This window comes from Triturus cristatus, chromosome 2_1 (genome assembly GCF_964204655.1).
Source record: "Triturus cristatus chromosome 2_1, aTriCri1.1, whole genome shotgun sequence".
Lineage (NCBI taxonomy): Eukaryota > Metazoa > Chordata > Amphibia > Caudata > Salamandridae > Triturus > Triturus cristatus.
The window spans coordinates 972,667,838-972,739,926 of NC_140581.1; positions in this window are offsets into that span (position 1 = coordinate 972,667,838).

Genomic DNA, 72,089 nt, shown 5'->3' on the forward strand with positions numbered 1-72,089 from the left:
AACTTACCTGATTCCCTATAGGGTGAATAGAATGTTCCTAGATATGGCAGACACTTGTCCTAGGTGCCATGCACGACAAGTGGACTTGGTGCACATGTTGTGGACTTGTCTGCGATTCATACACTTCTGGACAAAAGTGAAAAAAATACTAAGTGAAGTAGCGCCAGTGGTAGGAGGAGATATGCTTGAATATTGCATATTGGGGCTAGGCCCTAAACACAAGAAGATGGGACCACAGAATAGGTTTGCCAATATGGCATTGATTCTGGTCAAACGGCCAATCACGATGAGATGGAAAGCTGCAAGAGCACGACAGTAATAGGATGGTAGGATGAGGTCGTTAGATGGGGCAGAGCTGAAAGTATGTAAATAAAAAGGGAAGAAAATAGAGGACTGAGAAAGAATCCCATCTCGCTGGAATGGAATACAATACCGGAGGGGTTTATTGACACGGAACTACCAGTGCATGAAAATGGATAACTTAACACACTGAACGGCGCACTTAACTGGATAGTCATGGGGCAGCCCGGATCACGCCCAATAGTAACAGATAGTACAGGAACAATGAATCTTCCAAAAGAACTGATGCATAAAATAGGATTGGAACTCTGGCTAAAGACCTAGGTGTATTATTGAATGAGTCTGAGGGAGAGGGGTAGGGGGTGGGACACTATTGTTATGTTAGTAGCTGTGGGTGGTGGGTGGGTTGTCTTTCATTGGCTCATACTGTATCACGTTGTATGTACAGGCATTATAATTGCTGTTGTTGCTTACGTACTGTAAATCGCATCCGAATGTCACTGAGTATATAATGTGCTGACACTGGCAAATATTAACGTGTCATTTGTGCAGTACCTGTGAATGCCTTCTATACTGGATGTCGTTGTACTAAGAAAACTAATAAAATATGTTATTAAAAAAAAGTAACAAATCACCATTATGATTGTTTATGTGCAGGAAGGGACACCTTCCTACACATAAACAATAATTCCCTGCAACGCAGGGACCCTTGCACTATGGTGCAAACTTGCCTGCATTGGCGTTAGGCAGCTAAATTTAGCACGAGCTCTAGGGAAAACACAGGGGTGCAACGTATTTTTGTGAATACGGCACATTCCTGTGTTTTGAAAATGTCAAAGCATGGCGCTGCCAAATTTGGGGCAGCTCCGCACTCCGACATTGTCTCGTAAATAAGCCCCCCAAGTGAGAACCTAGAGGCAACCAGAGCATATGTATATATATATATATATATATATATTACCTACTGGCGGTCGCTACTCGGTAGTTATAGTTAGGACCTTGTTTCTTTTCAAAAAGTGTTTTTTCTTTTGCCGCCGTTTGACGAATTTTCGCACACTAATGACGAGCTCATGTCAGCTCCTGTCTTGAAAGTTTGGGGGTGATTCATCAGGTGGGGTCTGAGAAAAAAGGGAGGTCCCAAAACACGTTTTCCCCATGTTAATTTCCATAGGATTTTATGGAACAGGCTACAACCCGAACTGCTGAACGGAATTACACCAAATTTGGCAAAATGGTAGCTCTTGCTTCAGACAGCGACCTTTTTTTTTCAAATGGTGTAAATACGCTCAGTAGTTCCTGAGAAATTAAAAAAATAAAAATATCGATTTCTGAATGCCGAGGAGGAGCCGTGAACCCTCCCAAGCACGAGCTTCATTCTGATTGGCTGCCAATATTCCAAACCAGAATGTGTTGGCAGCCATCTTGTGACTCGCTCCCCGAGTCACAACAAAACAGTTAAGAAATGATAAAAAACAAGAAAAAGAGGTAGGGTAGAAACACCCTGATCCCCTAGGCCTGCTCAGGGGGTACCACAAGGACCCCTAGGCACACAAATAGCATTTTTTTTTTTTTTAAATCGACAGAATTTGTGATGGGTGCACAAATCCTGCCAAAAAATTTAAAAAGTACAAAGCGCGGGCTCCCGCACTTCGTTAGTTTTAAGTCCCCGGGTGGGCCAGGTTCCGGGGGCAATTTATAATTATGGTGTGGGTCCAATGGTGGGCCCACAGCCCCAGAGACCACCACCTCCCCGGGGCCTTGCTCACAATTTGGTGGGGCACGTGGCCCCCTCGCAGCTCCAGGGACTGCCACCTCCCCAGGGCTTTTTTCAAAAAAATGCATGAGGGGCTCCTGTCCCCACCATGCTGCCTCAGGGACCACCACCTCCCCGGGGCTCCAATCTAATAAAAGGAGTGGAGGGGGCTCCTGCCCCCCTCACACTGCCCCGGGGACCGCCACCTCCCCGGGGCACTGATTATTTAAATACAGGGGTCCATTGTGGACCCCCGGGGACCACCACCTCCCCTGGGCTTTAAATAGTTGGGAGGGGGATTAAGTCCCCTTAATTCTTGAGGGTCTCTGGGGGCCAACTAGTCCACCAGGTACCTCCAGTAAGGCCCACAAAGTGTCCTGAGGATCTCAGGACACAACTGGACTTCATCCCCCGAGCAGCAGTGTGCCAGGAGCCGCGTTTGCAGAGTGGTGTACAAAGGGGCATGGCCTTTGAGCACTCTCAGTAAACCAGCTGTATGGGGCTTACTGGAGGTAACAGGAGGGCTAGTTGGCCCCCAGGGACCCTCAGGAGGAAAGGGACTTCATCCCCCAACCAAGAGCACGCCAGGAGGTGCATTTGCAGAGTGGTAGAGAAAGTGGGCATGGCCTGTGCCCACCTCTCAGCAATCCCACTGTGTGGGGCTTACTGGAGGTAAGAGGTAGGCTAGTTGGCCCCAAAGGACCCCCAGCAGTGAAGGGGACTTCAATTCCCATCAAAGAGCGCGCCAAGGAGTGCGTTTGCAGAGTGGTGGGCAAATGGAAGGGGGCGTGGCCTGCTATGAGAACTTAGCAATCCTGCTGTGTGGGACTTACTGGAGGTAATAGGAGGGGTAGTTGGCCCCCAAGGATGTCCTTGGGGGCAACTACCCCTCTTGTTACCTCCAGTAAGTCCCACACAGTGGGATTGCTAGGACATCTTCGGATGTCACGCCCCCTTTCTCCACCACTCTGCAAACAAGCTTCCTGGCAGACTACCATGTGGTGTCCCACAGGGATTCGGCCTTGTCCCCTACACTATTTAATTTGTATGTCAGACCTCTGGCACAAGTAATTAAAGAACATGGCATTATGTTGGTGTCGTTCGCCGATGACACTCAACTAGTGGTATCAGTGACACAAAGTGTGGGGATAACAGCGGAAAGGTTTCGTAACTGCCTCACAGATGTGAAGGCATGGATGAATGCGAACTTTTTAAAGATCAATACCGAAAAAACCGAGGTCCTAGAGTTTGGTCAATTATCATCAGTATGGAGGCAGGCCTGATGGCCTCCTGAAACTGGCAGTTGTCCAGTCCCTGTGCCCAAGGCCAGGAACCTTGGATTTGTGCTTGACAAGGACCTCAAACTTGCCTTGCAAATAAATCAAGTTTCCTCTGCATGCTTTTTTACATTAAAAGTCCTGCGGAAAATCTTGCCATTCATCCCTCTATCACTTAGGAAAACAGTGGCTGGAGCTTTAGTCCTGTCCAGAGTCGATTATTGTAACGCCCTGTTCTTACGGGTTTATAAGGGACAGATCACAAAACTTCAATCACATCAGAATGCAGCAGCCCGAGTTCTGCTTGGGTTACCTAAACACCACCCCACGTCAGCGGTGATCAAGCATTACATTGGCTCCCAGTCCATCAGAGAGTGAATTTTAAAGCCCTGTGCTTACCGCATAAGACCATATACGGAGGAGGGGCTGTGGACATTTAAACCCTGTTTTCTGTATATCAGCCCCAACGCTGTCTTAGGTCAGCCAACACAGGATTGCTATGTGTTCCTAGAATAAAAAGAGGTAGATGGGGAGGAAAGAGTTTCTCATACCAAGCATCCGTCTTATGGAACTCCCTTCCCGTTACTATCAGGTTAGAATCCAACAGGACCTTATTCAGGAAACTGATAAAAACCTGGCTCTTTACAAGGTCTCAAGATCCATCAGCTGCCGGCATCATACTCACCCAGCGCCAAGACGCCTTGGCAAAAGTGCGCTTTATAAGTTCTTCAGTCAGTCAGTCAGATTATGGGATGGGGGATGAAGTCCACATTACTACAGAGGGGCTTTGGGGGCTAAGAAGCTCTCCTGGTACAGATCTGGTATAGAGGACAAGTCCGGGATAGTAGTCTGAAGGGCATGTCGAATTTGCAGATACCGAAAAACCTCGCTTGGAGCAAGATCGTGTTTCGTATGCAGTTCTTTAAATGTGAGGAGTTTCCCTCGATTTACCAAATGGCCAATAGTTGTGATACCGATCATGTCCCATTTATCAAAGCCCATATGATGGCAGAGTAGCCCCAGTTTCTGCGTGGACCAGAGCGGTGTAGATTTCGTGAGCTTATCTGCCCAGCCTAGATGTTTGGTGGCTTGATGCCAGACGGCCACCGTCAATTACATGGGTCCAAGATATCGGACCCTCCCTGCCTTACTATACAGGGCACCTAGATAGCCTTCCCTCCCCATCTGATACCTCTCCAGATGAAAGGCTGGATTCGATGGGGAGCCGTGAATCTAGTAGTTTGAGGCCACCAGTTGCGAGGCCCAATATTATAGGCGAAGGTCAGGGAGAGCGATGCCCCCATCATACCACCCCTGCGTCAGCTTGCGGAGGGCAATTCGAGGTGCCCTGCCGTCCCATAATAGAGTCCAGATCTCTCCCTCTATGGCAGCAAAATACGAGTCAGCTATGGGGAAAGGGCAGTTCTGGAGGGCATACAAAAATCTAGGTAATGCAAGCATTTTAAATAAGGCTGCTCTTCCCAGGAGGGATAGGGGCAGCGGCCTCCAATGCTGCACATCATCCTGCAACTTTCAAAGGGGGCAAAGAAGATTACGATCATAGAATGTTTTGGGGTCGGTGGTAATATAAATCCCCAAATATTTAAAACCGTCGGTGACCACGGCGACGTCATATCCGCATGGCAGCCGAGGCGGGGGGCCATGAAGAACATATTGTACCGACTTTGACCAATTAATAGTATATCCTGCATATTTACCAAAGCTAGTGATGATGTGGAATAGGCTATTAAGTGAAGCCCGTGGAGATGCCATATAAATTAAGATATCATCCGCGTACAATATTTTATCCTCTACATCCTCCTCCATCGCAGGCCACGTATGGAAGCATCTTTCCGAATCCAGTGTGCAAGCGGCTCCAGAGTCAATGCGAACAAGAGAGGGGACAGGGGGCATCCCTGTCTTGTCCCCCTCTGTAGTGCAAACACCCGCGAAGTGCAGTTGTTGACTCGAACCTGGGCCAATAGAGCGGTATACATTGTTGGAATCGAGGACCGAATCTGAACCTGGTCAGGACCTCGAATAGGTAGGGCCACTCAATCGAGTCAAACGCCATTCCGGCATCCAATGATAGCATTACCGCATCTTCTTGCAAGTATGGTTGCATGCCCAGGATGTTATGGACTTGGCAAATATTGAGGGCCGTGTTGCGGCTTGGTATAAATCCAGACTGGTCCTCATGGACCAGGGAGAGGAGAACCGCCAGCAAGCGTGAAGCAAGGAGTTTAGCCAGGACCTTGGCCTCCGAACTAATTAAAGAAATGGGCCTGTCTGAACTACAAGTTGTCGCTGGCTTACTGGGTTTGTGAATAACAACGATCGATGCCAGTCTTTGGTCCAAGGGGAGATCACCCCGCTCTAAGCTTTCATCATACAGGTTTTTTAAATGTGGAGCTATTTTGGGGGCCATACCCTTGAGGGATTCAATTGGAATTCCGTTGGGCCCCATGTCTTTCCCAGATTTAATAGCAAATAGCGCCTTACTGATTTCTTCTGAGGTTATGTCAGCATCTAAGGCCTCTCTGTCACTGTCTGAGATTACCGGGAGGGTAATTTTTTCCAGTAATTGACGGGAGTTGCCGGCGGAGACAACCGTTTTTGAAGAATATATTAGCTCCAGATGGTCGGCAAATAAATCTGCCACCTCCTGCCCATGGAATTACAACTTTCCACACCCCAACTAGGCAGAGTGCCTGTCGCCTGCCCCATTCTTGAGAGGGTGTCTGGACAGCCGCCATCACCCCTCGCCTTATCAGAGATAATGTGTTTGTCAGCGTGTATTAGATCCTCACTTAGTAAACCGATCTGTAGCCGAACAAATTTTGAACGAGGACAGATTACAAACACGTTACTAGCTCAACCACTGTGTCGTGGTTGCAAATTTGATCCATTACATCACCTCATTATTAACCGTAGAATATTACGTAGTGACCACAGATAAGTCTGAGAATGCAATCCAAGGGTACAAGAGGGCCCTCAGCCAAGTCCGCAGAGGAGAAGACGAGTTCAGTGCAAAGGGTCAGTGTCAACCCAAGGGGTCATCCCCCAGGCTTCGTTCCTGGGACAGCGGCGTGGCACGTTGACAATGTCTGGGATCTTTTTTGTTGTTACCGTCCGGCGATCTCCCCACTCGCAACCATCCATCAAGCCATTCCCAGGCATCGTTCGGAGAAAAGAAGAACCATGATTTCCCTTCGGATTCCACCCTGAGTTTGGCTGGGAACAGCATAGAGTACTTAATCTCTTTGTCCCTGAAGGATTTTTTCACCGCCATAAAGCTGCATCTCTGGGCCTGAACCTTAACTGTGAAGTCCGGAAAGAAGGTGATAGTTGCATTGTCAACCTTGATCGGAGGGCCTGTTCTCGCTGCTTGGAGGATGATGTTTCTATCCAGAAAGTTAAAGACCCTCGCGATTATAGGTCTTGGGGGGGGGGGCAGGTTTTGGGCACCCGCCCGGGACTCTCTGGGCTCGCTCGATGGAGAAATAACTAGAGAGGCGCTTTGGTTGGAGTTTGTTGATCACAAGTCCTCCACATAGAGATCTACAGCCCGTCCTTCTGATTTTTCCGGGACCCCCAGGATACGAATGTTGTTCCGCCTCGCCCTCCCTTCATAGTCGTCCAAGAGCTCTTCCATCTTCTTCTGTTGGTCCTGAAGCTGGGACACCTGGCCCTGCAGAGTATAGGTGTCCGATACCAGAGTTTTCGTGGTGACTTCTACATCTTTTACTCTTGAGTCCATTTTCTTCAGGTCTGCACGCAGGAGAGTGACTTCTACGTTCACAGAGTCAATGCGAGTTTCCAATGAAGTGCGCACCCCAGTGATGGCCTCCATGACATCCGCTAGAGCAGAGGTCTTCAAACTTTTTTACTCTGAGCCCCCCCTAAGCAAAATGTTTTGAGGTCAGGCCCCCCTCCAAAACTTAATGACAAGGATTGGGGGAGCGGGAGGGACATGGCTGCGTGCAGAGAGCGGGGCTTATGAGATGATTTCAGGAATACTTTTTCTATAGCTTATGAACTGCACCAAATCTGAGACTTATAAAACAGCAAATGCATCAAACAAAAACAGATATCCCAAACAAACTGCTCCCCATAATTGGGGTGTTGTGAGCCCGTCACACTCTTTGACCCCAGTGCAACTATACCTGCTGCATTAATGATAACTGCAGTCCTGAGTAGCAGGCTATCTCCTTTGCCTTTTTTACCTCTTCCCCCCCATGATGGATCATCACCTCTGTCCTAATGCTTGAAAGGACAATAAGCTCTGATGCCCCTTTTTGTTAAAGGTAGACGGTCATACTTGTGATGCAGTGGGCCCCCCAAAATCCATGGGCCCCAGTCCTGCTGCATCTGCTCCTTTATGATGACCAGCAGTGGCCACTTACACACTTGGCAGCAGTACCAGCTTCACTAATGAATGTCCCTTTAAAAAAAAAACACTTATATTGTCCCCTTCTTTGGGGTATCTCGCTGAAGAAGCGGTCTCTGGCCATTTGTAAACATAAAAATGAGTCCCCATACAGTGCTCCCTATTCTGGGCCTTCTCTTTGACAATATCTATGAATCTCGCTCCTTTCCTCTGTCTCTTAGACCATTACTGTGAGGCCCCCAGGGATTGAGTAGATTAGGGCTCTGCATCTGATTGCAACCCTGCTGGCCTTCTGCCTGCTACTCCATGGACTCAGCTTTCACAAAAAAACTGCCCCTGAATGGTTAATACTGACTTTGAGATGCCTCTGCCTGAAATTGAAGTGCGGGTTGTAGTGCAGAAAGTTAAAAAAGAAACCATGGAATTATGAGTTTCTGCAGCAGCGTTTTCCACATAATTATCAGTGTATTGCATTTGCTACATAATCTGCAGATTTCAACAAAAAAAACTTGATTCTAGCTCAAACGGAACAAAAGTTACTTAAAGCGTGACAAAGTGTTCTGGAGCAGTGGAAGGCCCTTTGCAAAGATTGACTGGTAATCTTGTGGTTGCTTACTGCTGTATTTGGGTGCTACACTGGTACTAATGAGGTGAAATATTTCCCCTGACAGTGTTACCGTGAGTTAAAATGTCAAAATAATGAAGTCATGCTAACCACAAAATGTGGCGCATTGTGCCGCATAATTTACCTTTTCTTGCTGCATAATTTAGTCAAACCTGCCGCATAATGTTGTCCTCTTCTGCTGAATAATTCCAGTGGATCTGCTTAAAGCTTTATGGTGGCAAAGATCTATTCTTTTTAAGATGTAATTAAAGGAGTTATCAGCTGGGATCTTGACTAGTGGAGACACTTACAAAAATGTCTGCATTTGATACAGTTTGATTACTTATTACTAAAAAGTATGTTTTGTAAGAACTTGTTTTATCTCAATCACTGCATCATGTTGCCGCTGCCTAGCTTAGAGTATGTAAATACTGTTTTAAAATAATGACTTACATATTCACAGTGCTTTCTGCCACAGGCTGGGACCTCATAGCACTATATACAGGGCCATTGGAAATATGCGGCAGGAGAAGACCAAATTATGCAGCATGGTTGACTAAATTCTGCAGCAAGCAAAGGCAAATTATGCTGCATATTTTGTGATAGCATTACTGCACTACTTTGCTATTTTTACACTTGTTAACATTGTCCTGGCCTTTATTACCCCTCATAAGTTCCACATTAACACCCAATATATAGCAATAAGCAACAGAAAGGTGACCAGTCAACATTTAGAAAGGGCCTTCCACTGTGAGGTAACATGTGTTGCTGCATTTTTCAATCTGAAAATTATACAGCAGATGATGGATTGTGTGGCAAATGAGGGAAAACCATAACTATGCGCTGTGAGTGCAGGGTGAGTGTGAAAGTGAAGGGTGAGAATGAGGAGTGAGTTGTCTGAATGCAGGGTGAATTCCCCGACACTTTGAAGTTACTCAGCATGTTATTGACAGGGCGTAGGGTTTCAGATATAAGTTAAACTATTACTACTATGGAATTAAATCAGGGAATCGAAGGTGAAGGAAATAAATAATGTGCTGATCCTGCAACAAACTTCCAGTCTTATGATCAGGGTTGCCAGCTCATTATTTTGATGTTGCAGACGGTACAAAAATAAACAGTCACCTAAAGCCCTATTTTCAGCACTTATCTGTGCATACTTCGAAAAGCAAATATAAAGCACCTTTAAATGTGTTCTAAGGCTGCCTGAATGTTTCATGACTGAAAATAAAAGGAACAGACAGAAAGTCAAATTACAAATGAATACATACTTTTTTTTTTAAGACCCTATTTAGTGTCAAAGCAAGGTCTTTGCAGGCTCTTTAAACATACATGGCTGGCATTTTTTCTATTGGCAACCCTTTTTTATATTCCTTTTCTTGAAATACATTTTCACACTACAGCAGAATATGTAAAATACAAATGTGAGGAGGAATAGGCTGAGTCGGGGCCCAGGGGGTACTGGAAAAAGGAAAAAAAAACAGCCTCCGTAACCAGTTTCCAAAGGTATGCAAATGGTCTTTAAAGACCTGTGAAAACCAGGGCATGCTGGAGTCTTAATAAGACTCCAGACACTGCCCAGCCGAGCCCCCAGCAGCACACCCACTGACCTCTGACCCCACGGCACTCTGAGGGCTTCGGAGTAAATGAAGACAGCCTGGAAATGCAGCAAATAAACTTCGCTGCACTTCCAGGCGTCTTCATTTACATGTGCTTGCAGAGGCCTTCGCGCCCCCCTGGGAACCCATCCACGCCCCCCCAGGGGGGCGTGCCCCACAGTTTGAAGAACTGTGCTCTAGAGTGAGAGTTTTGGATGAGGAATGGGGCTGCGGGGTCTTGGGGTCCTCGCCTGGCGTAGTTTCAGTCTCCTCCCCCTGCCGAGACCAAGCAAACTTGGCAAGCTGTTTCTGCATCTGAGACTTCAGCCCCCTATTCGTAGCCATGGTTGTAGAGGGGAAACAAGGGAGTCCAGAAAACTCCAAGGTTGCTCTCGGAGGTTAGTTGGACCCACCTGTAATATCTGCCGCCAGCATGAGGGAAAAGCAAGCCCCCGTCAGCCTGTTGGGGTTCAAGGTAAGTCAGCTGTGGGGGGGGGGGACACGTGCAGTTATTTATCTGGTAATCTAGCAGAAGACCCCTGTGAACTCCACCGCCTCTGGGGGATGGTACCTTCTCCGGCGCGGGGAGGGTTGTGGTATGGAGCGGCCCCTAAGTTACAGAGTGAGGCGAGAGCATATAACACCCCTCTGTGGTTGGGGGAAGCCAGACAAGTCGGGTTGCACCCCCGTGCACAAGGACTGTCCTCCGCTTATTGCTTGTGTTTCGGTGTGGCAGCGACACCCAGCTCTGCTGCCGTGGATCAGCAGGTAGGGTCTTGTGGACGCATTCAAGCAGTGTCCCCCCCGAGGTCAGCGTCAGCCCAGATTGCAGAGATATCAGTAGGCCCTACCGCCCGTCCGCACTCGCAGGTCAATGAGATGGCCCCTTCCTCCTCCGTCAGTACCGCAGTCCAGGGCCCACCTACACAACACACAGCTCGCCACTATGGCCTCAGGTGAGTCTCTTATGGCCAGGGAGATGTGGACACAGGCCCCTTCGTGACAGCTTCTGTGTGCAGGGCAGCTGTCCCAGTGGTGAGCCGAGTAGGCCTGGAGCCAGGCCCTCAATTTGGCAGAGGGCCGCACCTCTTCAGGCAGGCAGTTACCGGCAGCAGGGTGGGCAGTGCGTCGCTTTCCGCCCCGCTAGGAGCAATGAGGGCATTATGCAGTTCGCGCCCGGGGGGGGCGCCTCTATAATGTTTCCCCTCTTCCGGACTATATGGGCGTTGCAGCGGGAGGGCCTCTAAGCCGGGGAAATCGCGCCACGGGGCAGCCGATCTCCACCGTGCCTGCGCGGCCCGCCCCGGTCGCTCTCACCTCTGGCTCCGGTGGTGATGGTTCGGCGTCTGCTCAGCGCCGGAGCAGCAAGGCCCCGTGCTCGCACAGCGGCCGTGGGCTGGCGCCGCTTCGTTGCCAGCGATTAGGCAGCAATCTTCTCCACCTAGCAGAAGCCGATCGCCATCTTGGGAGGCTCCTGGTCGCTCCGCCGGAGGTCGTTTCCGCCGTACATCAGCCGAGGAATCTTGTCGTCATCCAGCTATTATCTGCCAGACCGGTTCAGATAGCGGTTCCCCTGGAACAGGGGGAATCTGTCGTGCTGTAAGCGGATATTTGCCGGATGTTCTAGGCGAGGGCTGCGGAGCGGTTTCAAGGAGCAACCATTCCTGTCGGCCGCTAGCCACGCCCCCGTTAAAATTTCTTGAGGTTGGTAGTAAAACACCTCAAATAATAGTCCAGTCTCTTACACTGAGGCTATTACTACAGGTATGCCGACCATTTTTCTGCCAATGAACTAGCCTTTATGGAAACTGTCAAGTTTAAGTCAGATGATGCATCAGCCCTTTCCACATCAAATTGAGCAGTAATGTGTTGCCCACCAATAAGATTTGGGAGCTGTTGATACCTTGAGAAAGTTTATGATGATCAAAGAAACTGAGGGCCTAATTTACAAAGGTTAAATTACACTTTTGTGTATATGTACTCTTTTTGTATTTAAAAACTATGATTTTATAGTAACTTTATGACTGGGTAGAATCTGCAGTCGTAAAGTAAACTCTGCATATAAAAAGATAAGCCTGTCCTATCTTTTTATTAGGCCCTCAGAGAATCCCACTAGCACACCAGTTCTGTCTGAAATATGGTATGAGTAAATGTCTCAAATAGGTACCAGTGAAAAAATGGGAGAAAGAAAAGACACTGGAGACAGAGGTTAAGGATAGGTACTGGATATTGGTTCAGGACCATCTGGGAACCACTTCTTAGTAGTCTTTAGAAAAAGGGCACATTACAGACAAATCAGTATTCTCTCAACACAAATATTATATAGATATGTTTTTACTCAGTAATACATTTACACAGTTCATGGCACAGATAAGCACTGTATCTGATTGGAGCCCAGAAGCGAAGCCCCAGGACATTGAGAGAGGGTAACTAAGCTTAACTTAAGTCACAGGCAGGTAAGAATCATCATGCAGCATAGGTCCATTAAGACAGCGGTTAATGCAAAGGACAAATTAAAGGAAGAGGTAATCAGAAAAAGTGCAATGACTAGTCAGTTATGAACGAAGCAGCAGAAAATTAGCTGAAACAACAAGGAATTAATTTATAAATTGTTATTAAAAGAAAAATCATACTTGTTTCTAAGATTAATACCAGTGCTGTAATGCTCTCAGTATACAATTTTAAAATGCAGAGTAAAAATGGAAATACTATTCAATACTGCAAGGGAGTGCTGAGATAAAGCAATTAGCAGGAACGCTTTTGCATTGCTCAGTAGGGTTGTGAGAAAGTGTATTATTAGTTGGACTGGATGGTAGTCCACCACATCTAATAATGCCAGATAACCTTCCCATGACTTGGGGTTGGCATGGATTTGCAGCTCCAGAAAAGGTCTGAGTTGGAGCAACCTGAATCTTTGGCCCAGCGGCAATTAACCTTTTTTAGATTGACTTGGCAGGTTTGTCCTCCAAAGGTACTTGTAGCATAAAGTCCAAGGTTTCTCAGTATGTTAGGCAGAATACACTTTGACACTTCCAAGGGTCCCAGAAACTCAGGAACAGCACTTGAGGAGGCAAAACTCACTCTGGCAGGAGCTCCCAAATGGGTCCAGGGCAGGTCCAGTTGGGAGTAGTCAGCTGGGATCTTCAGGAAAAGGCCTTCCTGTAGCTTGTTTTGTCCCTGTAGGTTATTAGGAGGTCAGCCAACTGATGATTGGAGTCCCTTTCTTTTTCCTGGGTACAAGTGGGAGCAGGTCCAGCCTTTCAGGTCCCCCAACAGGTCTCAAGAACCAGTTTAGTCCTTCTTCTGTCTTTCACAGTGTTTCTAAGAGGGTTTCCTTGGGTGTCACATTTATGCCTGCCACTAGCCAGTGGGTAAGGGTGACCCCTGGAACCATCCTTAAGCAATAGGGAAAATGTTCCTAGCAGTGCCTAATTTGAACCAGTGGTTTCCGGTGCTCAGCACCAGCACTTAATCATCAACACCAGCGCCTGGGCACCAGTTAAGGACACATTAATTTTTGGTGGATACGGGGAGATTAAGTGAGTCGCCCACAATCGCAGGATGTTGAGCCGACGCCAAGACTTGAATCTGGTTCCCCAGCTCAAAAGTTGGCAGCTCCGGCCAATATACCACATCCCCTCCCCACTTGCAGGGTTTTTTGCTTCTGCATAAGGCAGAGCTAACAGGAGAAATGGGCTGCATGAAGCGGACGAGAGCCCTGGCACTTCTGTTTTTTACAAATTGGTTCCTAGGGGTAGCCCTACACACTTTTTCAGCAATTAATGTGTGCCCTTAAGCAAGCAATCCCACATTGCCCCACTCTTCAAACCACAAACCACAAAGAAGGACCCTGCCAAAGTGTGAGCTAATATTTGCCTGTGGCAGGATAGGCCTCTTTGAGTTAATCAAATTCCTGGGCAGTGCTCATACGGTCATCCTGCTGAAGAAAGAGAACACCTTACCACACCCAAGACCCTTGTACCAGATCTGGGAGCAAGTTCACACCTCATTAAGATAGCTATTCCGCTACTCAGTGACAGTTGGCACTGTGCAAACGTGCCTTCTGAGGCTTTATGCAGGAAAAAAGTAACTTTCTAAAATGTAATTTTACCAGTGAATTGAGTTTGTAACACATTGTCTTATAAGTCCAAGTATTATATTTATAGGTGTTTCCTAGCTGAACAAATTATTAATATTACATGTAATACTGTATCCGAATCATTTCCTATGGAACATCTAAATCTGCTAGAGTGAAAATAGCATTTGGGGCCTATTGACTGTAAGGATATGTTTTACATTAAATGTTTACATTTCTTACTTTTAAATACCATCCACCCTGCCTTTTGGGCTGAAGGCCTACTTACGGGTGATTTATTAATATTTAAAAAGAAGGTTTAGGCCTGTTGAAATGGGTTATTGTGATATGTCGAATTACCAGTTTTAAAACTGCTTAGCCAGACTACAATGGGAGGCCAGGAGTCATGCTTGCATGGCCACTGTAGTGGTTGGGATAATGGGAGATGCAGTCCATTAGGGACATTTAATTTACAGGTCTTGGATGCATTTTGTACCTTATACTAGGGACTTATAGGTATGTTAAATATGCCAATTAGGAGAATAGCTAAATACTACGGGCCTCATTTATGAGGCCCCTTGCGCCGCCGGAACGTCACATTTTGTGACGTTCCCATGGCACAGGAGCCTTCTCCATATTTACTTGGCAGCACTAAGTCACTGTTTTTGGCTTAATGCTGCCTCGTAAATATGGCTCCCTTTAACTCAGTTTTCTGCATTAAAGGGGTGTACAATGGGTGTTGCTGGAGGCCTTCCAGCAACATCCATGGCTTTTGGATTCTGCTCCAAATTTAATGAAGTCTTAAATCATAGGCAGCGCCAAAAACGTACGCCTCCCCAGGGGAGGCTTAAGGGAGGTACAACAAGGAGAAGTATCGTTATTTCTCCTAGTTTTTCCTTTTTCTATGTGTGCTGCATTCTGCAGCACACATAGAAAGAGGAAAAAGCCTCTTCTGATGGTTTCTGTGCAGGAAGGTTTGCCTTCCTGCACAGAAGTAATCACCCCGCAATGCAGGCACCCTTGCACCATAGTGCAAAGGTGCCTGAGTTTGCGCATGGCAGCCCATTGTGCGCCGGCACAGGGGAAAAAGAAAGGAATGCACCATATCTGATAGATATGGTACATTCCTGCCCTTTCCTTTTACCATAGGGCAGTGCAGCACGAAGGCCTGCGGCGCTGCCCTATGGTAAAACATCATAAATTAGGCCCTATTTGTTTTAGGCATCAAAGTACAAGCAACAGGGCCTGACTAGCAGACTCCCTGTGCACAGAGTCAAATTACCAGCAGCATCAGTCCAAAACTAATGGGGTGATCATCCACATCCAAAAAGATGCGTTTCCTTACAAAGGTGTAGTGTAAAATATGCAATTTGCTATTGCAAGAACATGATTCTTTGTGCTGCTGATAATAAAGTGTTGTGTAAGGTATTGAAATGTCCCATAAGACCAGCAATCAAAAATGTCAAAAGTAGAGAGCAGTGATATGAGAGGGTACACGCCAAAGACTCCATCATAGTTATCTGCGTGCCCAATGGTTCATTGCAGAGAAAAAGAGCATGCTTGGATTGGAGGTCATGGACCAGGCAATAAAAAAAGAAGTCACTGGTGTCTGGATGGTGCAAGTGCCACATATCGAACATGCTATTGTTAAACATCCAGTCCAGAAAGTATTGTGACACCCTGATACACATAGCACCATTCAGCGGAGGGCTGGAGCAGTCCCAGACAACACCCGGAACACTATTAAAGTCTCTGCAAGTTATGCTGTGATTGTGTGAGTCCCAGAAAAGAGCTGGGGTGAAGAGGCCTAAAAACAGTAGAGTGATTACTGCTGGGGCATAAACAACCACCAGCATGAGGGGGGCACCATCCATATGTCCTTTCACCATCATGTACCTACCCTCAGTGTCAGCTCTGTGTATGGCTTTCACAAATGGGACTCCCAGGGCAGTCCAGTGTCGTAGTGCCGTAGACTTGGCCACTTCAATTTGCATGTACATTTGTAACTCTGCCTGTGTCAAATGCATCTCTTGCAACAAAGCTATGTGTGTGCAGCGGTGCTTAAGATATGTATGAACCCAGTACCTGTTTGTGGTTGTGGCCATGCCCTACAGGTTCCATGTTAGCAAGTTATAGTGTGGGGTAGTGTAGCCTGTAGGTGTGTCCATTGGGTATGGTGGTAAGTAGTGCTGCATCGCATTCCGTGATTCCCATGCCCCACACTCCAGTGTGTGGGTCCCCCCAACCACCCCATCGACAATCAGGAGACCAGTGCCGTACAGGGCCATGCCACAGAATTATATGCAGGAAACTTCATCTGTGTGTCAAAAGAAATCACAAGATTTGTAACCCCACGTCCCTGACCAGGACTCCTCTGATTGACCAGCCATGACCATCCAACGAATGAACAACAACCAAAGACAAATGTGTAATACAATACATGCCCTGTTTGGAGAGGTCAGGTCTCATGGACACACCAGCCCTCTCCAATGAACTGGCCACCAAGCCTTTTCTCATGAGGCCCCAATTTGTCTCTAATAGTCACCAGTGAGCAGTCCACACCACTTATGACCCAGCAAAGAACAGACCCCCACCCCTCATAGTAGATCATCCGCCAGCCATGGCGTCAACTCAGGGTCCTGGAAGTCCTCCCCAGCAGAGGCTATGGAGCCAGTAATATCCGACTGTCAGAGGCAAGGTCTGACCGCAATGCCTCAAAAGAGTTCTGGCCATATTGCAGCACCACTTCCCCTGGCTGTGCTCACTCCCTGGCTGCCTCAGCTGTGAAGGGGGAGCTCTGGGTTCCCCGCTCCTCCTACGCCTCGGATGCAACATCAGCCATTTACGAGCGTTCCGGTCATCTGATGTAGGCTTTGCAATTCTCCTTACCATGTAATTAGGTTTATGCATCTCCAGGAGTGAAGAAAGAAGTGGTTCACTCATCGTCCATCACCTTAAATTTAGCAGGATAGAGAAGAGCATACTTTAAGCCTAGCTCCCAGAAGCATTGCTTGACCATATGAGTTGCAAAGATGCTGCACCTCCACAGTAAAATCTGGGAATGCAGTGATGCTGCTACCCTCGAAGTGCCAGGGACCATTCATCCAAACAATTGCAGAATCAAGTCTCTGTCCCTATAATTAAGTAATTTCGCAATTACAAGACTCAGCTGGGCCCCTGGTGGTGGCACCCTCCCAAGTAGACAATGTGCTTTCTACACAGAGAAGAATGTGGGTACATTGCCTGTCAGCACTTTGGTCATCAGCCACAGTTCAAGGATGCGTTCCATACTCAGACCCTCCAAGCACTCCAGAAATCTCAAGAAGTAAACCGTGTTATGCCTCAAGCAGCAGTCCTCTGCATCCTCCAATGTAGAAAGGTCACCTCTGCCCTCATATCCTTTAGTTGGGTTTGTAATTCCTGCTATGTGTGTCACATCGTGTTTTATGTGGATTCAGCATTATCCACATGGCACACCAGTTTCCTGGGATCTGAACAAAGCAGGTTCACTTCCAAGTAGACTGCATTGATCTTGGTTTTCAGTGCGGCTTATGTGTCCAGAATTGCATGCAATATCTATTCAAATTGAACAGAGCAACTGTGGAGATTGACCCAGAGTGTCAACTCCATTATCAGGAGGAGCGGAAGAGCCAGCTGACACCCTAATGCCTTTGGTTTTTTTAGCAGATTTGGGCTTCACAATCATGGCAGCATTAGTATCAACGGCAAGTGGGTGTTCCAGCAGGTTCTAGACAGTGCACCATCACACCCGTCTCTGTCAGGTTCGGGCTGCAGGTGAGTGCAATGCAATGCTGGACCTGCATGTGGTGTCCGCCACGCCCCCTCAAAGAAACTGAATGTGAAAGCTTGTGGAATGTTATCAAAGAATTGCAAACAATACTATATCCTGCTATCAAATAAAAGGCAACTTTAGTTGGTCAATGGCTAAAGAGTAACCCATGAAAAGTCGGAGATACGAGATATTACAGCAACACATGAGCGGTAATATGTGGTATCCCCATATTAGAAGGTATTGGAAAACTCAAGAAAGGGTACCAGTTGTCAGAACAATACTGTGCTCCCCCAGTCAACATAAGTCCTTGTCAAATTGAATCCCAGTAAGTTTGAACCCGAAAAACATAGTGGATACTAAATATTATAGCCTGTATGGGGCATTATATTTGCTATCCCAAAAAGAACCGTATGTGAAAATTTGTGGAAAGAAATCAACAATGCGAAAGGATAGTGTGATTGGCTATCAATTACAAGGCAATTTCTGTTGCTCAATAGCTAAAGGGTAAGCAATGAAAAGTAGGTAATACAAGATATTATAGCCTTGCATAAGCCGTAATATTTGGTATCCCCATAGTAAGGGAAGGGTGACAGTTGGCAGAAAAACACTGTGCTCATCCAGCCAACAGAAGACCAGGTCAAATTGAACCCTGATAAGCTCTAACCAGCGAAACATAGGGGAAATCAAATACTATAGTGCCTTTGGGCCACTATATTTGGTATCCTCCAAAGGACGTGGATGTGAAGGATTGTGGAATGAAATCAAAATTGCAAAAAGAGACTGCAATCTGGTATCAAATAAAAGGCAACTCCAGTTGCTTAATCACTAAAAGCGAACCCTTGGAAAGAAGGGGATACAAGATATTACAGCAACGCAAGAGCTGTAATATGTGGTATTCCGATAGTAAAAGGTGTTGGAAAACCCAAGAAAGGGTGCCAGTTGGCAGAACAATACTGTGCTCACCCATCCAACATCAGATTATATCAAATTGAATCCTGGTAACTTCTAACTCGAGAAACACAGGGGACACCAAATATTATAGGCGGTGAAGGCCATTTATATATGGTATCCCCTGTAAAATCTTGTGGAATGATGTACAAAATATAAAAAGGTACTGTAATCTGCTATCAAATAAAAGGCAATTTTAACTGGTCAATGGGTAAAGGGTAACCCAAGAAACATAGGGGATACGCGATATTACAGCAATGCGTGAGCCATAATATTACGTATCCCCATAGTAAACAATGTTGTAAAGCAAAAGGAAAGGTGATATTTGGCACAGAAATACTGTGCTCACCCATCCAACATATGACCATGTCAAATTAAACCCTGGTAAGTTCCAACCTGGGTAACACAGGGGATACCAAATATTATCGGCGGTAATGGCCATTGTATTTGGTATCCCCTAAGGGAACCGGTTGTAAAATCTTGTGGAATGATGTATTTGGAAAGCTAATGTGGTCTGCTAACTAATAAAATACAACTTCAACTGGTGAATGTTTAAAGGGTAGCCCACGAAAAGTAGGGGATACGAGATATTACAGCAATGCGTGAGTCATAATATTTGGTATCCCCATAGTAACCGATGTTGGAAAGCAAATGGAAGGGTGATATTTGGTATAGAAACATTGTGCTCCCCCATCCAACATAAGACCATGTCAAATTGAATCCTGGTAAGTTCTAACCCGAGGAACCACAGGGGATACACGGTAATATAGCTGGTGTAGCCCATTATATATGGTACCCCCTAATGGAACCAGATGTAAAATGTTGTGGAATGATGTGTAAAAGGGGAAAATCTACTGTAGTCTCCTATCAAATAAATGTCAACCTCAACTGGCTGAATGGTAGCCCATCAAATGTAGGGGATACCAGATTTATCAGCAATGTGTGAGCCATAATATTTGGTATCCCCATAGTAAACAATGTTGGAAAGCAAAAGGAAGGGTGCTATTTGCCATAGAAATACCGTGCTCACCCTCCCAACATAAGACCATGCAAATTGTATCCTGGTACATTCTAATTAGAGAAACACATGGGATACCAAATATTATAGGCGGGAAAGGCCATTGTATTTGGTATCCCCTAAGGGAACCGGTTGTAAAGTCTTGTGGAATGATGTAAAAAATGTGAAAAGCTAATTTAGTCTGCTATCAAATAAGATGCAACTTCAACTGGTGAATGTCTAAAGGGTAGCCCATGAAACATAGGGGATATGAGATATAACAGCAATGTGTGAGCCATAATATGTGGTACCCCCATAGTAAACAATGTTGGAAAGCAAAAGGGAGGGTCATATTTGGCATAGAAATATTGTGCCCACCCATCCAACATAAGGCCATGTCAAATTGAATCCTGGTTAAGTTCTAACCCGAGAACAACAGGGGATACCAAATATTATAGCTAGTATAGCCCATTTTATATGGTATCCCCTAATGGAACTGGACGTAAAATGTTGTGGAATGATGTATAAAATTTGAAAAACTACTGTGGTTTGCTGTCAAATAAATGTCAACCTCAGCTGGTCTATGGCTGAATGGTAGCCCATGAAATGTAGGGGGATACAAGATATTACAGCAATACGTGAGCTATAATATTTGGTATCCCCATAGTAACCAATGTTGGAAAGCAAAAGGAAGGGTTCTATTTGGCATATAAATATTGTGCTCACCCGTCCAACATAAGACCATGTCAAATTGTATCCTGGTACATTCTAATCCGAGAAACACAGGGGATACCAAATGTTATAGGCGGTAAAGTCCATTGTATTTGGTATCCCCTAGGGGAACCGGTTGTAAAGTCTTGTGGAATGATGTAAAAAATTTGAAAAGCTAATGTAGTCTGCTAACAAATAAAAGGCAATTTCAACTAGTCAATGGCTAAAGGGTAACTCATGGAACATAGGGGATACAACAGATTACGGCAATGCGTGAGCCATAATATTTGATATCCCCTTAGTAAATGATGTTGGAAAGCGAAAGGCAGAGTGCTATTTGGTATAGAAATACTGTGCTCCCGCATCCAACATAAGGCAAAGTCAAATTGAATCCTGGTAACTTCTAACCCGAGAAACAGTGGGGATACCAAATATTATAGGCCCTATAGGCCATTATAGTTGGTATCCCCTAAGGGTACGGATGCAAAATCTTGTGGAAGGATGTACAAAACTTGAAAAGATACTGTAGTCTCCTTTCAAGCAAAAGGCAATTTCAGCTAGTCAATGGTTAAAGGGTAACCCAAGAAACATAAGGGGATACGCGATATTACAGCAATACGTGAGCCATAATATTTGGTATCCCCATAGTAACCAATGTTGGAAAGCAAAAGGAAGGGTTCTATTTGGCATATAAATATTGTGCTCACCCGTCCAACATAAGACCATGTCAAATTGTATCCTGGTACATTCTAATCCGAGAAACACAGGGGATACCAAATGTTATAGGCGGTAAAGTCCATTGTTTTTGGTATCCCCTAGGGGAACCGGTTGTAAAGTCTTGTGGAATGATGTAAAAAATTTGAAAAGCTAATGAAGTCTGCTAACAAATAAAAGGCAATTTTAACTAGTCAATGGCTGAAGGGTAACTCATGGAACATAGGGGATACGAGAGATTACGGCAATGCGTGAGCCATAATATTTGATATCCCCTTAGTAAATGATGTTGGAAAGCGAAAGGCAGATTGCTATTTGGTATAGAAATACTGTGCTCCCTCATCCAACATAAGGCGAAGTCAAATTGAATCCTGGTAACTTCAAACCCGAGAAACAGTGGGGATACCAAATATTATAGGCCCTATAGGCCATTATAGTTGGTATCCCCTAAGGGTACGGATGCAAAATCTTGTGGAAGGGTTTACAAAACGTGAAAAGATACTGTAGTCTCCTATCAAGCAAAAGGCAATTTCAACTAGTCAATGGTTAAAGGGTAACCCAAGAAACATAAGGGGATACGTGATATTACAGCAATGCCTGAGATATATTATTTGGTATCCCCATAGTAAATTATGTTGGAAAGCAAAAGGAAGGGTACAATTTGATGTAAAAATACTGCGCTTCCCCATCCAACATAAGGCAATGTCAAATTGAATCCTGGTAACGTCTAACCCGAGAAACACTGAGGATACCAAATATTGTAGCTGCTAAGGTCATGATATTTGGTATCCCCTAAGGGAACCGGATGTAAAATCTTGTGGAATGATGTAAAAAACGTGAGAAGGTATTGTAGTCTGTTATCAAATAAAAGGCAACTTCAACTGGTCAATGGCTAAAGGGTAACCCATGAAACATAGGAGATGCAAGATAGTACAGCAAAGCGTGATCCATAATATTTGGTATCCTCGTAGTAAACTATGTTGGAAAACAAAAGGAAGGGTGCCATTTGGCATAGAAACATGGTGTTCACCCATCCAACATAAGACCATGTCAAATTATACCCCGGTAAGTTCCAACCCAAGTAACACATGTGATATTAAATATTATAGGCTGGATAGGCTATTGTATTTGGTATACCCTAGGGGTACCGGATGCAAAATCTTTTGCAATGATGTACAAAATATGAAAAGATTCTGTAGTCTGCTATCAAATAAAAGGCAATTTCAACTGGTCAGTGGGTAAAGGATAACCCATGAAACATAGGGGATACGAGATATTACAGCAATGCATGAGCCATAATATTTGATATCCCCTATGTAAACGATGTTGAAAAGCAAAAGGAAGGATGCTATTTGGTATAGAAATACTGTGCTCCTCCATCCAACATAAGGCAATGTCAAATTGAATCCTAGTAACTTCTAACCCGAGAAACGCTGGGGATACCAAATATTATACGCCGTATAGGCTATAATATTTAGTACCCCCTAAAGGTACCGGATGCAAAATCTTGTAGAGTAATATACAAAATGTGAAAAGATACTCTAGTCTGCTTTCAAATAAAAGGCAATTTCAACTGGTCAATGGGTGAAGGGTAACCCATGAAGCATAGGGGATACGACATATTACAGAAATGCATGAACCATAATATTTGGCATCCCCATAGTAAATGATATTGGAAAGCAAAAGGAAGGATGATATTTGGTACACAAATACTGTGCTCCCCCATCCAACATAATGTGATGTGAAATAGAACCCTGGTAACTTCTAACCTGAGAAAAACTGGGGATACAAAATATTATAGGCCATGCAGGCTATTATATTTGGAATCCCCTAAGAGTACCAGATGCAAAATCTTGTGGAATGATGTACAAAATGTGAAAAGATACTGTAGTCCACTTTCAAATAAAAAGCAATTTCAATTTATCACTAGCTAAATGGTAACCAATGAAACATAGAGGATATGACATATTACAGCAATGCGTGAGACATAACATTTGGTATCCCCATTGTAAATGATGTTGGAAAGCAAAAGGAAGTGTGCTATTTGGTAAAGAAATACTGTGCTCCTCCATCCAACATAAGGTGATGCCAAATTGAACGCTGGAAACTTCTAACCCAAGAAACTCTGGGGATACCAAATATGTTAGGCCATATAGGCAATTATATTTGGTATCCCCTAAAGGTACCGGATGCAAAATCGTGTGGAATGATATACAAAATGTGAAAAGATACTGTAGTCTGCTATCAAACAAAAGGCAATTTCAACTATTCAATGGCTCAAAAGGTAACCCATGAAACATAGCGGATACAAGATATTACAACAATGCATGAGCCATAATATTTGATTTCCCCAGAGTAAATGATGATGGAAGGCAAAAGGAAGGGTGCTATTTGTTATAGAAATAATGTGCTCCTCCATCCAACAAAAGTCGATGTAAAATTGAATGCTGGTAACTTGTAACCAGAGAAAGGCTGGGGATACCAAATATTATAGGCCCTTTAGGCTATTATATTTGGTATCCCCTAAGGGTACCGGATGTAAAATCTTGTGGAATGATGTACAAAATGTGAAAAGATACTGTAGTCTGCTATCAAATAAAAGGCAAATTCAATTGGTCAATGGCTAAATTGTAATCCATGAATCATAGAGGATACAACATAATATGGCTCTGTGTGAGCCATAATATTTGGCATCCCTTTAGTTAATGATGTGGGAAAGCAAAAGGAAGGGTGCTATTTGGTATAGAAATACCTTGCTCCCCCATCCAATATAAGACGAAGCCAAATTGAATCCTGATAACTTCTCACCCGAGAAACACTGGGGATACTCAACATTATAGTCCGTATAGGCTATTATAGTTTGTATCCCCTAAGGGTGCGAATGCAAAATCTTGTGGAATGATCTACAAAGTATGAAAAGATACTGTAGTCTTCTATCAAACATAAGGCAATTTCAACTACTCAATGGCTCAAAATGTAACCCATGAAACATAGGGCATACAAGATATTACAACAATGCAAGAGCCATAATATTTGGTATCCCCGTAGTAAATGATGATGGAAAGCAAAAGGAACGGTGCTATTTGGTATAGCTATACTGTGCTCCTCCATCCAACATAAGTCGACGTTAAATTGAATCCTGGTAACTTGTAACCCGAGAAACTCTGGGCATACCAAATATTATAGGCCCTTCAGGCTATTATATTTGGTATCCCCTAAGGGTACCGGATGTAAAATCTTGTGGAATGATGTACAAAATATGAAAAGATACTGTAGTCTGCTATCAAACAAAAGGCAATTTCAGCTAGTCAATAACTAAAGGGTAACCCATGAAACATAGGGGATACGGGATATTACAACAATGCGTGAGCCATAATATTTGGTATCCCCATGGTAAATGACGTTGGAAAGCAAAAGGAAGGGTGCTATTTGGTATACAAATACTGTGCTCCTCCATCCAACATAATGCGATGTCAAATTGAAGCCTGGTAACTTCGAACCCGAGAAACACCTGGGATACCAAATATTATAGGCCGTATAGGCTATTAAATGTAGTATCCCCTAAGGGTACCGGAGGCAAAGAGGCAAAATCTTGTGAAATGATGTACAAAATGTGAAAAGATACTATAGTCTGCTATCAAATGAAAGGGAAATCCAATTGGTCAATGGCTAAAGTGTAACCCATGAAACATAGGGGATAAGAGATATTACGGCAATGCGTCAGACATAATATTTGGTATCCCCACAGTAAATGATGTTGGAAAGCAAAAGAAGGGTGCTATTTGGTATATAAATACTGTGCTCTTCCTTCCAACATAAGGTGATGTCAAATTGAATCCTGGTAACTTCTAACCTAAGAAACGCTGGGGATACCAAATTTTATAGGCCGTATAGGTTATTATATTTGGTGTCCCCTAAGTGTACCAGAAGCAACATCTTGTGGAATGAAGTACAAAATGTGAAAAGATACTGTTGTCTGCTATCAAATAAAATGCAAACTCAATTGGTCAATGGCTAAAGGGTAAACCATGAAACATGGGGGATACGAGATATTATGGCAATGCGAGAGCCATAATATTTGGTATCCCCTTAGTAAATTATATTGGAAAGCAAACAGAAGGGTGTTATTTGCTGTAGAAATAGTGTGCTCCTGCATCCAACATAAGGCAAATTCAAATTGAATACTGGTAATTCTAACCCAAGAAACAATGAGGATATCAAATATCATAGGCCGTATAGGCTATTAAATTTGGTATCCCCTAAGGGTACGGATGCAAACTCTCGTGGAATGATGTACAAAATGTGAAAAGATACTGCAGTCTGCTAGCAAACAAAAGGCAATCTCAACTATTCAATGGCTCATGGGTAACCCGTGAAACATAGGGGATATGAGATATTATGGCAATGTGTGAGCCATAATATTTGGTATCCCCTTAGTAAATGATATTGGATAGCAAAAGGAAGGGTGCTCTTTGGTATAGGAATACTGTCCTCCCCCATTCAACATAAGGCAAAGTCAAATTTAATCCTGGTAATTTCTAACCTGAGAAACACTGGGGATACCAAATATTATAGGCCGTACAGGCATTTATAGTTGGTATCCCTTAAGGGTACGGATGCAAAATCTTGTGGACTGATGTACAAAATGTGAAAAGATACTGTAGTCTGCTATCAAACAAAAGGCAATGTCAACTTTTCAATGGCTCAAGTGTAACCCATGAGACATAGGGGATATGAGATATTACGGCAATGCGTGAGCCATAATATTTGGTATCCCCATAGTAAATGATGTTGGAAAGCAAAAGGAAGGGTGCTATTTGGTGTAGAAATACCTTGCTCCTGCATCCAACATAAGGTGCAGCCAAATTGAATCCTGGTAACTTCTAACCCGAGAAACACTGGGGATACCAACTATTATCGACCGTATAAAGTATTATAGTTGGTATCCCCTAAGGGTATGGATGCAAAATCTTGTGGAATTATGTACAAAATGTGAAAAGATACTGTAGTCTGCTATCAAACAATAGGCAATTTCAACTAGTCAATGGCTAAAGGGTAACCCATGAAACATAGGGGGTACGAGATATTACCGCAATGCGTGAGCCATAATATTTGGTATCTGTTAGATATGGGATTTCTGGTTGGCTAGGGCTTGTGCCTAAGTGAGGCAGAAACCACCACTCTAGTCAGGTCAAGGGAGTTACACGCTGAAGATAACCCCTGCTCACCCCCTTGGTAGCTTGGCACGAGCAGTGAGGCTTTTCCCAGAGGCAATGTGTAAAGCGTTTGTGCAACACACACACAGCAGCAACATACTAGGCACACCACAAAAGGAACTCCACACAAGGTTATATATAGAAATAGCCTTTATATTATCGAAAATACATCACACCATATACACTGTGCTAACTGGCACTAGTCAATATGTACAGGAGATTATATACACATGACAGGGCCAATTGGGCCACTGTCAGAACCGAACCATCACAAGCACAATTAGTAAATGTAGAACACAATCAGTAACTACTGGCAAAACACTGTACTCAGCATTATATCCTGAAACATAAATCATATTATGCAATCAGTATCATATCAGGCTTAAAATACATTCTGCGCCAACCCCTGCTCTGGCACGAAACTGGACAAAGGAAATGGGTGTAGCCACCCCTCTTTCCAAACCCTCCCATAGGTGGGTCCCCAGAGTATGTCCAACCCCCTACCTTAGTGTAAGTATGGGACCCCTGTCCTTGGGACTTTAGATTACCCTGGATGAAACTCTGACGCTGAATCCTGGACCTTCGACGCTCTGCTCAAGACCAGAGGACTCAAGAAATCTCCCTTGGGGTCTAATAAGGCACCATAATGCGGGGTGGGCACCCGCTGATAGAATATTCATAAAGTGGGGTAGGCTCCCGCCTAAAAAGGCACAAAATGCGGGGGAATCCCCACGTCAGGATTCCCTCTAACAGGGCTGCAGCTCCGCGTTGCAAAGCCCAAGCGCTCCTCATCTGGGGCAAGAGAAATACAGCGCTCACGAGGCGCTGGATGCAACAAAAGTCCTAAGGTCCGTGGGGCATAGCTGGGCCCAGGGAGGCCAGCACACAGGGCCCTACAGCAGGGAGGCAATACCCAGTGGCGGCTCCTCCTGGGCCCCCAGCAGCAGCATGCCCCCAACAAGTCAGGGAACAGCACAAAATTCATGGGGTCACCAGCCCCTATATTTATACTACACATTCCTTTGTCTGCAGTACAGGATTTGGGGGAACCAGTAAAAACTGGTTCAGGGGGGAATTGGAGCATTCTGTTTACCAGGCTCCTCTTCCCCTTTGTCAGATGGGGGCTCGGTGATCAGACACACCGCAGGGGGCGAAGCCAGCATTGTACAGAGCAGGCACAATCCTATTCAGGGTCAGGGGACTACTCCTCCGACTACTCCAAATGTAGATGTCCTATTCAGCCTAGTGCTGACTCACTCTGCCCCTCCTGGAGCCACACACACCTCCCAGCCCCTGTCACTCAAAAGCCAGACATCAGGCAGGCAAACACATAGCACACAGAAATGCCAACTTCTAAAAGTGGTATATCTAAAATAGTTATAATAAATCTGTGCACACCATTGCGCAGCATTTATTGTTACCATTCCAAATATACTAAACCTGACCACGCTGCTCCTCTCATATCAGGAATTGCCACTGAAACACTTATCAGGGTATCCCCAATTCCTATGGGAGGCCAGCCCCACAGTAGTGAGAAACCAAAATGGCTGTTTGTCACTACCAGGACATGTCACACATGTCACACACTTAAGGTACATGTCCTATCTTCTACCTACAATGCACCCTGCCCATAGGGCTAGCTAGGGCCTACCTTAGGGGTGACTGACATGCAGTAAAAGGGGGGTCACAGACATGGCACACACTTTAGGTGCCACGTCACAGCGGCAGTAACACTGCGCGCAAAGGCCCTGCAATGGCAGAGGTCTGAGATAGGTTTGGAAGGCTACTTTGGTGGGAGGAGCATTCAGCGCTACAAGCCCACCAATAGCATTTAATTTACCAGCCCTGGGTATATGAGATACCACTTTACAAGGGACTGACAGGTAAATTAAATAGGCCAAACAGGTCTAGACCAATCTTACCATATGTAACACAGAGAGCACATGCACTTTACACTGGACAGTAGTGCTAAAGTACCCAGGGGCCTAAAACCACCAACACTATGTCAGAGAAAAGGCTAGTAGAAAGGCAAAAAGTTTAGGGATGACCCTGTAAAAAGGGCCAAGTCCAACAGTATCCCCATAGTAAATGATGTTGGAAAGCAAAAGGAAGGGTGCCATTTGGTATAGAAATACTGTGCTCCTCCATCCAACATAAGGTGATGTCAAATTGAATCTTGGAAACTTCTAACTCGAGAAATGCTTGAGTAGGCCTACGCCCTCAACGTAAACCAAGATGCTTTCGTTGCGTGCCTCTCCGGGAAGCTGGCGCCCCTGTTGACAGGTTCAGTGCTGCTGAGGGGTGACTTTAATTGCGTTGCTGACGTGGACCTGGATCGCTCTCATCCACCTCTCCCAGATGCTCCCATGCACAGACTTGCAGTGACTACGCGGGCGTGGCAGTCCCAGTGGGGACTGATAGATACTTGGAGGGCTCACCACCCGGGAGATAGGGACTACTCATACTTCTCTGGGTTGCACGAGTTACATGTTCGTCTGGACTCGTTTCTTTGCTCTCCAGATGTCCACGGAGGGATTACACATAGTGAATAATTGACCAGAACGATTTCTGATCATAACCCGTTGCTAATATCGCTGGATTGAATATGGGTGAGGCCCGCCATTCCTACTTGGCGTTTGAGACAGGAGGCGCTAGAAGATTTGGAGTTTAAAAACACGATTGGCTCTGCGATTGATGACTACTTCCTAGATAATGCTGGGTCTGCATCGAACCTACTTATCGAATGGGACGCATTCAAAGGTGTAATCAGAGGGCGTTGCATTGGGTAGGTGGTGGGAGTCCAAAAGGTGCTGACACAGGATGTGCTGCGGGCAGAGAATAGGCTCTGTGACCTGTAAAAGGAGAGACCAGAATGGCCGATAGGCAGGAAGACCTGCTTGCAGCGCGCGAGGAGGTGGCGACACAGGTGGAAAGGCTGCGCTCCTTTGATCATAGGGCCTACACCACTCGGGCCCAAGCAGAACGGGACAAGTCTGGGGCACTGCTGGCGTGGTTGGTGAACCCCGCGTGTAGAGGTGCACCGATCCTGGAGATTCAGGATCAGGGGTGGCGTCTTATACTCAACAAACCATCAACACACACTTTCTGGACTATTATACCACTCTTTCTCAGAGTAGGCTTGATCCTGGGGCTGCCAACGGAACGGGGTTCTTAGAGGGGATAGAACTCCCCCAGATTGATAACGAGGCGGCGGAGGAGCTTGGTAAAGATGTGGGGGAAGTGCGTAGCGCTATCAAGCATATGGCTAGGAACAAGACACCGAGGACGGACGGCCTTCCAATGGAATTCTATTCTGAATTTGAAGATATCCTGGTCCCGAAGCTAGTCGTAATATATAACAAGGCGCAACGGGAGGGTTGTCTTCCTGCTTCCACTAGGCAGGCAATCAACGTGCCTCTCCTCAAACCGGCTAAACCGGCCTGTGACCGGACTGCATACAGACCGCTTGCCATGCTTAATCTGGACTATAATATACTAAGCTGAATCCTGGCTAGTCGGCTAATGGCCCACATATCGACGTTAGTTCACGTGGACCAAGCGGGATTTATCCCAACTAGGAACACTGCGATGAACGTACGGAGGCTACTGCGTATCTTGTGGGCGGACACATATTGCATGGAGGAGTCTTGTATTTTTACGGTTGACATAAAGAAGGCCTTCGATAGTCTAGAGTGGCCATATCTGTTTGTGGTCCTGAGGGCGTTTGGCCTGGGAGACCGCTTTGTGGAATGGACCGCGATCTTGAATGACAACTCCATGGCCAGGGTCAGAACGGGAGGGTTGATCTCTGCTGCTTGCAAAGTGGGTAGAGGCACGAGACAGGGTTGCCCACTGTCGCCCTGCTCTTTGCGCACACCACACACCTCAACTCCACAGTCATGCAACTCACAACTCTGGGGATGCACATGTTACAAACTCACATCCATCATGCCAAACAACATGCCCACATACCAGACATGACAGCACAACTTACTGTGGTAACCTCGGCAAGCCATGTACATAAGCCATCAATGGCATGGCACCTCAGCCACACAATAGCAGAGTGTGGGGTGAGGTGGGAACCAGGCATGTGCGAAGGAGGCAAGTGACCCATGAATGAGAATGTACACAATACCAAGTGTGGCGTGGATGTGCCGGAGAGACTTTAGTATGCAGACCACAGACATATCCATGTTGACATACACTGCAGGTGTTTGGAGTGTAGTGGACAGTGGACGCAACCATGTTACCTCAGCCAGTGGGGAAGATCGCGGAAAAGTAGCTTGTTACGTCCCCCCTGTAATCGTGAGCGGAGTGGGCTGGCCCGGCGTACGCCAGGCTAGCGTAGGGGTGTGAATAAAAAGCACATTGCTCTGGGCGTGGTTCTCTTCTGGAATGGCCAACGCGTCTGCCAGGGCGGCGCCTCTCACCCCGTCATGAGGCCGACGCCTGCGCTCCTGCTGCAGCCCAGGCTGCTGGTCCCCATACCCGTCTTGCCCACCCCTGCGCACCCAGGCCTCACTGCTTACCTTCCAACACCGGCGTGTGTCAAAGAGGGCCCACCACGTGCCTGTGCAAGCTCCAAGCCTGAGGCCCGCGACCTTGGCAGCCTCCTCAGACCATCACGGCCTCTGCAACACAGGCCCGCAATTATCCTTTCTCGTTTAATTACTCCACCGCTGCCTCCGGCTTACACTGAGGTCTAGTAGGTCACACATTTGGATCTGATCTTGATATCATGATGGCCAAGTTCATATGTCAAAGGCCGCATTTATATCACTATACTTCCTCTGATGTGGTGCCACCAACTCTGTGCATAGCATTCCAACAACACCGGTCTGTGGTCCCTTGCTGACAACTGCCTTCAGCCTAAACTGCGGTCAAGTAGGTCACACATTTGGAACTGAGTCTTGATTTATTCATGACAGAGTTTGTATCATTGTACGCAGGGAGAGGAATAAGAGGAAGATGCGGTTCAGTCCGGAGGAAAAAAGGATCATCGTTACGGAGGTGTTCGAACACTACCAACAACTGCTCTGTTGCCACTAACTCTGTGCATCACAAGCCGACGACACTTGGCTTTGGGCCCCTTCTGACCGCTGCCTCCGGCCTACACTGTGGTCGAGTAGGTCACACATTTGGAAAGGAGTCTTGATTTAATTATGTCAGAGTTTATATCATTGTACAAACCTCATCGCAGACTGCATCCCCTTTCAGCTCTGGTGCCACTAACTCTGTGCCACGAAATTCATGGACACTCTCTGGTTGAACTTTGGTGGCGTCTGAGTATATGGCCTGGGGTTGTCTCCATCATCATGTAGCTGATACTGACTTTGTGTTAAGAATGAGTCTGCAGCATTCATCTCCTCCATATTGCCTGTTCCTGCTTGGTTCTGCCCTCTGCATCATGCCCTGGAAGAACACCTTCCACTGTCCCCCGAAACCCTCCACGACATTCACCTTGGACATCGACGAGGACCCGCTCAGCTCTCGTGTCCCTACCTCAGTGCACCGCAAGTCACCGTCCCGTGGCTGTGTGCCTGTGCCGGCTGCAGTGCATCTGGGGCCACTAACTCTGTGCAGCTCAAGTCATGGACCCTTGCTGTTTGAACTTTGAACTTCTGATTGTCTGATCACTGTTGTAGTTGTTGCCTGCACCAACCACTCCCTGAGGGCTGGCTTACACTCACCCCACACTCATCTAGCACAGGCGTCACTGGACATGTGACCCTGGCAATAAAAGGGACCGGGCGCATGTGCCCGTAGCCAGTTCCACAAACTATGTCCGTGTGGTTAATATGTATGCATGAGGGCCCTGGGCCCTAACAACTAACATTGTGCTGTGTACAGCGGAAGCAACCATGTCACCTCAGGCAGTGGGGTAGACCTGGGACATGTAGCTGCGTCGTACCCCCCAGTAAGCGTAAGCGTAAGCGGAGTGGACTGGCGTACAACAGTCCAGCGTAGGGTGGTTCATCAACCCGAGGCTCTGGGTGTGGTTAAGTATTGGCCTTGCCAAGAAAGTAACTAATGCGTGTGTCTCTGTTCTAGTATCGGCGCCACCTGTCCCACAATGGACAATGTTGCAATGTAGCATGCCCCGGGAGTGCGGGCTCAGCCGAAGGGGAAAATGAGGGAGCGCAAGCCCGCTCGGGCTCAGGGATCATACATGCCAACTGTTGTGTGTGTGTCGCTATTACCTCAGCATAAGCCAAAGGTCTACCAACAACCGCATCGCGAGTTCAGCCAGCCATGAACTCTACATCTGTGTCTGCCCAATCCTTACCATAGGCCTACACACACAAGTGGCCGCCCACCTTCAACGCACAACATCACAGTGTCGTTGTCAGGCTTGTGGACATGCACAGAGAGGCATGACAATGATGTGCCGTAGGAGTGCGAGTGATGCAACTGCGCTGCACACACTAGTAAATAGGCTCGAGGGGGAGCAGCAGTGAGGCTACGTAATACACATTGATGCCCCTCATTTGCTACCAGCAGTACATGTCAAACAGGAATCATTTAGTTACACATATCACACACCAATGAACCAGTGAGCCTGCCAACACATCATGCATAACCAACTATTGACTCATGTCTCTCTGCACTGTCACAGGTGATCAAGGATATGCACTCTGCCCTTGGATGATGAAATTTCTCCGAGCCCCGAACACACATGCCCAGAGACAGTACAATGCGGCCCACAAACGCACTAGGGGCGTCGTGGAACGCACATTTGGCGTGTTGAAGTCACGTTTCAGGTCTCTGGACATCACAGGTGGAAGACTCTTGTACAGCCCAGACATCGTATGCAAGATCATCGTTGCATGTTGTGTGTTGCACAACATATGTGTATGCCAATGCCCCATGGAAACAAGTGCCAGATGCACCGGACGATGATGAGGAAGATGAGGCAGGTGGACCACACCCCACTGCAGCCGCAGCATAAATAGCCCGTAGGAACACCATCATTGACAATTTCTTCACATGAGCACGTCACATTGTCACAGTCCTTACCAATCATGGGCAGTCCAAAATGACCACATGCACAGCATGTGCAAATAAACTCATTCCAACACACATTCCCTGAGTGCATGTCACTCCTCTGTACAGGCACATCACTCAGACAAGTGTGAGTGTGACATGAAGTGCTAACAGTCTCATAATTTTAAAATAGATGGTTGGTGTGTCACCTCTGTACAGAGAGGCTGTTTGGGGTGTCACATATTCAAAATGCCATTTCTGTGTGTCAAAGATAGTATGGAATCCCACTCATCAGCGTTTCACATGTGTCCCAAATCATTACATATAGGCTGTCATTTGTGACCTACAATTGACAACAGGCCTTCTTTTTTGGTCAGATATGTACCACCTTGATGCAGGGATGCACCCTGTGATTCATGTCCCACGACATAAGCAACATAGACTTAAGGGGAAATCACTGCCACTACATTCATCCATACTTTCATACTTGATTAATCATAGACATGACACATCTGTGTGTATTAGTATGTATTATTCACGTTCAGTGGAGTGTTGAAGCTGTCTTAGTACTGGGCCATGCAGACAACACTTTACAATGTTGCCACGTGGAGGGCCAGACAGACTCCTTTGGGATTGACAAGTTACTCGGAAGGGGAAGAGTCCAGTCCGCAGGCTGATTGCTGTGTCATTGTTAAGCAAGCAAAATATGGCAGTCCATGTCAAGGTCCAAGGTTAGTGTCGTAGAGTGTATCGGGGGCCTGTGGAAGGTGTTTTTCTAGGGCATGATGCAGAGTGCAGAACCAAGCAGAAACAAGCCATATGGCGGAGATGAGTGCTACTGCTTCCTTCTTACCACTAAGGCAGATTCATCCTTATCTTCGTCCTCTGATGTTTCATGTGCCTCACATGTGGGTGGTGGTGTTTGGTCTGCAGCAGTGTGTGACACTGACACATTAGGGGCCGAAGATGTGGATGTAGAAGTAGCAGCAGCATTTATCTGCGCACTGTCTTGTAGCATCACTCCCATGATGAGGATCTGCAGGGCATGGAAGATCCCATCTACAGCTTGCTCGTGTGCAGCTGTGTTAGCCATCCTTTGCGCCTGCATCCGCTCCATGTTCTCCATGACCCTCCTTATGTTTCCCAAATCACGGATGACATCGCTGTAGCCACTCTGACTAGACAGTTGTTGTTGTCTCCGAGTCATGACTCCAGCGACGCCAGCCATGAATTGTTGGAGGGCATGGGGCGGACTGTGGGTGTCTGTTAGGGAGTGTGAGTAGTCCCTGATGGGACTTAGAAACCCACGTGTGGCATCTAGTTTGGCTGCCATGAGGCCGAACCCCACCCGCACCTGTTCAGCCAGCTCTTTCTGGCAGTCTAACACACGGCGTTGAAATGCCATGTGTTCCTCAGTGAGGTGCTTGCTGGGAGCCAGACTTGGTGGTGGGTGATTTCTGCTGTGTGGTCTGTGCAGGGAGGTGGGCTCACCTCGATGGTGCTGGGCTGCCCTGCTACTGGAGGTGGGGTTTGGAGGTTGTCCATGAACCGTTGGAGTTCGTTGTTGTCCTGGGGGTCATCTCCATCATCAATGACGTGATGTAGGGTCTGCTCTGCAGGAGGTGTTGATTGTCCCTCTGCAATGTAAAGGGGAGATGCAGTTTCACAGTGTGTTCCATGTATGTTTACGCATTGGCGAAGTTTACATATGGACTGCATGTCAATGTACATTGTGGCTGTTTGTGAGGAGATGCCTTTTTGATGCGGGTCAGTGGACATTTGTACTACATCACAGATGTGAGGTTGTACTCGTACATTGTCATCTCACAGTTTTCTTCTCTGCTTTTCTGGTCCATTTTCCCGCATGACGCGTGGGAATTCCAGGCCTGTCGCTGGTAATCACTGAATATTGTATCACGGTTTGGGACATCGCCGCTTTTTTCGCATTAGTGTTTCTCATTTTTCAGGTATCGTGTTAATTTTGCCATGGTCATTTGCCGCATAATACCACCGTGTTGAGAATGCCACATTAACACTACGTTATTTTCCCATGATAGACTGTGATGTTGAAAGTTGCGTTAAGTTAATTTTGCGATAATTATCACACGTTCCTGAGAATATCCCCCATTGTCATTTACAATGCTAGTAGCTCAAACTCTTGTAAATAGGAGACCTATTTCCTTTCAAAGAAGCAGTCGCTATTGTCCCGGGCTGCTTGGAAAGTGAAAGCACGCATGGAGCGCTGAATGTTGAAGGAAAGCCTGTTCTGCCTGCAGCAGGAGAAACTCATTTGAAAACCAGCATTAGATTGTGCTGTGCAGCATGAGGCATAAGCGTGCACCAGGTTCCGTGCGTGAAAACCAGCCATGTGGGAAACCAGCATTAAAGTGTGCTGTGCAGCGTGAGACACAAGTGTACACAAAGCCCTGTGCCTTAAAACCAGCATTATGGAAAACCAGCATTAGAGTGCGCTGTGCCGCATGAGACACGAGCATGCACCAGGGTCCATGTATGAAAACTATCATTAGTGTTTGCTTTGCAGTGTGAGGCATGAGAGTGTACCAGGATCAGTGTGAGAAAACCAGCTGTGTGGGAAACCAGCATTAGAGTTTTCTGTGCAGCATTAGGCATAAGCGTGCACCAGTATCCGTGTGTGAAAACCAGCCAAGCGGGAAACTAGCATTAGAGTTTTCTGTGCAGCATGAGACATGAGCGTTCACCAGGACCCGTGCATTAAAACCAGCCGTGTGAAAAACCAGAATTAGTGTGTGCTGTGCAACGTGAGACACGAGCGTGCTCCAGGATCTGTATGCGAAAGCCAGCCATATGGGAAACCAGCATTAGAATGTTTTGTGATGCACGAGACACAAGCGTGCACCAGGATCTGTGTATGAAAACCAGCATCAAAATGTGTGCAGTGCTACGTGAGACACAAGCGTGCACCAGGATAAATGCATTAAAAATACCCCTGTGGAAAACCAGCATTAGTGTGTACTGTGCAGCATGAGCGTGCACCAGAATCTGTGCATAAAAAACAGACATGTGGAAAAGTAGCATTAAAGTGTGCTGTGCAGCATGCGACACAAGCGCACCAGGATTTGTGGAGGAAAACCTGCTCTGTTATGTGGAAAACCAGCATTAGAGTGTGCTGTGCAGTGAGTAACATGAGCGTGAACCAGAATTCCTGTCAAAAACCTGCCACGTAGGAAGCTGGCACCAGAATGAATGCCGTGAGCCACCAGCGTGCACCAGGATCCGTGTACGAACAAAGGCAGTAAGGGAACTAGTCCCAGAATGTGTGCTGTGTAGCCTGAGACACAAGCGTGCACCAGTATCTGTGTACGAAAACCAGCAATATGAGAAACGAACATCAGAATGTGTGCCACCAGGAACCATGTATGACAAGCATTTGTAATGCAATAGGTGTCGCATTTGCCAGAGTTTAAGCTATTGGCATTGTAAATGACAATGACTTTTATTTGTCTGTATTGCTAATTAACACATAAATAAAAGTCATCGTAATTTACAATGCCAATAGTTCAAACTCTTGTAAATACGAGACCTATTCAAAGAAGCGGTCGCCATTATCTCTGGCTGCTCGGAAAGTGAAAACACGCATGGCGCACTGAATTTTGCAGGAAAGCATGTTGTGCCTGCAGTAGGAGAAACTCATTAAAGTAAATAGTGCTTACAGACTAAAAAAGATGTACCGTGTAACAACTGAAGTAAAAGGGCCATTCCTCATGGGAGGTTACAAATGAAGACAAGGCGGTACTAAGGAGGGACTTACAAACCTATTAACGAATCAGAAACCAGCATTTACGAAGGACAATGACAAAAGCTAATGGCAAATATGGGAGGAGAGTGGGCGGGGCTTCTATTCCATGCTCCAATACATCATGCCACAGAGTAGCGCATGCGCTGCCCAGGCTCAACCCAAAAAATAATTTAAAAAAAAATGTCATTTACAATGCCAATAGCTCTAACTTTCACAAAAGTATGAGAATGATTGCGTTGCCAATGCTTGTTTATTAGCATGGACACAGAAAGATAGGGCAGCTGGTAAAATGCCAAGTATGTTGTATGAGTCAAACTAAACATGCACTGTTATTCAACTTATTGTGCAAGTTATATGTTTGTCATTTACACCTTGCAACATATTCATTATATGAAAATCAAAACACTTTCTTTCCCCATCTTAATACTTTGCTTTTTTCATTTCCTTTTTTTTATACCCTTTAATCTTTCGCTCGTTTTGATATTATTTTTCCCCTTATTTGAACCCCTGCCAATTGTTTCTATTCTCTTCCCCTCGTCTTATTTCGTTACAATTCGATATGCTTCAGCAATAGTTTCTTTCCTTTCACAATGTTTATTAATTAATTGTCATTTCCATTACGATTCATTCTCTCTATTTATTTCTGTCCGTCTCTCTTAGTGCAAATGTTTCAGGTGATTTTTTTCGCCAGAGCCGAGTTTGGCAATTGGCATCCTGTTCAATCGTGTATCCCCTGTATCCCCTAACTCAGCCCGAGCAGTGATCAGCTGCTTCTGTCTGAACCTGCCCGGGCTGAGTTTCGTTTCCAAAAAGTCCCGAAGTGCAGGGGATACACGATACTGTGGGGATACCAGATATTACACAACACCTGTATGCGCGTACATGATGCTGCAGGACCGGCAGTCCTGACACTATATATGTATCAAAAGCAGTGATTTAGAAATTGCAATAACAGGAGCCTATTGAAATGTGGGCTTCAAGTCTATACCTGAATACAGCATGCCTCGCAGAGCAGCGCACACGCTGCCTAGGCTTAACCTGAAAACATGTAAAACCATATGTATCAGGGGCAGTCTGCTGGGACGGTCCGAAACGTGAAAAGGTGGGACTAATTAAGCATACTAACCAAACCAAAGCAGGCATGTATGAAGGGCACAAACATGAACAAATTGAAAAGATGGGAGGTGCTGCAAGCAACAGTCTGCATTACAAGTACAGTTGCAACTGCACTCAACAGAAACAAAAAGGGCCCTAGGCTTGTCTTAGGTTGTGTAATAACACGTGGTTAAATTGAGTCTTCATAGTTACATATTAGAACGTCCTCAATTTATGAATAACATATAAAAGTTCTTATGTTTACTGAAGGCATTTTCTCTGAAGGATAAAAGATTAAGCCAGCCCAACACGACTGTAATTCTTGCCATTGAATAAATGAATATACTCTTTTACTTATTTAAAGGTAAATGTATATTCCAAGAAAGGCATCACTAAAGCAGCGCCAAGAGGCTATGTCAATGTCTGATGTTGTGTTATCCAAAAACCACAAAATAACAAGGCATTAGCTCAAATATCTGCAAGACCTATCTTCACATCTTCTCACCACACAGTTAACATAGGACCACCTAAACGCCAGTCATTGAGTGCCCCTGAACCATATGTAGGGGAACACGGCTTCTAAAAGGCTACGAAGCCACGCAAGTGGCAGAAATACACTATAATTGGATTATTTAAACATAAGTAAAACAAAATACCAACTGTCAAACATACAGACCAATGAAAGGTTTTTGTACAATAGTTACTGAGGTTCATCCAAAATTCAGGCTGCAAATGAACAAAACGACAGATACATGGTGGTTCCAGGATACACTTTACACTTCTTAACAAGTAAAACTTGGCCCGAAGTAACACTTACTTATAAGCAGCATTCAAACAACAGTTACATTAGGTGGAACGGTCTAATAAATTCTTTTAGGACATTTTATAGGATGACACTGGTAAAACTATACTCGCAACACTTTTAAAAAAAGTAAAAAATTCAAGGATTTTTTCTATCAGACCTACACTTTTTCATTTAAGCCAAGTAAAAAAATATTCATATCCTTGTGGAATATTAACTACAGCTGTTACATTTATAATTGCAAGCTAATAAAAGGAAGTAAAGCACTTTTCCCTAATAAAGTGTAAAAATGTGTTAAATCAAACTTTTAGCAGTTGGCTTGTGTAAATAAGTTTATATTCTCTAATAAAAGTGCATTCAATTAATTATTAATTGACTTCTAAGCAATTGTGTAGATTAGTTGAGTGGTTTTATTTACAAATACATTAAATATATATTTTGTCATTAATACATATGAAACTGAGTTCAGTTGTGAATAATCAGGTTTTAAATTCTTAATAACTCTGTATCTGTAAAGAGAACAAGCTCATTAACATCCTGAAAGGAGGTGTTGCATTTATCTCTTTATCCGTCCTTCTGTACAGCCTTGCACCTGTTTCAGGGCAATAATGCGTCTCCCGAAGGCCCCTGGTGGCATTGCAGACTACAAACATAGGCTCTGAGTTGTCACTGTGGGCATACAAAAAGCAGTGGTGGCTGCAGGCAGTGCCACCTCTACCTAGGAGGCATGCGGAGGAGACACAGGTACTGTATGTGCCTCAACACTTTGACTTTAGGGCGCTTCCTTATGCAACAACAGTTCCTATGCACATGCATGCAAGTAAAGTACAGTACAACACATTTCTGTCGATCAAGGATGAAGACAAATGAGGTCCTTTCAAAGTGTTCGCCTTTAATGGTATATTGTACAACAAAGTATAAACCAAAGGAAATGATGGACGGAGTGTTGAACATTGCAAGCACTCACCCCCAGTCAACTGATCTGGGTTTAATCCATCACCGTTCTTTAGCCCACACTGCCACCCCAGTACCGGTCCTAGGAAGCTTGTTTCCGGTCCAGGGAAGGCACGGCTTGGCAGTTCGGGCTGGACTGTTCCCATGAGGCACGGGGTCAGACTGGTTTGCATATGGCCATGTCTGAACTGGGGTGGCAGAGTGGGCTAAAGAACGGTGATGGATCAAACCCAGATCTGTTGACTGGGTGTGAGTGTTTGCTTGGTTCTGATGCTCCGTCCATCACCACCCCCTTTTGTACCGCTTTGTTCGCCATAAGTTGGCAGGGTATGCTCAGACGTGAGTCCCTTGCTCACTTTGCCACTGGATTCAAGCAAGCCTGGCTGAAGACAGCTGAAATGCCAGAAACCGGTCCTAGGAACCTTGTTTCTGGTCCAGGGAAGGCATGGCTTGGCAGTTCGGGCTGGACTGTTCCCATGAGGCACAGGGTCAGACTGATTTGCATATGGCCATGTCTGAACTGGGGTGGCAGAGTGGGCTAAAGAACGGTGATGGATCAAACCCAGATCTGTTGACTGGGTGTGAGTGTTTGATTGGTTCTGATGCTCCGTCCATCACCACCCCCTTTTGTACCGCATTGTTCGCCATAATTTGGCAGGGTATGCTCAGACGTGAGTCCCTTGCTCACTTTGCCACTGGATTCAAGCAAGCCTGGCTGAAGACGGCTGAAATGCCAGAAACCGGTCCTAGGAAGCTTGTTTCCGGTCCAGGGAAGGCATGGCTTGGCAGTTCGGGCTGGACTGTTCCCATGAGGCACAGGGTCAGACTGATTTGCATATGGCCATGTCTGAACTGGGGTGGCAGAGTGGGCTAAAGAACGGTGATGGATCAAACCCAGATCTGTTGACTGGGTGTGAGTGTTTTATTGGTTCTGATGCTCCGTCCATCACCACCCCCTTTTGTACCGCTTTGTTCGCCATAAGTTGGCAGGGTAGGCTCAGACGTGAGTCCCTTGCTCACTTTGCCACTGGATTCAAGCAAGCCTGGCTGAAGATGGCTGAAATGCCAGAAACCGGTCCTAGGAAGATTGTTTTCGGTCCAGGGAAGGCATGGCTTGGCAGTTCGGGCTGGACTGTTCCCATGAGGCACAGGGTCAGACTGATTTGCATATGGCCATGTCTGAACTGGGGTGGCAGAGTGGGCTAAAGAACGGTGATGTATCAAACCCAGATCTGTTGACTGGGTGTGAGTGTTTGATAGGTTCTGATGCTCCGTCCATCACCACCCCCTTTTGTACCGCTTTGTTCGCCATAAGTTGGCAGGGTATGCTCAGACGTGAGTCCCTTGCTCACTTTGCCACTGGATTCATGCAAGCCTGGCTGAAGACGGCTGAAATGCCAGAAACCGGTCCTAGGAAGCTTGTTTCCGGTCCAGGGAAGGCATGGCTTGGCAGTTCGGGCTGGACTGTTCCCATGAGACACAGGGTCAGACTGATTTGCATATGGCCATGTCTGAACTGGGGTGGCAGAGTGGGCTAAAGAACAGTGACGGATCAAACCCAGATCTGTTGACTGGGTGTGAGTGTTTGATTGGTTCTGATGCTCTGTCCATCACCACCCCCTTTTGTACCATATTGTACAACAAGCCAGCCAACATGTGTTTCGTCAATAGGGTGTTAAACCCTTGACTTCTTCAGGGCTGTAACGAGGCAAAAGGTTTCATAGGCCTGTAAACCGGTGATAATTCCGACCCTGTAGGCTATAAATAGTTCAAAAATAGTTCATCAGAAATTAAATCCTTTTCTCTCAGTAGCATGAGTCTTTCACTCAGGGCATCAGAGAAAAGACAGGTGACCCATTTACTGGGTCAGTGGCTCCATAATTTTAACGAATGCCAAGTACAGCATAAGCAGGAGAAATCCAGTGTCCAAAAGCCAAAGTATGCAAGTCACAGTTAAGGGAAGGCCGATGTGAGTCGTAAGTATGTCTTATGCGAGTACGTCAGACACCCTATTGAAAGCGTTCCCGGAAGTGCTATTTTTGGACTATTTATGGCCTACCGGGTTGGAAATATCACCGGTTTACGAAACCTTTTACCTCGTTACAGCCCTGAAGAAGTCAAGGGTTTAACACCCTATTGACGAAACACGTGTTGGCTGGCTTGTTGTGTGATATACCATTAAAGGCGAACACTTCGATAGGACACCATTTGTCTTCATCCTTGATCGACAGAAATGTGTTGTACTGTACTTTATTTGCATGCGTGTGCATAGGAACTGTTGTTACTCATTTCGGACTCTAGGGTCCTAAAATTGAGGGTTTAGGGCACAGGTTTCCAAACTTTTCATGCTGGTGACACACTTTTTTGACATTCCTGCTTTAGTGACACGGTAATGCGAGCGAGCGTAGCGAGTGAGCCGGAATCACCACAGAGGTGTTCGGGGGGGTTTAAAAAATAGTGGGCAAATGGTGCATTTTCAATCAAATTGGAGAAAGCAAGAAGGTTTAATAAAGCAATTGTGAATCTGTTTTTAACAAAGACAGTGACTGGCAAAACAGGGAGTAAGGTTAGGTTTGTGCCTGAAACAAGAATATAATCATGCACACATCGACACATGCCCCAGTGATTTACAGCACAAAAAGGGCACCCCCACAGCATATGGAGTGTTGGTTTTGGCAAACGTTTCTTCCTTCTTAAATACTAAAAAGAAACATGTGAATCAAATTAGAATAATTCCCAGTTAAAAAAAACAAGGCAGTACATTAGATCAACTGTCGGTTGGGTTGTGGAGTTTTGTTTCGCCACGTTATCAAAAGAAAACCTATTTCCTGTATTGGGCCAAATATTAAGTTGCTGGTGAGCTATTATATAATAATCAACTTTAAGCATGTTGGCCTTGTTTGTCATATTCTGTCCTTTTTTTTTTTTTAGGTCCCGTCTAGGCTGCGCATGTGCTGTCTCGAACAGCATGTTTTCAATCTGTGGGCTTCAGCCCGCCCATTGCCTTACCACTTGTTTGCTCCATCGTGCTCTCATATCCGTCGTTCCCGTTAGTCCATAGCATAAAAGCGTCATGCTTCTTCCTGTGTTTGACCCTCCCCCTGAACATGGACCAAGTGCTTGCGTCCTTCCACTACTCCCGTTATAGGAGCTACTATTTTCTTTGTCTTTGAGCACTCCACACGAGTGCTGGTGTTTTCACTCACTCCATCTCCTCCCGCCCGCCCCAACCCTGTTGATTCGTTTTCTTTGTAGATCGGCTTTATTATTCACCTCACTCACCGAGCCAGCAAAATGATAAGTGATGTGTACTTACCCCTTTGAGCTCATCCACTTACGCACAGATCAAGAAAATAAATGGCCTTCCTGCTAGTTAGGAGCTTGGGCCTCAGTTTTCTAAATGCACCTGTTTTAACTAGCATATTAATAATTTCCTAAACACCGCTTCATGGTTCGTTGTAAAGGAAATGTACTATGTACCTATCTACTAACTTACACTGCAAAGATCTCTTGCCCTCGCTTTTCAGTATTAGGGCACACAGGTGAACTTCATCATTACTAAAATGAGCAATAGCTGCTACATAGCGTCAAGAGATGCACATGCATCTCTTGGCACTATGTAGTAGACCGGGCACAAGTTGAGGGTAGACTGAGTCTATCCACTCTTTTCACAGGGTGATCGCAGTCTACCCTGCTATGAGATTGGGCCCCACAGAAATATGGTAAACTTGTCTTGGTGCAATTTTTAGACACCGGGACACATTCAACAGTGCCTGCACATTGTTTGCTTTTGTTCCAAGCAGCAATGTACAGACGGGGAAGGGGCTTATCAGATTCCAGCTGGGCCTATAACAAAGGTCGAAGTTAAGGGGCCATCAGGTCTCCTTTTCTTGGAGTATCCAGGCTGGGAGCTATCAGGAGCCTCACATCTAAATGAAATGGAGGAGAAACAAAGGCACATAGCTTATCACATCACATCACACAAGAGGCAGGCATGCTTTTGACTTTGTTCAGTCCTTTTATATAAGAGATATGCATGTGTGTAGGAATGTCAGATTTGTTAGTCTGTCCCAGTATTTACACAAACAATTTAAATGCCACTATTTTGTTTTGTTTCTTTTACAGCGCTATAGTGCTACTAATCCCATTGTAGTGTCAGAGTGCTTTATACATACACATTATACATTGACAATAAATGATGTCTGTAAATCAAGGGAGTGTTACATAAGATGGGGAGAGTTACAAGGTGTAGGAGCCACATGTCCTTCTTGGCTCACTGTGCTATATTAGAAGAATTACAATGTATGAACTGCAAGTAACAAAAGGATCTCTGTGTTCAAAGCGCTAACTCACTTGCCCATTTACATACAATAAAAATCTGTCATCTGCGCGTTACATAATGTGCTTTCCAGGAGACCTATTAACCCTCAATGCTACTTTGATCCAAAACTGGGACTAGACAAAACACAAACCTCTCCAGCAAATAGTTATTTTACCATTATTATTATTCCCCGAGCTTTACTGAGCACACAAAGATCTCTGCCACAGGTGCCTTAACCCCATGATATTTTAAAATACAGACTTTGCAACCAGTTGAGTAGAACAGATTTACTGCCGCATTTCTCCTTGTTGCCAGTTTCTTTGTGGCAGGATTTAAAAAAATAAATACATGTTAAGGCCCTGATTTTGCATCGGGGTTGCATAATTTGTTTGCACAACCCCGAAGCAAAATCTAATTTGTTAAATATTGTAATGAGCTCAAATGTACTTACGATAGACCTGCTAAACAAACATATAACTTTCATGTTTGGTTTCTTGTGCTACTGGCAGTGACTAATATTGATTTTTAGTTTTTGTTTTCAGCGGCAGTCATTAAAGCTGTGAGATAATTGAGAGGATTTGTTAAATAATTGATAGTTGTCATTTTGCTTTGTCGGGTTATTACCTGGTAAAAGTAATACAGTTGTTCAACTCATCGTTCAGTGGGAAAAGCCTGTTGTTTAGTTCAGCTTTTTGTAAACAGCAGTGTGCAGGGGTGAGAGTATTGCCTGAAACAGCTTGAAGCAGTAACTGCTAAAGAGCAGTGAACATGTTGCATTAGCCATGCGTTAGGGATTGTTTAATGACATGTCTTAACCAAAAGGGTTGGGGTGTTGGGTGTGTGTAAGTGAGAGAGGGACATGGAATAAGGTAGAAAAGGGCTGGTAAAAATGGCCCCATGGCCTGCGACCTCTTATTTAATTATCCTGATCAGGCCCGGCTCCAGGAATTTTTATTTGGGTGGGCCAAGGGTGCATTTGGGGGGGCCACTGCGGGATCGATTTGTCGCATATATGTCTAGGCAGGCCTGCTTCAGTGCCCTCCTTTATCTCTTCTTAGTCTTACAAGGCCCAGTAAAACGCACTCTTTTCCAAATCTCTTTCTAAATATTATCACTCTCAAAAAGTGTTTTTTCTATGAAATGTTCCTTTGATGGGAAAAGGAGGTTCCTGAGGTGGTAGTATCAGGCAACTGACACTACTCGGGCTCCCTCTGAGCGAGCCTTCAGGGAGAATCCCACTTCATTACTACCTCCACCTGACCCCGGACTCTGCAACGCACTCCCTTACAGGCTTGATTATCCACTACTCCTCTCCAGTGCACCTTATCTCACAGCTGACCTTGGGCCCTAGCCCCATATCAGGCACCATCGGGCTCCACTTTCATTTTTCCCGGTAAAAACAATAGTAAAATCACCTTCAAACTTAAAACATTGAATAAAGCAGTAAATATAATTAGCACGCACTTTAAAGTATGTTCCACAGTAGCCTGTATGACCAGACTGCTAATTAAACAAAAACAGAAAGGCCATGACAGGGCCGGGTTTAGCGCTGATGCGAAAGTCTTTTTTGGCGCCACACTAATAACCTCTTTCTCCGTAAATACCTTTACTACCACCTTCCAACAGTGCCCCTCATCCCTCCATGGCCCCCCTATTGACCTCTTCCTCGGATTCCCTCACTGCCACACTCCACAAGTGCCCCTGATCTCCCCATAGCCCCTCCCCCTCGTGACCTCCTCCTCGGATTCCCTCACTGTCACCCTCCACCAGTGCCCCTCATCTCTCTGTAGCCCCTCCCCCTCATGACCTCCTCCTCAGACTCCCTCTCTACCACCCTCCACCAGTGCTCCTCGTCTCTCCCTAGCTCCCCCCCTCCACCCCATGACCTCTTCCTCGGATTCCCTCACTGCTGCCCTCCAACAGTGCCCCTCATTGCTCCATAGCCCCTCCCACCACCACCTCCTCCTCAGATTCCCTCGCTGCCACCCTCCAACAGTGCCCCTCATCTTTACGTAGACCCTCTCTCATATGCATTTCATTTGTTGTATAGCGCTACTCATGTCAGTGTAGTGTGTCAGTACTTTACACCACGCACACATTATACAGAGACAATGAGTCATACAAGTATGTAAATCAGTCTACAGGGAATGTCACATAAGCCAATGAGGATTACAAGGTGTATGAATCACGTCATACATACTGGTGGGCAATATATTTTAAGAGGGTTTGGTGTGGGGAAACAACTTTAGGATTTAAAGAGTATTACATGGGGGTCAGCTTTACTGATAAAAATGTATATCTGCCCAAACATACTCATTTCAGCAACATTAGAATAATGAAAGACTGAGGAAGTTCTAACTATATCACAAAACAAAAATAAGCGAAGTTCTAACTACACCATTCATGTTTGTATGCAGCTCTTTGGTGACAGTTCATTGGTCACTGTCCTATGTTAGGATTGTAACTTCTGAACTGCAAGTAGCACAAGGATCTCTGTGACAAAGGCAGTAACCCACTGAGCTTCCACATAAAATACAGTTGATCTGCATTTAAAAACTACGGACAGACAAACGATTGCCCTCCAGCAGGATCATTAATCACCAGCGTTATCTGGGCATGTTGTGTTGTCTTATTTTATCCTGCATCGGTCATGATAATGATAACAAAATTGTTTAAATGAAGCACGCACAAAGTATGTGTCCTGCTGGTCCTGTGCACATTTTAAATCGAAAAACAAATAGTGACAAATTCTCCTACCTACTTTATTAGTCAAACTGTGTCACATATAAAAATTCATAAGAGAGGGGCCCCGTGCCACAAAAGGGGTGGAGCACCACCAGACACAAGTCAAAACAACAATTCCCCTTTTGGAAGAACAGAGTCTGTCAATACATTCACAACTAAATACACACGATCACCAGGACAAGACACCCAAAAATCATCTCCATAACAACATGTATATTAAAAAGAATTTTTCATATATTTTTTTATTAGTTATAAAATTGATCAGATAAGAAAACACAAAAATTCATAAAAATACAATAAAACAGTGAGACAAATGTTGTTGTTCAAGACAATAATGCACAGTGTCCTACCTATACATAGAACACACTACAACATACATTAGTGTAAAATAAAGGGAGACTCAGTAAGTAACATATTTTGATCTCTTATCAACAGGCAAAAGGAGACATATGATCATGATCTGCTATTTTCCTAGTTGATTATGTCAACAATAGGGTAATTCGGAAACTAGGAGTCACAACGATCTATACTCTCCCTCCTATGAGTGCGTCGACGCGTTTCGGTGGAGATTTGTGGATAACTGACCACCTTCTTCAGGACAAGTAATAATATTCTCCCATGTCGTCAGAAAGCAGTCTTATAGACCAGAGAAGAATAGACAACGGCTACTGAAGGGATATTAGCCTCTCCTTGTGCCTCATCCAGGCTACTCAATAGGCCAAATACTGACACTCGTCGTGCTGGTGGGACCCGTAGAATCATTTCCTGACGCGTACGCGCTGAGATAAGGCTATAGGATTGTATCCACCGTGTACTTACCTATGAGGAGAAAAAAATAGATACTTCCACCGTTTATGACATATTTTGAATTCATCTTTGAGGTTTTCGACCCATTTATTCAGCTAAGACTTTTAGACCTTTTACCCACTAAACGCCCACATCTGCTTCGAAAGAATAAAACGGAAAAAGATTATACCAGTATTTGGCCTATTGAGTAGCCTGGATGAGGCACAAGGAGGAGGCTAATATCCCTTCAGTAGCCGTTGTCTATTCTTCTCTGGTCTATAAGACTGCTTTCTGACGACATGGGAGAATATTATTACTTGTCCTGAAGAAGGTGGTCAGTTATCCACAAATCTCCACCGAAACGCGTCGACGCACTCATAGGAGGGAGAGTATAGATCGTTGTGACTCCTAGTTTCCGAATTACCCTATTGTTGACATAATCAACTAGGAAAATAGCAGATCATGATCATATGTCTCCTTTTGCCTGTTGATAAGAGATCAAAATATGTTACTTACTGAGTCTCCCTTTATTTTACACTAATGTATGTTGTAGTGTGTTCTATGTATAGGTAGGACACTGTGCATTATTGTCTTGAACAACAACATTTGTCTCACTGTTTTATTGTATTTTTATGAATTTTTGTGTTTTCTTATCTGATCAATTTTATAACTAATAAAAAAATATATGAAAAATTCTTTTTAATATACATGTTGTTATGGAGATGATTTTTGGGTGTCTTGTCCTGGTGATCGTGTGTATTTAGTTGTGAATGTATTGACAGACTCTGTTCTTCCAAAAGGGGAATTGTTGTTTTGACTTGTGTCAAACTGTGTCACAGCCTGGTGTGATAAACTGCTGCAGGGGTCGGGAAAGGTGACAGGAATAAACAAACTTCTTTTCTCCTGCACTGCATAGAAAAGGAAATATCCACGCAGCAGGACAGTCGGCAAAGGTTACCGGTGACAAACAAAGGATTTGTCCCTTTCGCCATGTGGAGATGGAGGGGTGAAAAAAAAAACAAAGCCTCGTTAATGGTCTTGTAAAGACCTGTGAAGTACCCGGGTGCGGCTGCGATAATCTCAAAGCTGTCTGTGTGTGTGGGAAGCTGTCTCAGCCTGGGCGCGCGCACACACAGACAGCTCTTTGAGCTCAATTCCGTTGCGCCCCTGCCTTCAAGCCCTCACTGCGAGGGCCAAGGCTCCTGTTGCGCGACACACCCACGAAGGTCAGGCGACACAGTAACGTGTCGCGACACATACTTTGGAAAGCTCTGGTTTAGGGGTTACCCCTCACCTGTGGCACCACATTTTATTTTTTATTTTTTTTACTTCACGTTATTTGGCAAGTACCAAGGGGCATATTAACAAGCCAGGCGATAAAATTATCGCCGCTTTAGCGGCAGAAAACTGCCGCTAAAACGGCGATAATGAGCTTGATAATATGCTCTATGGAATTCCAATTGAAGCCCATGTTAGATGTCCATCACATCTAACATGGGTTTCAATTGGAATTCCATAGAGCATATTATCAAGCCCATTATCGCCATTTTAGCGGCAGTTTTCTGCCGCTAAAGCGGCAATAATTTTATCGCCTGGCTTGTTAGTATGCCCCCAAGTCGGTTATCATGTGATAATTAATACCCCCTTTTTGTTTGTGCTTCCTTATGCAACCCTGAAGATAGCCATGGAACAGCACACTGCAGGCACATCAGAGATGAGCAGGTCCCAGTAAATAAAAACCAGTACTGTGCCTCCCACCTATTCATGTTACCTGGGAATTGAAGGCTCCAGGTGCGGAGCCAGGCACCAACTTGGGTCTGTTTAAAAGCCGCTGAACTTGTAGTTCATGGTGGTGGGACAGTGGATGCAGCCGCCTGTGTGTAGACATTCTGCAGAAGAGAAAAGGAATGTAAAGTGTGTCTCGAGTGCCCTCGAAGATGACATTACTATGTCAGTGACTTCTACTCACTAGCATTAGTTTTGTTTCCCTGTACGAGTGAGAGCACAATCTATGCATCGCAGTCAATTCTACCGAATTAAGCTGGGGACGGCGCTTTAAAAAAATATAAACTACTGTTACTTTAGCTTTCTTGCGCTTGAAACTTTCTTCATTGCAAAGTATTGGAGAAATGAAACTCCTTTAAATCTCCATCATGTTTTAGCAGTTTTAAATAGCGTGAACTCGACCAGAAGGTTTTGGAGTGCCTTGACTCACACCTGGTGCCTACCCCAGTTCCAAAGTAGGCAGCTCTCCCCATATCCCCCCTTCCTTGGAAGCTGGACGTCTGCAAACATTTACGTACTGATCCAGCCAGCGTCCTCCTGATGGACAACCAAAATAAACCATTAGTGACCTCGCCATGGGAGGAACGCGTCACACAAAGTAGGGACAATTGCAGTGCTCGACCAATAAAAAGCAAGCATTTCAGAATGCCATAGAAAACAACCAATGGCAATCGGTGGGTGTGCTAAACACCACAGAAGAGATATAACAGATCAAAGCTCGACCGAAAAAGGTCGCTTTCTGAACCAACAGCTACCTTCTCGACAAATTTGGTGCACTTCTGTTCAGCAATTTGGGCTGTAGCATTGTCTAAAGTTCCTATGGAAATGTACATGGGGAAAATGCTTTTATGGACTACCCTTTTTCTTGGCCCCCACAAAACTTGAAAGGCATCGGCTGAAGTGAGCGTCAAACTAGTTTCGAAAATTTTGTGAGATTCGTCAAACTAAGCCAAAGTTATTGATAAAGCAAAAAACGCTCTTCCTGTCGAAACTACTTTCTAACTATAACTACCTAATTGCGACCGAAATGCATCGGGCGTTTTGCCATATTAAATACATTTTTGAAAACCACACTTGTATGGAATTGGGCTTGGCTTCTTTTGTGGATTCACAAACGATTGTTGGAATTAGTGAGAAGCCCGCCGCCATTAAGAGGCAGAGTTACTCGCGAGCATTTGATTATAAATATATATATATATTCACTGAAAAAACAGCTTTCCGGGACGTTATAGTTACAAATTAGCATTTAAGAAACCTTTGAAATTCACTGAAAGAAACATAGGTTTCAGGGACGTTATAGTTAGTTGGACATTTCACTCATACAAAACCATAGAAATTCCGCCATTATAGTTAGTTCAGCTAACTATAACTTGCGCCCCCGCAATGCACTGCTGATGATGTCACATATTACATCATTCATGACATGGTCAGTGACATCACTGATGACATCACTGATGACATCTCAAATGACATCACTGATGACATCACTGATGACATCATCCAGTGAATGTGTTTTTCTTTAAAATTTAAATATGTATTATATGAATACCAAGCTGTATTAAGGAATGAGTGGATGTATAAGTGTCTGGATGGAGGATTTAGTAGGTGTGTGACTCACTGTTTAAGTGAGTGAATAAATGTGTCTTACTGAATACATGGGTTAGTGACTAAACTGTGTGAATGTCTGTATCAGTCTGTCTGTTGTTGTATAACCTGCTGCATCAGTTGGTCAGTAGCTCCATGGGTGTCTATATGGGTTATTGATTAGTTGCCTGAGTAATTGTATGGGAGACTGAGTGTGTGTATGGTTGGGTGGGAGTGTGTGACTCTGTGCATAGATGTGTGAGTGGTTAATTGACTGGGTGTATGACTTTCAGAGTGCATTTGGAAACAGTTCTATGGGTGAGTGAGTGTGTGTAAGGATGTGTTGGTGAGTGAATGGATGTCTCAGTGGTAGATGTCCAAGTAAGTACAAAAGTAAAAGGCAGTGTATGTGAGAGTTGGAGTATATAAATGACTATGTGTGAGAGTCAGTGGTTGTGGGAGTGGCTGTATGGATGAGTGTATACTTGTATTGAAGATTATATAAGAGAGTAAGTTTGCATTAGTATCTGTATGAATAAATGAGGTGGTGTGTGTATAACTGTGTAGGTGAGTAAATGGAACTGTGATTGAATCTTTGCATGACTGACTAGGATAAGTGCATGACTGACTAGGATGAGTGGTGGTGTGTGAGTGTCTGTATAGGTGTATGAGTACATATAATAGTGTTATATTGCTCAGTGACTACATGTATGAATGGTTGTATGGATGAATGAGTGCATGTGTTTGTAGACCTAGGAATTAGTGAGTGCGTTTGTAGTAACTGGTATGGGTGTGTCTATGGTTTTGAAAATGGTAGTCTGTATTTTACAGGGGGTGTATCAAAGGTTATATTAGGGTGTGAGGAGGTGCATCAGATTGTCACGTAGGATGATGTCATCAGTGATGTCATCAGTGATGTCATTTGAGATGTCATCAGTGATGTCATCAGTGATGTCACTGACCATGTCATGAATGATGTAATATGTGCGCAAGTTATAGTTAGCTGAACTAACTATAACGGTGGAATTTCTATGGTTTTGTATGAGTGAAATGTCCAACTAACTATAACGTCCCTGAAACCTATATTTCTTTCAGTGAATTTCAAAGGTTTTTAAATGCTAATTTGTAACTATAACGTCCCGGAAAGCTATGGTTTTTTCAGTAAATTTCAAAGGTTTTTTAAATGCTAATCTGTAACTATAACGTCCCTGAAACCTATGGTTTTTTCAGTGAATTTCAAAGGTTTTTTAAATGCTAATTTGTAATTATTTTCTTCTTTAACCCCTTCGCTGCCAGGCCTTTTCCCCCTCCTGTGCCACGCCCTTTTTTGGCTATTTGGGGTAGTGCGCGCTGAGGCCCCTGTAACTTTTTGACCACATAAGGTATCCACGCCAAATTTGCGTCCTTTTCTTCCAACATCATGGGGATTCTGAAGGTACTCAGGGTTTGTGGATTCCCCTGGAGGGGTCACAGTAATGAGCCAAAATACAGCAAAATGTATGTTTTTTTTGGGAACATGGGGAAAACGGGCTGCAAATGAATGAAAGCATCTGGGTTTTTCCCTGCAAGTGTTATAAAAAAAGGATATGTGGGGCTGAAATCACCATTTTCCCAGCTTTTAGGGGATACCAGACTTTTGTCAGAAACCCAACATTTTTTACACAGTTTTGGCATTTTTCTGGGACATAGCCTATTTTTGCTATTTTTTGTGCTTTCGACCTCCTTCCAGTTAATGGTAGAAATGGGTACAAAAGCAATAATGGATCCTGGACAGCTATACATTTTAGAGAAGTAGACAAAATTCTGAATTCAGCAAGGGGTCATTTGTGTAGATCCATCAAGGTTTCTTTATAGAAACTAACAGTTAAATATAGGATAAATTGAAAATTTGTTGAAAAAAAGCGCCTTTTGTGTCAACGTTTTCACCTGTAACTTCTTCTAATTATGACAGCTCTTTGAAAGCAATATACCGTTACATCCGCTCGACATTACTGGTTGTGGGGATATATAGGACTTGTAGGTTCACCAAGAACCCGATGAACCCAGAGCCAATAACTGAGCAGCAACTTGCAATGGTTTTTTATTATGTACCGGGTATATAGTAATTATTCTGTAAAAATGTGTACATGGAAAAATCGGTATGAAAGACACCTATGTATTTCTGAAATTTAAACAAAATATAGAGTTTAGAAACAGTAGATATTTGCACATTTCCGAATTTGGGAATACTCATACTAGCATGAGAATTATCAGTCATTTTTTAGAATGACTTCTTTTTTACACAATGTCTTTCATTTGGAAGGCAGAAATGCATCGAAAGTCAATAGGTAATAACAGTTCCTTTACAAATCTGAATTACCCTAAGTCTCCCGATAAAAATGGTACCTCACTTGTAGGGGTAGACATAGTGCCCACGACAGGAAATGGCTAAAAACCCAACGTGAACACACCACATTTTCACAATGCAAAATTACCCTGTTTTGGCAAAGTGCCTAGCTGTAGTTTTTGAACCATAGCTCTGCCGGCACTTAGGGAGACCTAGCAAACCTATACATTTTTGAAAACTAGACACCCAGGGGAATCCAGGATGGGGTGACTTGACTGCCTCCACCAGGTTCTGTTACCCAGAATCCCTTGCAAACCTAGAAATATTGCCCAAAAAAATGCATTTTCCCTACATTTCTCTGGTGGAAAGTTCTGGAATCTGCGTGGATCCACAAATTTCCACCCACCCCGCGTTCCCCAAAGTCTGCCGAGAAAAATGGTACCTCACATGTGTGGGTCGGCCTAGTGCCCGCAACAGGAAACGGCGCAAAACGCAACGTGGACACACCTCAATTTTGCTGTGAAAAATGACCGTTTTTTGGCAAAGTGCCTAGCTGTAGTTTTTTAACCATAGCTCTGCCGGCACCTAGGGAAACCTAGCAAACCTATACATTTTTAAAAACTAGACACCCAGGGGAATCCAGGATGGGGTGACTTGACTGCCTCCCACCAGGTTCTGTTACCCAGAATCCCTTGCAAACCTAAATAATTGCCAAAAAAAACACATTTTCCCCACATTTCTCTGGTGGAAAGTTCTGGAATCTGCATGAATCCACAAATTTCCACCCACCCCGCGTTCCCCAAAGTCTTCCGAGAAAAATGGTACCTCACTTGTGTGGGTCCGCCTAGTGCCCGCGACAGGAAACGGCGCAAAACGCAACGTGGACACACCTCAATTTTGCTGTGAAAAATGACCCTTTTTTGGCAAAGTGCCTAGCTGTAGTTTTTTAACCATAGCTCTGCCGGCACCTAGGGAAACCTAGCAAACCTATACATTTTTGAAAACTAGACACCCAGGGGAATCCAGGATGGGGTGAATTGACTGCCTCCCACCAGGTTCTGTTACCCAGAATCCCTTGCAAACCTAAATAATTGCCAAAAAAACACGCTTTCCCCACATTTCTCTGGTGGAAAGTTCTGGAATCTGCGTGGATCCACAAATTTCCACCCACCCCGCGTTCCCCAAAGTCTTCTGAGAAAAATGGTACCTCACTTGTGTGGGTCGGCCTAGTGCCCGCGACAGGAAACGGCGCAAAACGCAACGTGGACACACCTCAATTTCGCTGTGAAAAATGACCCTTTTTTGGCAAAGTGCCTAGCTGTAGTTTTTGAACCATAGCTCTGCCGGCACCTAGGGAAACCTAGCAAGCCTATACATTTTTGAAAACTAGACACCCAGGGGAATCCAGGATGGGGTGACTTGACTGCGTCCCACCAGGTTCTGTTACCCAGAATCCCTTGCAAACCTCAAACATTGCCAAAAAAACCAAATTTTCCCCATATTTCTGTGGTGGAAAGTTCTGGAATCTACTTGGATCCCCAAATTTCCACCCACCCAGCGTTCCCCAAAGTCTTCAGAGAAAATGGTACCTCACTTGTCTGGGTCGGCCTAGTGCCCGTGACAGGTAACGGCGCAAAACGCATTGTGGACACACCTCAATTTCGCAGTGAAAAATGAACTTTTTTGGCAAAGTGCCTAGCTGTAGTTTTTGAACCCTAGCTCTGCCGGCACCTAGGGAAACCTACTAAACCCACACATTTCTGAAAACTAGACACCCTGGGGATTCCAGGGAGGTACGGCTTGCGTGGATCCCCCAACGTTTCCTTACCCAGAATGCCCTGCAAACCTCAATTTTAGCTGAAAAAATCCCCTTTGTCACACAGTTTTGTGTAGGAAATTCGTGGCATCACTGGGCTGACACAAATTTCATACCACCCAGCATTCCCCCGGGTCTCCCGATAAAAACGGTGCCTCACTCGTGTGGGAGGCCCAAGTACCCGCGACAGGCAAGGGCCCACAACGTAGTGAGGCGACATGAAAATTGCCTATCTCAAAACTACCTGGTTTTGCAAAGGGGCGTCACTTGGGTTTTTGGCCCAGTGCTCAGCGCCCACCTAGGGAAACCTACCAAACCCACACATTTCTGAAAACTAGACACCCGGGGATTCCAGGGAGGTATGGCTTGCATGGATCCCCCAATGTTTCCTTACCCAGAATGCCCTGCAAACCTCAAATATAGCTGAAAAAATCACCTTTTTCACACATTTTTGTGTGGGAAAGTTGTGGCATCACCGGGCTGACACAAATTTCCTACCACCCAGCGTTCCCCCGGGTCTCCCAATAAAAACGGTGCCTCACTCGTGTGGGAGGCCCAAGTACCCGCGACAGGCAAGGGCCCACAACGTAGTGAGGCGACATGAAAATTGCCTATCTCAAAACGACCTGGTTTTGCAAGGTGGGTCACTTGGGTTTTTGGCCCAGTGCTCGGCGGCCACCTAGGGAAACCTACCAAACCCACACATTTCTGAAAACTAGACACCCGGGGGATTCCAGAGAGGTATGGCTTGCGTGGATCTCCCAACGTTTCCTTACCCAGAATGCCCTGCAAACGTCAAATTTAGCTGAAAAAATCACCTTTTTCACACATTTTTGTGTGGGAAAGTAGTGGCATCACCGGGCTGACACATATTTCCTACCACCCAGCGTTCCCCCGGGTCTCCCGATAAAAACAGTGCCTCACTCATGTGGGAAGCCCAAGTACCCGCGACAGGCAAGGGCCCAAAACGTAGTGAGGCGACATGAAAATTGCCTGTCTCAAAACGACCTGGTTTTGCAAGGGGGGCACCTGGGTTTTTGGCCCGGTGCTCTGTGGCCACCTAGGGAAACCTACCAAACACACACATTTCTGAAAACTAGAAATCCTGGGGAATCCAGGGAGGTATGGCTTGTGTGGATCCCCCAATGTTTCCTTACCCAGAATGCACTGCAAACCTCAAATTTAGCTGAAAAAATCACCTTTTTGACACATTTTTATGTGGGAAAGTTGTGGCATCACCGGGCTGACACAAATTTCCTACCACCCAGCGTTCCCCCGGGTCTCCCAATAAAAACGGTGCCTCACTCGTGTGGGAGGCCCAAGTACCCGCGACAGGCAAGGGCCCACAACGTAGTGAGGCGACATGAAAATTGCCTATCTCAAAACGACCTGGTTTTGCAAGGTGGGTCACTTGGGTTTTTGGCCCAGTGCTCGGCGGCCACCTAGGGAAACCTACCAAACCCACACATTTCTGAAAACTAGACACCCGGGGGATTCCAGAGAGGTATGGCTTGTGTGGATCTCCCAACGTTTCCTTACCCAGAATGCCCTGCAAACGTCAAATTTAGCTGAAAAAATCACCTTTTTCACACATTTTTGTGTGGGAAAGTTGTGGCATCACCGGGCTGACACATATTTCCTACCACCCAGCGTTCCCCCGGGTCTCCCGATAAAAACAGTGCCTCACTCATGTGGGAAGCCCAAGTACCCGCGACAGGCAAGGGCCCAAAACGTAGTGAGGCGACATGAAAATTGCCTGTCTCAAAACGACCTGGTTTTGCAAGGGGGGCACCTGGGTTTTTGGCCCGGTGCTCTGTGGCCACCTAGGGAAACCTACCAAACACACACATTTCTGAAAACTAGAAATCCTGGGGAATCCAGGGAGGTATGGCTTGTGTGGATCCCCCAATGTTTCCTTACCCAGAATGCACTGCAAACCTCAAATTTAGCTGAAAAAATCACCTTTTTGACACATTTTTATGTGGGAAAGTTGTGGCATCACCGGGCTGACACAAATTTCCTACCACCCAGCGTTCCCCCGGGTCTCCCGATAAAAATGGTGCCTCACTCGTGTGGGAGGCCCAAGTACCCGCGACAGGCAAGGGCCTAAAACGTAGTGAGGCGACATGAAAATTGCCTGTCTCAAAACGACCTGGTTTTGCAAGGGGGTCACTTGGGTTTTTGGCCCGGTGCTCTGTGGCCACCTAGGGAAACCTATCAAACCCACACATTTCTGAAAACTAGACATCCGGGGGATTCCAGGGAGGTATGGCTTGCGTGGATCCCCCAACGTTTCCTTACCCAGAATGCACAGCAAACCTCAAATTTAGCTGAAAAAATCCCCTTTTTGACACATTTTTGTGTGGGAAAGTTGTGGCATCACTGGGCTGACATAAATTTCCTACCACCCAGCGTTCCTTCAGGTCTCCCGATAAAAACGGTGCCTCACTTGTGTGGGAGGCCCAAGTACCCGCGACAGGCAAGGGTCCAAAACGTAGTGCGCCTCAACAGGCAAGGGTCCTAAACGTAGTGCGCCTTACTACGTTTTGGACCCTTGCCCGTGGCGGGTCCTTAGGCCTCCCACACAAGTGAGGCACCATTTTTATTGGGAGATCCGGGGAACGCTGGGTGGTAGGAAATTTGTGTCAGCCCAGTGATGCCACAACTTTCCCACACAAAAATTTGTGAAAAAGGTGATTTTTTCAGCAAAATTTGAGGTTTGCAGGGCATTCTGGGTAAGGAAACGTTGGGGAATCCACGCAAGCCATACCTCCCTGGAATCCCCCGGGTGTCTAGTTTTCAGAAATGTGTGGGTTTGGTAGGTTTCCCTAAGTGGCCGCCGAGCACCGGGCCAAACACCCAAGTGACCCCCCCTTGTAAAATCAGGTCATTTTGAGATAGGCAATTTTCATGTCGCCTCACGACGTTGTGGGCCGTTGCCTGTCGCGGGTACTTGGGCCTCCCACACGAGTGAGGCACCGTTTTTATCGGGAGACCCGGGGGAACGCTGGGTGGTAGGAAATTTGTGTCAGCCCAGTGATGCCACAACGTTCCCACACAAAAATGTGTGAAAAAGGGGATTTTTTCAGCTAAATTTGAGGTTTGCAGGGCATTCTGGGTAAGGAAACTTTGGGGGATCCACGCAAGCCATACCTCCCTGGAATCCCCCGGGTGTCTAGTTTTCAGAAATGTGTGGGTTTGGTAGGTTTCCCTAGGTGGCCGCCGAGCACCGGGCCAAAAACCCAAGTGACCCCCCTTGCAAAACCAGGTTGTTTTGAGATAGGCAATTTTCATGTCGCCTCACTACGTTGTGGGCCCTTGCCTGTCGCGGGTACTTGGGCCTCCCACACGAGTGAGGCACCGTTTTTATCGGGAGACCCAGGGGAATGCTGGGTGGTAGGAAATTTGTGTCAGCCCGGTGATGCCACAACGTTCCCACACAAAAATGTGTGAAAAAGGGGATTTTTTCAGCTAAATTTGAGGTTTGCAGGGCATTCTGGGTAAGGAAACTTTGGGGGATCCACGCAAGCCATACCTCCCTGGAATCCCCCGGGTGTCTAGTTTTCAGAAATGTGTGGGTTTGGTAGGTTTCCCTCGGTGGCCGCCGAGCACCGGGCCAAAAACCCAAGTGACCCCCCTTGCCAAACCAGGTCGTTTTGAGATAGGCAATTTTCATGTCGCCTCACTACGTTGTGGGCCCTTGCCTGTCGCGGGTATTTGGGCCTCCCACACGAGTGAGGCACCGTTTTTATCGGGAGACCCAGGGGAATGCTGGGTGGTAGGAAATTTGTGTCAGCCCGGTGATGCCACAACGTTCCCACACAAAAATGTGTGAAAAAGGGGATTTTTTCAGCTAAATTTGAGGTTTGCAGGGCATTCTGGGTAAGGAAACTTTGGGGGATCCACGCAAGCCATACCTCCCTGGAATCCCCCGGGTGTCTAGTTTTCAGAAATGTGTGGGTTTGGTAGGTTTCCCTAGGTGGCCGCCGAGCACCGGGCCAAAAACCCAAGTGACCCCCCTTGCAAAACCAGGTTGTTTTGAGATAGGCAATTTTCATGTCGCCTCACTACGTTGTGGGCCCTTGCCTGTCGCGGGTACTTGGGCCTCCCACACGAGTGAGGCACCGTTTTTATCGGGAGACCCAGGGGAATGCTGGGTGGTAGGAAATTTGTGTCAGCCCGGTGATGCCACAACGTTCCCACACAAAAATGTGTGAAAAAGGGGATTTTTTCAGCTAAATTTGAGGTTTGCAGGGCATTCTGGGTAAGGAAACTTTGGGGGATCCACGCAAGCCATACCTCCCTGGAATCCCCCGGGTGTCTAGTTTTCAGAAATGTGTGGGTTTGGTAGGTTTCCCTAGGTGGCCGCCGAGCACCGGGCCAAAAACCCAAGTGACCCCCCTTGCCAAACCAGGTCGTTTTGAGATAGGCAATTTTCATGTCGCCTCACTACGTTGTGGGCCCTTGCCTGTCGCGGGTATTTGGGCCTCCCACACGAGTGAGGCACCGTTTTTATCGGGAGACCCTGGGGAACGCTGGGTGGTAGGAAATATGTGTCAGCCCGGTGATGCCACAACTTTCCCACAGAAAAATGTGTGAAAAAAGTTATTTTCTTTCAGCTAAATTTGAGGTTTGCAGGGCATTCTGGGTAAGGAAACGTTGGGGTATCCACGCAAGCCATACCTCCTTGGAATCCCCCGGGTGTCTAGTTTTCAGAAATGTGTGGGTTTGGTAGGTTTCCCTAGATAGCCGCCAAGCCCGGGCCAAAAGCTCATGGGACCCCCTTTGCAAAACCAGTTTGTTTTGTGATAGGTAATTTTGATGTCTCCTCAATTGGTTTTGGGCCCTTGCCTGACACGTGCACTAGGCCTACCCACGCAAGTGAGGTACCATTTTTCTCGGAAGACTTTGGGGAACGCGGGGTGGGTGGAATTTTGTGGTCCCACGCAGATTCCAGTACTTTCCACCACAGAAATGTGAGGAAAATGTGTTATTTTGGACACATTTTTAGGTTTGCAATGGATTCTGGGTAACAGAACCTGGAGATAGCCAGTCAAGTCACCCCATCCTGGATTCCCCTTGGTGTCTAGTTTTAAAAAATGTACAGGTTTGCTAGGTTTGCCTACGTGCCAACTGCGCTAGGGCCCAAAATCCACAGGTATGCACATTGCTAAAAAAAAGCCGGAGCCCAGTGGGGGGGAATCGGGGAAGGGGGTTTCATCCCGATATGGCCCTAAAGGGGCAGAAAGACTGTGGCTATTTTTTGTGGCGGTGGGGGCATTGGTATGACCATTTTGGGCAGCCCCCACCCCCACGCATAAAAATAGCCTGCGTACTCGCTGGCGCCTAGTGGGCTTTCTGCCCCCCCCGGGGGCAGATCAGGGGTCGATGCGGCCAACTACCCTCCCGGGGGGCGGAAAGACTGGAGTTTCTCTGGGGGTAGGGTGGGGGTATTGTCATGCCCATTTTGGGGAGCCCCTACCCCTACACTAATAAAACAAAAAAATCCATGGTTTCTAGTGGGCTTTCTGCTCCCCCCAGGGGGGCCAGATTGGGGCTACAGCTCCCATCTGCCTCCTGGGGGGCAGAAAGACTGTCATTTTTGTGGTGGGGGCATTGGCGTGCCCGTTTTGGGCAGCCCACACCCTAAAAACAATTGCGCCAAAAAAATCCCTGGTGGATAGTGGGCTTTCTGCCCCTCTGGGGGGGGCAGATTGGGGGCTACGAAAGGCTGTAATGGTGGTGGGGGGTGGGGGCATTGGCGTGCCCGTACCCTAAATAAAATCTATCACCCTAAAGAAAATTGCGTGAAAAAAATCCCTGGCGTCAAGTGGGCTTTCCGCCCCCCCGAAGGGGCAGATTAGGGGCCAATGCCCCATCTGCCCCCCAGGGGGGGTAGAAAGGCTGTAATGATGGCGGGTGGGTGGTTTCGCACAGCCCCACCCTAACAAAAATCTAAAAATAAATCCCTAGTGTTTAGTGGGCTTTCTGCCCCGCCGAAAGGGCAGATTAGGGGCCAATGCCCCATCTGCCCCACGGGGGGGGGCAGAAAGACTGTAAATATATATATATATATTTTTAATTCCCTGGTGTCTAGTGGGATTTTTGCCCCCCCAGGGGGCAGATTGGAGGTCAATGCCCCATCTGCCCCCCAGGGGGGGAAGAAAGGCTGTTATAATGGCGGGTGGGTGGGGGCATTGGTGTGCCCGTTGCGGGCAGCCCCCACCCTAAAAAAACCTAAAAACGAATCCCTGGTATTTAGTGGGCTTTCTGCCCCCCGGGGGGGCAGAAAGACTGTAGTAATTGGGGGGTTGGGTGAGGGCATGGGCCTGCCCGTTTTGGGCAGCCCCCACCCCTATTTTTATTTTTTTTAAAATTCCCTGGTGTCTAGTGGGCTTTTTGCCCCCCCGGGGAGGCAGATTGGGGACTAATGCCCCCATCTGCCTCCCAGGGGGGGGCAAAAAGACTCAATGGTGCCAACGTTATTTGGGGGGGAGCAAAGGCCCTTGCCCAAGGGGCCGCTCCCCCTTCCCTGGTGCCTAGTGGGTAGATCCCTGCTTGGGGATCGCCCTCCTGTCTTTCTACGTGCTCAGGGGGCTGAGATAGCCCCCTGAGCCTCTTGGCTCATTTCAGTTTCACTTTCAGTGTAATGATGTTGGCGCGACGTGCGTGCCGATCGTCATTACACTGAAAGGTGGGGGGGGGGGCCTCGGGAGCTGGGGAAGCTCTACCCCAGCTCCGAGGCTATTTTTAATTAAAGGGAATCCCTTTGGTGCCCGCACCAGAGGGATTCCCCAGGGAATGCCTCATGACGTGCTGGACTCGTCATGGGCACAGAAAGGGTTAAACCTTTTTTCAGTGATTTTAAATTATCACTTCATTGTCAACCTAGTGAAAACAGCCAATATCCCCAGTTTTCCAGCAATAGTTTCCACACACAAATGAGAACAACAACTAATGGTAATAACGAGTAGACGTCCCTGTGCAAAAATTAACACAAAAGCACCAGTTCCCGATATTTTCAACAAGCAGCCACATCTGGGGTGCAATCCAAAAACAGGGAATAAGCCACGTTTGCAGTAGGTATCTAACATCTGCATTTTACTGGTGTAAACCACGACGACTACCTACAATGTGAAAGGGATCGCAGCCCAGAATCACATCTATAGCGCAACATATGTCATAGAGTTACTGATCACGCAGCTCAAACACCCATGAAGGCCACAACACTCACTGCCACCAGTCTCAGGACGTCCCCCTGGACTACCCCCCTCCCTACTACCACTGAGGCAGTGCAGAACAGGACAGCGGACCTTCCAAAAAGGCATGGTCCCTCAGCCACACAATACTTGAATTTTGGCAGATATGGCAAGCAAATATGTGTGAAGGACGCAACTCATCCATCAATAATAATAATGCACACAATACCAAGTGTAGCGGTGATGTGCTGGACAGACCTCACTATACAGATCATAAACCTCTCCATCTGTACATATACTGCTGGTGCTTGTAGTGTTGTGCACAATAGACGCAACCATGTTACCTCAGGCAGTGGGGAAGATCTCGGACATGTAGCTGTGTTGTCCTCCCCTAGAAGCGAAACGCAGTGGGCTGGTCCAACATACGCCAATCCAGCGTAGGAGTATGAATAAATAAGCCGGGGCTCTGGGTTCACTTGTGAACTGTGAAGACCAATTAGTCTGCCAGAGCAGTGGGCCTCATCCTGCCACGTGGCTGCCGCCATGACCATGGGTCTCCTCAACACAGGCCTCCTGTGAACCCAGCAGCACAGCACCGCAGACTTTTTTCTGTACAGACTACTGCCTTCGATCTACACTGCGGACAGCAGGCATCACAATTCAGATGGAGTAGCGATTGCAGATGATGCAGTCCAGTATACAAGATACATTACTCCCAGCGGCCCTCTCTGACCACGCATCATCGCAGGGTGTGCACATGCTGAGTGCTTCAGGTGCCACTAACTCAGTGCATCATAAGTCATCGCCACAGGGCCTTATTGAGGCAGAATTCAATAGACAAAAGACATTGCTCCAAGTGCGCCCCCCCGGACCACGCATCATCACAGGGTACGTACACGCTGAGCGCCAAAGGTACTACTAACTCAGTGCACCGTAAGTCATCGCCACGTGGCCTTATTGAGGCAGAATTCAATAGACAAAAGACATTGGTCCGAGTGCGGCCCACCCAGACAACGCACCATCGCAGGGTACGTACACTCTGAGCGCCAATTATACTACTAAGTCAGTGCACCTTAATTCATCGCCACGTGGCCTTATTGAGGCAGAATTCAATAGACAAAAGACATTGGTCTGTGTGCGGCCCTCCCGGACCATGCATCATTGCATGGTACGTACACGCTGAGCGCCAAAGGTACTACTAACTCAGTGCACCATAAGTCATCGCAAGGAAGAGTGAACAGTTTTATGTCAGCAGTGAGGCATACTATCACTCGAAAATCACCCAAATATACTTATAATATAAAAAGAACAGAAGAATCAAAGTACATTAATGATTACAATCCGGTGATTTTGAAGAAGTGGAATGCAAATATGGACATACAATATCAATTGCTGTTCCCCGCATACTATCCAAATAGAAGTCCATACCTGGAAAACATATGTCTATATGAAATACTGCAACATTATAGTTTAAATAAAAATGTTACAGAAAAAATAAATGAAAGACAATATGCTGTAATTGGATCTGATGGATGTTTGATAAAGCATCCCAAAGGAAATTTGATTAATCACAGGAAATTAAGTTGTGATCCTCCAGATAAGAGAGAGTTTTTCTATTTAGCTCTTCTGCAACTCTTCAAACCATGGTGGACTGAAATGGAATTACTTGGAGATTTTGACTGCTATGAAGATTCTTTCAATGCATGTAAAGATAGCATTGAATGTACAATTTTTCCAAATTATCTCCAAATGTTGAATGAAGAGATTAATCAAGAAAAAACTATTGCAGCTGAAATTGCTAGAGATAGTTCACAAATGGAAAGAATTTGCTGCTTATCTGTTTGTGGAAGGTCGTTTTGAGTTAGGTACTGAACAATATATTTGTAAATATTGTTACAATAAATTAGAAGAAAACAAAATGCCAGCTAGAGCTGTCCATAATGACTTAGAATTAGTTGCTATACCTCCTAAACTTACAGATTTAAATACATATAAGGCCATCCTTATACAATCTGTGCTCCCTTTTCAGGCTATAATTCGTATGTAGCCTAAAGCAGGTAAGCTGCCTTCAACAGATCTATAAAGAGGTTTAAAAGGAAGAGTTGTGTATTTACCTTTAGATTTTAAGAAAAATGTTGAAACTGTTAGTGTAGAAAGAGATACTGAACCTGTAGTCATTCTTGTTAATGGTGTACCCACAAAGAGTCTGAAAATATGGCAAGAGTTAGTACATGTCACGAAAATCCAAAAGGCTACATTATATCTGATGCAAAACAATATTTACTATGAAATTGTAAATGTAGAAGGAGAAGAAATGACTTTAGAACATGAAACACATATTTCAAGTGGACAATTCAAGAAAAGAAGACATTTATTAACATTATACTATACATCCTCTACATTCAAAAGAACTGATAGGACATACTATTGAATTGTTCCAGATGAAAAAAGCAAAACGAACTCCCATGAGTGTGTGGGAAACAAATTTGGAAGCTCGTTGTTTTCCACAGCATTTCCCTACTGAAAAAGATGATGAACGACCAGTTCCGATTCTAGCTTCAGAATACCGTACTTTACAACTGTACTCATAACAACCAAGATTTCCTCAGTGTATTCCATAAATGTTTCATCTTTTGTTCCATACACCTACACTGCGGTCAGCAGAGCTCACAATTTAAATTGAAACATGATTTATTTATTAGAGAGAATTGTACTCTATGTCCTTGAACTTTGTCAAGAGGAAGTGACTAAAAACATTCCTCGATGTCTGTGCTGACTACTGCCTTCGATGTACACTAGCGATAGCAGGGCTCACAATTCACATCGAGTTGTGATTCTGTGGCTCGCCCGCACCACACATCATCGCTGGCTGCGCAGATGCTAAATGCTTCTGATGCCCCTATCTCAGTGCAGCACAACTCATGCACCCTTTCTGATACAATATTTTTGGTATAATTTCACATCTGCTGTCCTACCTCAGTGTATCACAAGTCATGAACCCTTTATGATAGAATCTTTTCTGTATGATTTCATATCTGTTACCCGTACCTTAGTGCAGCACAAATCATTGACCCTTTATGATTGAATCTCTGTGTCTAATCCAATGATTACTGTTGTACTTGTTGCCAGCACCAACCATTCCCAGAGGGTTGGCTTGCAATCACCCCACAGGCATCCACCACAGACGTCACTGGACATGTGACCCTGGTAATAAAAAGGATTCGAGCGCACGTGCCCGTACCCAGTTTCAATTTCTGTGTCCGTGTGTTCATTATGTATGCAACATGCTGCCCCTAGGCCCTACCACATTACATAGTGCTCTGGACAGCGTATGCAACCATCTTACCTTTGACAGTGGGGGAAAACTTTAGTTATGTAACTTTGTCTCGGTCATTGTACAAGTACGTGTGTAGAGACTGCATCATTAGAGTACTGCAAGCAGAGTGTATAGTGAATTTATAAGTGCGTGAGGATCGTCGCAGTGATTGTATAAGTACATATGTTGGCGCAGCCTAACTCCGACAACGAGCTTGTCTCTAAATGGCTGCCCTCCATTTGCCAAAAACTGAAACTTCAACTTTCCATGGCCCTGTATTGCTACAGCTGCAACACTCCACTGAATGTGCAATAAACATTCATATTCACACAGATGTCTCATGTCCACCATCTTTCTTGTGTGGAACTATGGATGAATATAGGATCAGTAATTTCCCGTACCTTCCATGTTGGCCATATTGTTGGACTTGGCTCATAGAGTGGCACTTTGGCTTTTGCAACCTGGGTGACGGTAGTACTCCAACATGGACACCCGCATCCCGAGTTGTCAGATTTTGCAAGATTTCTATAGCCCAAAGCCAACCAAAAAGTAGCCCACAGTAGCCCACTATTGCTACTACAGGGAAGGAGGGGCAGGGACAGCATCAAGCAGGCGGTGAATGCATTGGAATTGATTTTGCAGCAGGATGCCAAGTAAATATTTGTCTAATAAAGCGCTTTAACATATTACTTTGCTGGATATATTTATAATCTGGCTGCTCCGTATTCGGTGCATAAACACTGCCAAGTACCACCGGCTTTCCATCTAGTATACCTTTAAAAAAAACATAGTGAGCATATACATCATCTCTAGTATTCAAAGCTACGAAGGAGACCCCTGCGTGCAACCAGATCACAGCACCCTGTGCATAGTAAGATGTATGAAATAGCTGACCCCTCCATTTTTATACAGTTTAAGTGCCTCGGGAGCAGTAAGATGCTACTCCTGCAAATAAACAATGTATACCTTGCTACGGTGCAGTTGTGCCAATAACCTTTTCCCCACTGACCCCATAACCCTGATGTTCCAAGTTATCATGTTATATTTACATTCAATATCCAGCATTGTAAAATACAACTAAGCATATGTACCCACACCCCTCCGGTGTGCAATAGTACCATTTACATGCACAGCATGTGACAATGATATCCACCTCTACATAATATAATACCCCAGTACAAGGTACAGCAAAGAATGATCGTTCAACCAAAGCTTTAGGAAAAACATTAGAGCAAAATAACAGTGTATATATTCGCTACCAGGGTGCGTGGAATTGGGCATGTCATAGATCAAAAGGTGGGAAGAAAGAATCATCAAGGAGCCGGTCCATTACCAGCCCGAGGACCCTGGAATCCATAATGCAATATTAGAGTGAAATCAATAACTGCAAGTAACAAATAAGGCAAAACTTTTCTGAGAATTTGCCTGTCCCTCCGTCACTGAGAACACCGTCTGGCCTTCCCAAGCCCTCTGTAACACACTTGCAGACTTCTTTCACCGCTAGATTGCTGACATCTACAGCAACTTCGACCCTCAACCCACCAACCTCTCCCACCCTTGCACCCTTAGCAACACCACCCTCCACCGTCTCACCGGAAGACACCGTGTCTATCAGGTACTCCATCCACTCTGGATCTCCCTCGGACCCCTTCCCTCATCACATCTATAACCTAGGAAGCAAAACCATTGGAGCCCCCCTCGCAGGACTCCTCAACAACTCCATCACCATAGCCACCATACCAGACACATGGAAGCATGCCAAGGTCATAAACCTATTGAAGAAACCCACAGCCAACCCCAACGAACTCATAAATTACTGACCCATCTCACTCCTCCCCTTCCCCACCAAAGTCTTGGAGAAGACCTTCAACCTCCAGCTTACCAACTTCCTCAAAGAGAACAACTTTCTCAACCCCTCCCAGTCAGGTTTCTGACCTAACCACAGTGCTGAGACCGCCCTGATAACAGCCACGGACGGCATCAGACGACTCCTCGGCCTGGGCAGCTCAGCCGCCCTCATCCTCCTCGGCCTGTCGGCACCCTTCGACATGGTCTCCCACCACATCCTCATCACAAGACTCCCCCTCATAGGTATCCAGGGTAAGGATCTTGACTGGATTGCCTCCTTCCTCTCCAGACAAACCCAGAGCTTCCACCTCCCACCCTTCACTTCCGCATCCAAAGACATTGTATGCAGTGTACCCCAGGGCTCCTCCATCAACCCCATCCTCTTCAACACGGTGCTGAGACACAATATCTAGTTTGAAATATCTACTTACACAAATATCGAGTTGGAAATATCGTGATTCATAAATATCGACAGCAAGAATATCTTGGTCAAGAATATCGAATTTAAGGTAAGAAATATTGTTTTCAAAATATATGTCATTGATATTGTTTGCAAAAATATAGATGTTTTAAAATATATTTTTAATTAGTGTTATGTATTTTAGTTTATATTTTAAATGTATGTGATGTATGTTTTTTTGCATAAGTATTGTTTATGTTTTTAAATATATGTGTTAAATTTTTGGTAGTTATGAATTTTATTTTAATAAAATACTGCATTTTTTAGTTCGGTAGCATGATGTGGATTTATAGGGGAATAGGCTGGAAGTAATTTAAAATATTTATTTGTTTGGGAATTATTTTTTATTTTATTTAATATAATGTTTGTAGCCATTTGTTATATGTATTTAACATTATAATATGTCTTAAAAAAATAATATTAAATATATTTGTATTTCGATTTTTAACATATTTATATATTTTGTAATTTATTTTGTTTTTGTAAACATTTTTATGGTTGTTAAAATGTTGTTGTTTTTCAACGGTCCAGGAAGGGATGAGAGGAATAGATCTATATATGGCCGCTGGGCATACCACGTACCCTAGTAGGGAATGCCCCAGAAAATTCCACAAAATATGGGGTCCATGAAGGCGGCACTTTGGGCTTGACTTGAGGGGTGACACACAACAACCCACTTCGTAAATACCTCAGAAGACATCCGCCGCTAGATCCAAGGGGGAACTCCCTTAGAGGGGACACCTGGTAAACTGCCCCTGTTTTTTTCTCGATCCAAAAGGAATATCTAGTGACCTTGCAAGGGCACTGGTGTTGAAACAAGCCATCACAAATTAGAAGGAATGGGGGGGTTTACTATGTTGATGATGACAACGTTTTTGATGCGTATTGTGAGTAACAAATTCCTAGGCAATCGGGAGGGATAAATGGCACAATGTAAATGCATTTTTCAAAACTATCAAACAATAAATCAAATCAAATTATAAAGCACTGTGTACCAAATCACAAGTACAGAAAAAACTTTTTTCTTTATTATAAAAGATAGCTAATCTTTTTTTAAAAACATTAAGTCTATAACATCCATAAAATAAAAAGATCAATACATCTGGGGGCCGATTCTGATCCTGTATTTTCTTTTTTCCGTACGACTCGTATCCGTAATTTTTCCCCTACGAATCGTACAAGTCCCGTCCCACCCGTGAAGTACGATTCGTACGGGAAAAATACATACGGATCGGCCCGATCCGTACGAATTCGATCGGGAAAAGTTGTACGAGACGTACCCAGACACTTTTCAGTACGAAGCCTAAAAATACAGTCCGACCGCACAAGTACGATCCGGACCGGCTTTCCGATTTAGGATTCATACGGAAAACGTCCCGTACACGGGGAATGACTTCACCCGCTACAAAGCAAACATTGTACGACTCGTATCCCGGGAAAAGTAGTTCCCGGGGTGCGAGTCGTACAGGGGTACGAGTCGTACAGGCCCCCCATGCATATGTACGCACCTCTCAACAACATCGCGTATGTACACACCTTACAACAACATCATCGCGTATGTACGGTCTGTACCCCAACATCGCGTATGTAGGCACCTCACAACAACATCATCACGTATGTATGGTGCGTACCCCAACATCGCATATGTACGCACCCCACAACAACATCATCGCGTATGTACGGTGCGTACCCCAACATCGCGGATGTACACACCTTACAACAACATCATCGCGTATGTACGGTGCGTACCCCAACATCGCGTATGTACGCAACTCACAACAACATCGCGTATGTACGCACCGTACATAGGCAATGTAAAACAGCACAAGGAGGGTCTATTCGACTCTGACAACACCACAAAACACGTCTACAGTGTACAAAACATGGAAATGACTGACCTGGCCACATCCAAACAGGCAAACAGCGGGCCAAACTCACAACCACTCCTTATAACACACCCACCAAAAATTCAAACTGAGGCCCACCCACAAATGGACCAATAAAGAGGGCCCACACACACAAACCATGAGCCTTTGCAACAGACTCACTGCAGCTAGAGAGCACACACCAACAACTGCACCCATCCACCTTAACATATACACCTTCACACAACCTCCTTCACACATACCCCCTCTTCACATTCAGGCCCACAACTTCACATTCAGACCCACACACCCACAACCATCCACACCCTCACCCCACACCATGCCCACAGACAAGAATCCAAAGTCCACAAGGGAGGAGCTGGAGATCCTTGTCAATGAAGTCATCAGAGTCGAGCCACCGCTGTTTGGAACATTGGTCAGACAGACCAGCATAGCCAAAAAATCACGCCTGTGGCAGAGGATCGTCGATAGGGTGAATGCTGTTGCACCCATCAGAAGTACCAGGACTGAATGCCAAGCCAGGTGGTACGATCTGCGGAGGGCAGTCAAGCGAAAAATGAATGACGACTACGCCCAGAGCAACATCACTGGAGGTGGTGGGCCCCGCAGACCAGTACATTTCCATCCCTGGGAGGAGAAGGTGATGGCCCTGCTTCCGCCGGTGGGAGTACATGCACACCCCTTACACAAGCAGACACCCCCGGGACAGGCAATGGATTTACCCACTGTCACAATGGACATGTAACACAACAAGACCAATACATTGCTGAAGAAGCATCCAAGCCAAAAATCAACAAGTCAAAGACTCAGGAACACATATCAATCTGTCCCCCGCAACAAACCCATCCACAAGTGAACATTGAGGAGAATGCTAGGCACATACAACTACCTAGAGGAACAGTGCCAATTAGAATGTGTATGAAACATGGATGTTGCATGAAACAGCATTAACATTGACTGTCTCTCACACACAGGGCAACGAGAGGAATCTCCCCCAAACAATGGGGGTGAAGAATCACTGTCCCAGGCTCGGGAGGAACCTGATCCCACCGGCAGCGACGCCTCTCAACACTCCGTGGATGACCCCGACCAACCTGGACCCTCTGCTGTCCAAGCCCCTGCAGCACCTGGTTCATGAACATCTGTGCCAACCACCACCCTCATTCCTGCCACATCCCAGGAGACACGAGGAGCCCTTCCCGCAGTGAGCAACTGAGCCAGTCTGACCTGGAGGGACAAGGTTCGCCAGGCACCCAGGAGGAGGCAGACAACACCACCACTGCCATCCCTCAGGGGTTCCGTAGACCCGATGTGCCCACAACTGCAGGCCAGGCTCGTGTGGGCAGGGGTGGTGGGAGGGGAGGCAGGCGGAGGCAAGAACCTGACCAGCCAGCTGAAGAGACCGGTCTGTCACACATACACATCATCATGGAGGCATACCGGCGTGACACCAGGGTGATCAGCCAGGTAGTTGGGACACTCACAGAGATAAAGGGGACCATCACAGAGATGAAGAACCAGCAGGCCGAGCAACATGCCAGTCAACAAGAACACCAAGGACGGATGGAGGCAAGACTGGCTGAGCTCCTGGCGGTGCAAAGGGACATAAGCACTTCACTCGGTCGGATTGCAGACAACATGGGCAACCCTCCCTGTGCCACCAGGCGAAGACCACCACCAGCCACAGGGAGGGAGGAGGAGGAGGATTTGTCCGATGGAGCGTCCCAAGCATCGTCAAGGCCTGCATCTGAGGGTCTCCTGAGGAAGGTGGGTCGTCCACGGAAAAGACCGTGAGAGGCAGCGGCCCATCCACATCTCCTAGGTCACCTGGCCTGGCACCTGGCCTTCATGTGCAACAGCATCACCTCATTGACTGACATTCTCTGCCACATGGACTTGCTGGTCACAGTCTGACCAATGATGCCAAACACTGTGGTCTGGACTCTGCTGCTTTCAAATGCCAAGGATCCCATGTCCCCCTGGGAACTTTGGATTCTATGGTCCCTGTATTGCACCTTTTTCTTGCAC